We start from the raw sequence: 60948 nt of genomic DNA, 5'->3' as shown, positions 1-60948 counted from the left end.
TAGGCGAGAAGACGACAACCTCGAGAGTTTAGAATCAAGCTCCCTCGAAAACACATACTTGCACGGCACCCACTGGCCACCGTATTCTTTACACACAGCCGCGCGCACGCACCGCGCCAGGCCAAGGCCAAGCACATTTGGCTTAGCAAGTTAGCATGAAAAAGCAAATGCCAAAATGCTAATACAGCGGCAGTTTTTGTTTCGTTGTACGCAGCGACAGCGTACACGTACACAGTCACCGACGCATTCACTGAAAAAGCCTAGGCCAGGTTTAGTTCTAAAAAGTTTTTCTAAAAACATAATATCGAATTTTTAGACACACAGATAGAGCACTAAATATAGATGGAACAGAAAACTAATTATACACTTATATAAGAAATCATATGACGAATTTTTTAGCCTAATTAGATCATTATTAGCTATAAGTGCTACAGTAATTAATATGTGTTAATGACGAATTAATTAGGCTTAAAAATTCGTCTCGCGGTTTTTTTAAGTAAAATCTGAATTTATTTTTTATTTATATAAAAACTCTTTCCGACATTTGTTTTAAAAAAAAATTGGAATCTAAACACGCGTAGCCAAGCGAAGAGAATGCAGAAAACTACACAAGGCGCAGTCACATGGTGTGACGAGCTGACCGATCGTGTCTCTCTCTCGAACTCTGAGGAATTCCTTCCGCGGCCGGCCGTGGCGCACACGTACAGACGCAGTTGGAAGGCAGCAGGGGGCGGTCGGCGGTCGCGCGCCAACTACCACGCCTCCCTCTCCCTCACCCATGCGCGCGCGCGCTACGTGGAGCGCATGGCTCGCGCCATGCACGGCGACACGTGCGCCGCGCTGCGTCGCCACCCGTCGCCTCTTTAACCCTCGTCGTCGTCCTCCACCTCGCGGCTCGTCACGCCCACGGCGCACACCGATCGAGCCCTGCACGCGGACAAGACGTCGAGGGGGAGAGAGGCAAAGGCAGAGTGGCGTCGGTTAGCTAGCTAAGCTCGAGGAAAGTAGCTCGCTGCCTGGGAGTCTAGGACATCGGTTGTAGCAGCGCGATGGGTCGTCGCGTGGCGGCAGCGGTGGCGGCGCCGCTGCTAATAATGCTGCTGCTCCTCTCGGCGGCGGCGGAGGCGCGGCGCGGCGGGAAGGGGTGGGACTGGGAGGAGGAGCATGAGGGGGAGTGGCGTCCGGAAGAGGAGGAGGAGGGTAAGGGCCATGGCCATGGCGGCGGCGGCGGCGGCGATGACCCCGGCCCTAAACCGAGCCCAGCTGGGAGGGGGCTGTTCGTGCTGGACAAGGGGGAGAAGGTGGTGGAGTCGGAGGGCGGGCACGTGCGCGTGGTGCGCGGCCGGCCGTGGCCACCGGCCACCGTCATGCCGGACCCCTGGCAGCACGGCTGGTCGGCGCCCTCCGGGTGCCGGGAGGGGCTCATGCACATCGGCTTCATCACCATGGAGCCCAAGACGCTGTTCGTGCCGCAGTACGTCGACTCCAACCTCGTCCTCTTCGTGCACCTAGGTACGTACAGTTCCAAACTCCACAGTTTCGTACACCATCGGATCAATTTAGCCACCTCTCTAGTCTCTTGCGTATGGGCTTAGTAATCTGGATGCGTGCATGGTGCCAGGGGAGGTCAAGGTCGGATGGATCCACAAAGACAAGCTCGTGGAGAAGAAGCTCAAGATGGGCGACGTCCTCCACATCGACGCCGGCTCCACCTTCTACATGGTCAACTCCGGCAAGGGCCAGAGGCTCAAGATCATCTGCAGCATCGACGCCTCCGACAGCATCGGCTTCAGCCCCTATCAGGTCGATCAAATCATCATCTCCTCCTCTTCGTTAGCACTACTGATCGTTTTTACTCATCATCTCCGATGGCAATGCAGGCTTTCTTTCTCGGCGGCGGCGCAGGGCGTGCGCAGTCGGTGCTCGCCGGCTTTGACACGAAGACGCTTGTTACGGCATTCAACGTGAGCCAACTAAACTAAAAGATTTCAAATTCACCAGAAAAAGAATAACTTGACACATACAACATGAGGAATTAATCGATTATTAATCACCAAATGATCATAAGCATGCATGAATGATTGATTTTAAATTTTTGGATGATCGATGTCTCATGTGCTAGACTACTTACGAGGAGTTGGCGCAAACATTATTGGCGGACACCGGCCGGGACCGGGGGCCTATCGTGTACTACGCCACGGAGCCCGTGAGCGGCGGCGAGGAGCACCGTGAGCAGGGCGACCAGCGCGGCGTGGGAGTGGGGTACAGGGGAGCACGCGGCGGGGAGGCGCCGCCCGGGCAGTGGAGCCCAGTGGGCAGAGGCGAGGAAGGGGAGTTGCCCGTGGACGAATCGTCCTCGACGTCGACATGGTCGTGGAGGAAGGTGGTGGGGCGGCTCCTCGGTGTCGCCGGAGGCGGGGTGTCCAACTCCGTGGCCGCGCAGGCGAACAAGAAGGGCAAGGACAAGACGATGCGCGCGCCGGAGGCGTACAACCTCTACGAGCACGGCGCCGACTTCAGGAACGCCTACGGGTCGAGCGTCGCCGTCGACAAGCACGACTACGAGCCGCTCGACCACTCCGACATCGGCGTCTATCTCGTCAACCTCAGCGCCGTACGCGACCGTGCCCTCTTTCGCTCGCTCATATCATCCTGCTCGATCTGAGGCGAACGCATGTTGCAGGGATCGATGATGGCGCCGCACGTGAACCCGAGGGCGACGGAGTACGGCGTGGTGCTCAGCGGCGCAGGCTGCATCCAGGTCGTCTTCCCGAACGGGTCGCTGGCGATGAGCGCCACGGTGCGCGCCGGCGACGTGTTCTACATCCCGCGCTTCTTCCCGTTCTGCCAGGTGGCGTCGCGCGGCGGGCCGTTCGTGTTCTTCGGCTTCACGACGTCCGCGCGGCGGAACCACCCGCAGTTCCTGGTCGGCGACACCTCCGTGCTCCACGCCCTGCTCGGCCCCGAGCTCGCCGCGGCGTTCGGCGTCCCGGAGAAGGCGATCAGGAAGGTCGTTCTTTCGCAGAAGGAGGCGGTGATCCTGCCGTCCCTGTCGGAGAAGAAGAAGAAGAAGAAGAGGGATGAGCCCGAGGACGACGAGAGGAGGGAGGAGGAGGAGAAGAAGGCGAAGCAGAGGAAGCCATGGGTAATTAAGCAGGTGGCAAAGTAGTAATTAATTAAGCCCGCATAAGCTAGCTGATTAAGCATGTGAGCTATCTATCGATCCGTGCTTAGGTATGCAGCTGGCCTTTGTTTTGTTGTCCAGACTTTTGTTAACGCTCGCCTTGTGTTTGGCTTTTCGTTTTGTTTCGGCGTCTAGTTAATAAATAAATTTGCCTGTGCGTGTAGGCGTCGATGCATTATCATACATCAAAATGGCAACACTTAGTGCAAACAGTTGTTCTTCTAGCTCCTCGATAGTTTTTAGCACGTACGTAGACCTTGGGCTTGCAGGTATAAATAGTCATTAAAAAATATAAAAAATATCTTGGACTTGTAAGTTATATAAATAGTCACAAAAAAATATAAAAAATTGATAAGATGATTAATATGATTTATATTACTTTACAAACATGTAAGTTTAAATTTAACTAAAAAACAAAAAAAACTAAAACTAAGTATATACATATTTTTCTATAACTTGTACAAGTTGAATTTAAACTTTGCATTTAGGTAGGGTGATATAATTTATATTAAACTATTTTGTTAAATTTTTTTATAACTATTTAGATGGTATATAAGCAACGGGTGTACATTCACCCGTGTTTAAAAAATTGTTTACACCCGTGTTCTAAAAAATTGCTTCCGCTCTTTGGGGGTTCTCTTTACAGGGTCGAGCAATTTTCGACTTATGATAAACAAGGGCATTTTACAGATTTACTTGTGTGTGGTGTAGTAACCGATGATCACATATAGCTGCGTAAACACCAACTTAAAAGAATCATAGCCCCCTCCAATTTCGTTCTACTTACAGCTTACAAGTCACAGGCAGCAACCGAAGCAAGCTACACCCTCACGACCGATTCGCCGAATGACTGAACAACTTTAGTCGCGCTCGTTGCTGACACAGGGAGCCAAAATGCTCGAAACCGATGCTCCCGGCGGGTTGCGCGTCGATCAAACTCGAGGTGATCATGCAGAATTTGGTTGCGTTTTCGCCTATTCCCTTCCAAATTGTCAAAAAAAAGAGGCCGGTCGTGTACTCGCATGCAAACAATGTCGTTGCCTTTGATCGGTGCAGACTAATTCGGAGCTTCAAACAGCAGGAGAGCCCCCCAAAATGCGTGAATTTTCTTGGGCACAACTGCTCACTGCGGAACGCTCAGCTGCACCGACGATTCGCGCGTCTCCTGCGCCAGCAACGCCTCCTTGCTGTGCCGCTTCAAGGAGACCAGGACGCCGCGCTTCACGGCGGCGGCGTACACAGCCATCGCGTCGGGCCACCTCCCCTGCCGGGCGAGCTCGCCGAGCAGCGCGTCGAACGCGTTCCGGCCGGGCACGAAGTCCCTGGCGATCACCAGCGCCAGCACCCGGAGCGCGTCGCGCGACCTGCCCCGCTCGCACAGCGCGCGGACGACGTCGGTGTAGGCCCGCTTCCGCAGCGCGTACCCCTTGCGCGCCATGTCGCCCAGGAGCGACACGGCCGCGTCCACCTCGCCGCCGCGCGCCAGCGCCTGCGCCATCAGGCAGTAGGTGTAGGACACCGGCTCGTGCCCGGATGCCACCAGCGTGGCGAACACCTCCCTCGCGTCGGCGAGGGCCGAGATGTCCGCCGCGCATCGCCGGCACAGGCCCCTGGCGAGCGTGTCCAGGGCGCGGCCGTCGGCCTCGAACCCGGCGCGCTCCATCCGCTTGTACGTCTGCCACGCCGCGGAGGTCTCGCCCGCGCGCAGCAGCGCCTGCAGCACGATGCTGAAGCTGATCTTGTCCGGCGGGCAGGCGCCGTTGCCGCACATCTCCATGAGCAGGCTGTACGCCTTGAGCGGATTCCCCTCCTTGCAGTGGCCGTTGAGCAGGGCGTTGTAGGTGAATATCGTCGGCGAGAGGCCATTCCTGACGGCGTCTTGGAAGATGGCCGTGGCCTCGTCGGTCCGCCCGACCTTGCAGAATCCGTCGAGGACGATGGTGAACGTGTAGATGTCCGGCGTCTGCTTGGGCGACTCCTTGAGCTTGTTGAGGAGGTCCAGCGCCTCCTCGAGCCGTCCGACGTAGCAGAGACCGCCGATGAGGTTGTTGTAGGTGCGGATGGTGGGCTCGCATCCGACGGCGCGCATGGTGTCGAACACCTCCATGGCTCTGCTGATGCGACCACGCTTGCAGAGGCATCCCACGACGGCCGAGAAGGTGGCGATGGTGGGGCCGAAGCCGCGCGCCACCATCTCGTCGAGCGCCTCCTTGGCCTCGTCGGGCGCGCCCTTCCGGCAGAGGCACTGGACGGCAGTGTCGTAGGACTGCGCGTCGGGCACGACGCCGTTGGGCCGGAGCGCCCGGAAGAGCGCCACCGCGGAGTCGTGGTCCCCGGCCCTGGCGAGCGCGGAGATGATGTCGTTGTAGTCCGACACAGTGAGCTCGCCGTCTTTGCACTGCAGGAGGTCGAGCACCTTGACCCGCTCCTCGACGGGGAGGCCCATGATCCGTTTAGCACAGTCCCTCGCCCGGAGCCGCGAGCTCGGCCGCCTCCCGCCGCCGTCACCCGACTCGTCCCCCTCGCTACCCGGATCAAGAACCTTCTGCGTCGATACTACGCTCCCGTTGCCGTTGGACGCGAGCGCCTGCAGTATCCCCGCGTCGTGGTCGTCGTGGTCGCCGCCCGGGGACGCCGGTGCTCTGCAGTAGCACGCGAAAGGACTAGCCGCGGCTCGAGTGGCGGCAAGCTGGAGGACACCTCCTCCATGGCAGGAGGACGGCGGGGAGAGCGGGAAGGGGGAGTGGCAGGGAGACGCCATGGCGCGCATCGAGGAGGGCGGCGCGGAGCCAGGGGAGGCAGAGACGACGAGCGAATCAGAGATGGATGGGGTTTCGAGGCGGCGGAGAGGATGAGAGGCTCTCGTGGCGCGCCACGACGCACACGAAGCGTAGCGCCACTCGGTGGGGTGACCGAATCGAGGCCCAATTGCCCAAGTGGCCCAAGTCAAACATGGGCCGCGAATCCGAGAGCATGGGCTGCTTTCCGAGCTTTTCGTGGGCTGGGGTTGATCTTCTCCAACAGTCACGTGGATGGGCCGGGTTGATGGTTGAGGCCATCCAAACGCGGCCTATGTTCGTGGGTCATGAGACGTGTACACAGGCCGAGAGCCAGCAGATGGCTATCAAAAAATTCAGAACAAAAAATACGGTGTTTTGGCGCCGTGCAATACTTTTTTTTTTGGGCGAACAGTAGTATTTTCGCCTGGTGGTGATATTTTAGGATATAGATATTACCAATGCAAATGACATTAGCATTTTTTTACGGGGAAATTGACATGAACATTGAAGAAACAGTACTATTGGCTTAGCGTTTTTATATGGTAAGCCAGCGTGAGCAAAGCATTGTCATGACTCATGAGTGCAAATCATGAGATGCACTTTGCTCGAACATGATCCCTCCGAACAACAGCCACCCGAGTAGTATATGGCTCAGTGTACTGTTACCCCATTGGCACCGGCACAGTGGCGCTGCAGTGGTGCAAAGCACAAAAGCCACGAACCCGTCTCCACCTTTCGCAGTACAAAGCGGCGCACCAGCCGAGCGCTGTCTCGTACCGTCTCCTCCTTTTCGCCTCCTTTGCCATCATGAAAGCACACACGTCCTTTTTTTGGCCCACCAACGCAGCACGCGACTGCACCTTCCAAAATCCAAACACCAATCTGAGCAATCTCCCCCTCTTCTCGTTCTCCTGTGCTTTTTATTACACGAGTGGTGAAACGAGAACGGGCAAATGCTCTGATTGGAATTCTGGGGCTGGACGACACGGGACAAGTGGGCAGCCAGCCGAGCTTCGCGTTCACGCAAGAAAGTTCCAACTTCCAAGAGACCAAGGGCCAGCCATGCCACCATGGTGCTTGTTTGTTGCTTACCAGGCAGTTCAGTTAAAACCATTGGTTAATTAATTTGACCCGGGAGACACAGCTCCAGAGATTCAGACTCAGACTCTGCACAATGAACGATCAACAGCGCTAACAGACTGAATTTTAGCACAAGCCTTGGTTTTATATTTCTCTTATGTACTAGGAACTGTCACCACTTTGGATCCTCACTCTCTTCAGGGAGAGGCAATTGTGTGTGCAGAGAGCCAGAGAGACTGCAGAGCAGCAGTAAGCTGTAATCCAAGCCCCCCAATGCAAGCAAAGATTCTCTCTTGACGAGTCTTGGGACGCCTTGCTGGTCCTACTCCTACGCGAACGAGCGGTCAAAAAGAACACTCCAAGAGAGGCGTTGGGGCTGTTGGCAAATGGCCTTGCCTTGCCTTGCCTCTCCACGGCCGCTTCTTCCCGCCATGTGGTTTTCGAGCGAAAAGTATCTCGGTTACTCTCGGTGTGCTGATGCCATGCCAGAGCAGGCAGCAGCTGCCTTTTCGCGGTGCTGTCCGCCACTGCCCGTCGGTGTGAGAAGACACCACCAGCGTGAAGACATGCTCCACTCTTTCTGTCTCGCAAACATCCTGGGTTTCAGAGTTCAGAACTCTTCAGGTCATCACGAGCACCAAAGGCACTTCATCGCATTGGTGTTTAGGGCGTATTTAATTTGCAAAAAGAAAAAAAATACATGTCACATCAAATATTTAACTGGATATTACAAGGGTTTTTTTGGACACGAAGGAAAAATCGAATTTCATAACTCGACTGAAAACCGCGAGACAAATATTTTGAGCCTAATTAATCTACCATTAGCACATATAGGTTACTATAGTACTTATGACTAATCATAAACTAATTATGCTCAAAAGATTCGTCTCACGATTTCTCCTCAACTATACAATTAGTTTTTTTATCTATATTTAATGCTCCATTTATGTGTCTAAATTTGATGCGGTATTTAAAAAAAATTAAGAACTAAACTGGCCCTTAGACAAAGCTGGGGATGCCAATGTAACCAGAGTATATATGTATATGCTTCCAAGCAGTAACAGGCATACGAGTCGAAGACAAGTTACAACGACAGGAGGCAGACAGGTAGTATACCGGAACTATGCAGAATTGCAGATTACAGAGGGAGTTAGCAGTATTATTATAGGCTGTCGTTGATTTGACAGTCAAAAAAGCGCATACAGTCCACAAACAAGTGCCTGGTTAAAAACCCCATGATCAGTGATGGAACACGCACATAAGGTTGTAGTCTGTGGGGGACCCTGCAAATAAGAAGATCGCGCACGCTGCAAGAAGACAGCTCCAGTAGCAGTGCCAACAAAATCATCATCATAATGTATGGTTTGTTCCTGCATTTTCAGGTACTCCGTTGTTTGTTAATGCACATGGCAGTGATGCTGATATGCCAGCTCTAGGCGATGCTAAGCTCATGTCGTTAGTGATCACTAGGTGCCAGTGCTCCACTGCAACAATGGTATGCTCACAAAATGGCACTAAGATATTATACCAATCCATCTGGAAAATCTGATTCTTGGAGAATAATTGTGCACTGATAAGGATGACAAAGAGCATCAGTAAGTGAGCATGGCACTGTACATAGATTAATCGTGTTTTGGCTATTTGGCTCAAGTCCAAAAGAGTTCATTTATCTGAGCTGACAAACTTTGACCACCGCCAGCCGCTTGATTAGTAATTTAGTACCATCTTCGTCTCACAGACACTCCATTTTCAGTTATCCTCATTTGTCTAAAAAGACTTTATTTTTTAAGAAAATATCGTATTAAAGTTTGATGAAATGGGAGATAGATGCATTGGAATTTAGAAAAATATTGAGACAATGCATTAAGATTTAAAAATGTAAGGGGCAGTTTATTAGTCTCTGTAGTCTTATCAGAACGGAGGGTGTAGTTCAGTGCAGACAGGTGCTGCGCCATGATTTTTGGAGTACAAAAGTGTCTGCTCCCTCCTTGGGATGGAGATAAAAAAACAAAGATACTCGTGCAGCAACGAGTGAGGAAGTACATTAAAAAGGGGACAAAATGGACAATGTAAACATCTCCATTTCACTATAGTAGTTTATGCACATGCAGAAGTCATTAGGGTGGGCTGAATCCGTATCAACTTGTTCTGATTTGTCTGTATGATTCCAAGCAAAGTCAGGTAAATGAGCACGCAAACACCAAATTCATTAGTCAGTACTACTTTATTTCTTTTCTGTAGAAAGACTGTACTTGTGAATTGATGCAAATGCAACAGTATATGTTCAGAATTGAACGGCGACAAAATGGAAAAAATCAAACAGGCCGGCAAATCTATACCAGAAGACAAAACTACAGAAATAATGTGCAGTAATGGAAGCAATTTCATTTCTGTTTAATGTGCTCTCAGAAAATAAAATAAAAGGCACAAGTGATTAATTGAGATGTTCTATGTTTCATCCAAGTAGAACACAACAAAAAGGCACAAGGAATTGAGTGTCTCAATTGCACATCAGTCCTAACATAAGAGCTAGACCTACGAAGAATTGGAAACAACATATATAATTGATGTGCGAGGATCCACAACAGTTAGCATCTCGATGAGGATCAGTGTCAAACACATCAACAGCCACAGGCCATGAAACTATTGCTTGCATTACATAATAATTACTTAGCTATCAAAATACTACCCAGAAACTTCACACTTCGTCATACCAGATTGAATCTCCTTCATCTCTCATAATTTTATCAGTTGCCAAGCAAAGAAGGATCTTAAAATGAAACAAGAAAAATAACCAAAAAGGAGACCACAGCAGATAGAGCTTAACCTAATTCATTTTCAGGGCTATCCTGGGGGCATCTGATCAGCTCCAATATGTTCACGACCTCACTCATGTCTGGCCTATTAGAAGGAACCTGAGAAGTGCACACTAGACCAAGTTTCATGATTGGAACAGCCTCCTCTAGTGGAAATTTTCCGCAGAGCCTCTCATCAACACACTCTTCCACCTTCCCTTCATCCAAAGCAGCCCTTACCACATCACAAAGCACAATAACATCATCCTCCATGTACTCCACCGGCGTCCTCCCTGTCAGGATCTCAAGGACAAGAACTCCAAATCCATACACATCACATTTTTCAGTGATCTTCACAGTCCTGCATGCGAACTCTGGTGCCATGTAACCAAGTGCACTCTGGACTTTGCTGCTTAAAACATACCGATCCAACATTGGCAGAAGCTTTGCCAAGCCATAGTCCCCCACCTTGGCGTCGCCTGATCCATCAAGCAGAATGTTGCTTGACTTCAGATTGTAGTGGATAATGTCATGACGATGGAGATGGGCCAGGCTTCTTGCAATACCAAGAACTATATCAAACCTCTCTTTCCACGAAAGACAATTTGCAGTGGATGATTCATGCAGTTGTTTATGTAAGTTACCCCCAGAAACAAACTCATATATAAGAAGCTGAAGAGATGGTGTCCAATAATATCCCTTGAGTGCAACAAGGTTGCGGTGGCGCAGCTTGCCAAGCATCTTCACTTCTCTCTCAAACTCATCTTGAGATTTAACCAAGCTAGACACAGTCAGCTTCTTGATAGCAACTGGTTGGCCATCTCGTAGAGTAGTCTTATAGACAGTGCCAAACCCACCACGACCAAGCTCACAGTCCTTGTTCAGAAGAGCATGGGTACTAGCACTGAATTCTGGATTGCCGCCTCCAAACATGACAAGCTTGCCTGCATTCACATCAGTCGTGGGGGACTCGCTGAGATATCCATCTGAGAGTTCTAACTCAGCAGCAGAATGAGAGCCTGGAGCACGAACTCGAAGGTTGAGAACTGTGATGGTTATGACACCAACAGTAATGAGAACACCAGCACCAATTGCAACAAGGGCTGAGATGCTCAGTATAGTTTTCTTGTGGCGGAGGCCATTTGGTGTAGGCTCGGGTTGTGATAGTGGATCCAAAGAAGAGTCTGGGTTCAGCACAATTGGTTTTGGTAGCACACCAGGACAAGACGAGTTTAGTTTTGCACCACAAAGGCCAGGATTGTCAGATACTGATGAGAGGGGGATAGTATCAAAAAAGCTCCCAGGAGGAAGATCCCCAGATAGCTGATTATGTGAAATATTAAAGTGCACAAGGTGAGGCAGATCAGAGAGCTGCTTTGGTAGACCACCACTGAGCTTGTTCCGAGAAATATCAACAGTCTGTAGATTGGTGAGGTTGGCTATTGTTGCCGGAATTGCGCCTGTCAGGTTGTTGTATGAGAGATCCCTGCAAACAGCAATCAGGCCAAGCAAACAAGGCGGTGTAGTGTTAGAATGATGGCCGAGCTATTGAATCGGATCAGAGAGAGGTTTAAACTTACAGTGATGCCAGGGCAGTGCAATTGCCAATCTGTGCTGGGATTTCTCCAGTAAGAGAGTTCTTGCCAAGCCTCAACTCTCTCAATGACACCCCTCCAATGGTAGCTGGAATGCTCCCATTGAGTCTGTTAGCAGTCAAATCAAGCAACTCAAGCGACTTCATCTGCACAATGCTCGCCGGAATACTCCCAGACAGCGAGTTCCAAGACATGTTCAGTGACTGCAAGGTGACCAGCTGGGAGATTTCAAACGGGATGCGTCCTGAAAACGCATTGCTCGACAAGTCCACGCCACGCACCATTGAAGATGCATTCACAGGTACCGACACCTCCCCGCTCAAGGTGTTGTCCGAGACGGACACCCACTGCACGCTGGAAGCAAAGACCCAGGCAGGCAGAGCACCCGTGAGAGAATTCCAGCTAACATCAACATGAACTAGGCCCTTGCATCCACCAATCGACTCAGGCAAGCCACCGGTGAACCCATTTCCCGACAACCTCAACTCCTTCAATGACATCAGCCCACCAATCGACCCCGGAATCTCGCCGGAGAACTTGTTCCCGGATAAATCCAGCACCTCCAAGCTTGCCATTTCTCCAACCCAAGTTGCAACATTCCCAGTGAGCGCGTTTGAGCTCAGGTCAAGGTATGTGCAAGTGGAGAGCCGCCGCAGCGACTCCGGCAGGTTGCCGGAGAGGTTGTTGGAGCCGAGGTCCACGGACCTCAGCAGCGGGCAGTCCCCAATGTCGTCCGGGAGGCCGCCTGTGAGGCGGTTGCTACGCAGGTTCAGCGACCGCAGGTTGAACATCCTGCTGACGCCGACCGGCAGGTCGCCGGTGATGGCATTGCCGGAGAGGTCCAGAGTGCGCAGTGCGTTCAGCGACCAAATGTCGCTCGGTAGCGCGCCGGCGAGGCGGTTGGAGGACAGGTTCAGCGTCGCGAGCGTGGCGCAGGAGCCGACGTCGCGCGGGACGTCGCCGGAGAAGGCGTTGTTGGCCAGGGAGATGTCGCGGAGGGAGCGGCAGTGGCCGAAGAAGCCGTCCGGGATGGCGCCCGAGAAGGCGTTGGAGCTGAGGTCCAGCGACTGGAGGTCCGGGAGGCGGGCGAGGTCGGCGGGGAGATCGCCGGAGAAGTTGTTGCGGGAGAGCGAGAGGGACTGGAGCGACTCGAGGCGGAGGAGGCCCCGGCCGAGCTTGCCCGAGAGGCCGAACCCGGCGAGGGAGAGCCCCGCGACCCGGCCGGTGAGCGGGTCACAGGTGACGCTGGCCCACGCGCAGGGCCGCTCGTCGTCCTCGCTCCACGTCGCGAGGCGCCCCTCCGGGTCCACCACGTCGGCCTTGAACACGATCAACCCCAGCACGTCGTCGCCCAGCGCCGCGGCGGAGCCAGCGCCGGCGCCCTTGGCCTCCGCCACGAACACCAGGCAGGCCAGGCCTACCAGCACCACGAGAGGCCGCATTGCAGCAGCCGAAACACGCACAAGAAGCGAGAAGAAAGGGATGGCGCCGGAGACGAGCTTCGTTTCAAACCTGAGGAGATTCACCTTCCGAAGATTCAACCGGCGACTTCTTCTCTCCTGCAACAATCAAAGATACCCAAAAATGCGACCGATGAGGAGCCCATCTAGAATCCCGTTTCCCCGAAACGTACGTCCCAAAACCCAGTGCTGCCTCTCGCAAGATGTAGGGTTTAGGGTTTTACCGTACACTTCGCCGACTACGTCGCCGCCGCCGCCTTACCGGAGAACGCCATGGACGAGAGGTAGGAGTGGGCAGAGTGGAGAGTGTCAAGTGAAGGTCGCAACGGCGAGGAAGAAAAAGGAAACCGCAAGGGGCCAAAGGGAAAAAAAAAAAGGTGATGCAACGTAGGACGACAGATCGATCGGACGGCTAGGATCGGGCGTAGCGCGCGACGGACGGCCTGGATGGGCGGAGTGCACGGTGGCGCAGTCTGGGAAAGCGCTGCGCGTACAGAGGACGGCGGACGGACGGGCTGGGTGGGTGAGCCGGGTGCATGGACCGGGTGGACGGGTTGGGTTCCACCTCGGAGTCCGCGGCTAGGGCTTGCTCGGCGTTCGAGGCGCGGTGGTGGACCGGTCGAGCGAACGAACCAACCCGCAGCGCGGACTCGGTGCTTTTGAGGTGGACCCGGCCCGGGATTCCTTTGCTCCGTCTGCAATGAAATTTTCCTTTCAGTAAAAGGAAAAGAAATTCCACTCACAAATTGAACTTGTTTACGTTAAATTCCAGTGAATTCTTGCATTCTACCCAAGCTGTTGAAGATCAGGATTTTTCCATGTTTTTGCGCGGTTTTACGTCACGATAATCGTGATAACCGAGAAGAAGTAGCCGGTTCGATGAACGCTGGTTAAGATATCAGCTCAGCAAAGCAGCCAACAGCGCGCTGTTCCTGTTCTGTTGTTGCTCGAGAACGCGCCGAGCTGGTACAGGCTAGACAGCACAGCAGCGGTACCCGTACGTAGCGGAGCCGAGACACCGGAGCCCCGGAATCCCCTCCCGATTACCCAACCCAGAAGCAAAGCACGCTCCCGTCCAAAGCCCGTCCACCGCATGTGGACGGACGAACTGACCGCACGGGCCGCGCGCGCGGACGCAACGATCCGTGGCCGCGCGGACCACGCCGCCGCGCCCGGCGCGCTTGCCTCCGCCCGCAGTTAAGGCGGCTGGCTGGGCCGGACGAGACGCTGAGTTGGGTGTCCGCGTGACACAAGCCATCTCATTTTTTTTTCCCGATGCTCGTGTTTATAAATTAAATTTTTAATTCTAAAAAGCTGATTTTAAGTTTTTTATTATAGTTTATTTTTTATCATTTATTTTTAAATAAGTAAAAACATATATATATATTATTAATAAAATATTTTTAATTTGTAAAATGTTGTTCGATAACCATCCCAGTGCGTGGCAGCGGAGTAAACGCAGCAGAAGCGATTGCCGCAATCAATGCGCATTCATTCCCGCTGCAGCCGGCACTGTTTGTACATAGCGGCCCGGGCCGGCTCGCGCCAGTAGCCACAGTAGTAGGAGTAACGCTATGGCGACCGAGCTCGAGGCCAGTGGGGGTGGGGGGCATGGCCGCATTCACCCCGCTACGCTGCCCTACCAAATTCATTTTACGTCGTACGTTGCTGCCATGGGAGGCAGGAGATCATGGGAGGTGTCATCGAATGGCACTGGGGGCGGCGCACTCCGAGACGGCGAGAGAATTCCATTCACGAGCGTGCGTTCGGCCTGGCCTCTGCGTCGTGACAAAAGCAGCGCGACCGTGCAAATTGCCAACCCGGAATTTGGCGTGTATATGTACGTAGAGTAGAGCTACACGAGCTGAGTAAACAGTGCATGCTGCGTGCGTTATCGGTTTCCGTGTCCAACGTTTGACCATTCGTCTTAAAATTTTTTAGGAAATTAAAAAAAATTAGTCATACGTAAAATACTATTTATAATTTATCATTTAATAAAAATAAAAATATTAATCGTAAAAAATTTTTAATAAGACGAAGAGTCAAAAATTAAAGCTAAAAAGTGAAAAATTGATTTATTTTGGTACGGGTGAGCAGTAGTATCCTAGAGTCCTGAATGTCTGAATAAATCTTAATCGTGTTACTGTCTGATGTCTGTATCTGTAGTCCGCGATGGAGAGACAGTAGCAATGTAGCTTGTAGCATCGGATGACGGATATGATTATTCATTCGACATCGTCAAGCCAGAGCTAGCATGCCCAAGATTACCCAGGCCCAGCGAGACAGTATGGTGCCCTATGCCCGTGCGAATCTCAAAGCGAGGCGTTATCGAAAGGAGGAGCAGAAGCAGGAGGAATCGATCGAGCGGCTCACCCCTGCCTCAAAAGAACGAAGGGGAACATCACGCAGTTGAGACGATATCATGCTTTGCTGCCCCCAAGTGCCCATGCCTTTTCTTTTCCTTTTATCCGTCGAAAGGCTGCACATCTCGCTCCCTTCTTTTGTTTGGGAGAGCATCTCACTCTCCCCTTTTGGAGCACCTGCCTGCTGCTTGCATTGCTGCAATCCTGCACTACGCTCCTGCACTGCAATGTTTCACCATGCTCCTTTTCATGCCCTCTCTTTGGGAAGGCAGGGGAGTTCTTTTCTCACAGTTGCCTGAGCCATGCAATGTACATACATATACGAGTTCTAATTGCGAAGTTTAAGAAAGTCAGGACTCAGGACAGCAGAGTAATCAGTCTCACACATGCATATATCTAAAATAAAAAGGCTCACACGTGCATACAGATTCTTCAGTGTTCAAGCATGTCACAGACCCTTCAAGACTCGATCTTTATTAAGGTGAGGGGAGGAGGAATTCTCTAGTCTGCAGAACAAACAGTATTTACACGACATTGGAGTGTATCATGTATTCAGTATACATGTATGCATGAGGAGCAGGTGAGTCTGAAGAAGGGGCTCAACTGTAGCAATATATGCCTATGCTGTTCTTCGGGTTTTACAGAAAGATGATCTGTAACGGTGTCACTCTTACAATCATACATGGTATATGGCTAAATCTTCTCGCACACAGACTATCTTTTGCGCCGAGTTGACCTCTGTAAAGTCGATGGTCACCGGTGCATCAGTACACAGATGAAATGTTGCCTCCCACAGGAAAGGAACACCATTTCAAATATCATCACCAGCATGCGCGACATGATGTTGGTTTGGTGCTTCTTGGTTATCCAAAGGCATGTACTGGGCCATGATAGCACGAATCTCCGAATCCATGTAGCTCTGATGAGGAATCATGACACAGATTGAATCCAGTTAGCAACTCAATTATGTATCAGGTGCAAGTCCCACATGTGATCATATGAAACTAAAAGGAGAGGAAATGAGGGGTGGGTATATGTTTTACCCTGAGCCTATATTTATACACCGCATATGCACCGACCCCAGCAAGAGCAAGTCCAAAGAAAATAACCCACAGAAAGCTCCAGCCAACAGTTGATGTAGCCTCCTTGCCTGCATATTATTTAGTAACAGCATTAGGCAAGGTAGAATATACAAAAGGTGTAAAAAATGTGGCATACTTTTACTTATTCGAGCCATGCACACGTAACATTGTCGCCTGATATTAGGTGACGAGGGGAAGTGGAGTGCAAGATTAAGGTGGTGTCAGAGGAAAAGGGTCCACACAAATCTTTCAAACAAGGGCTGATGGCTGATTCTAGTCTACTTCCGCACCACTTAATGCTTAAATTCTAGCCCTCTTGTCGATTGCCTTATCTTTATCCCATCTATTCTATCCCTCATAAGGTGGACTGGTGGTGGTGGAACACCCCCATCCTCAAACATGCACATAAAAGGATAACAAAAGGACGCATTGAAGGTTTGCTTGGGCAATATTTGAAACAGAGCATGATGGAATCTCTTCAGATGTCACTATTGAAGTTCCCAGAACTATAATGCCTCAGTCATCTAACTACAATAGCTTGGTCGGTTGTATAACACTGACACTGATAAGACAGAAATTAAGATTCTAAGAATAAATGAGTTGCTATACAGAGCAGGCTGGAAGGGAGCGTGGTGGTGAGAAAAATTGGTGCAGTTCCTGTGTTGGATGCTGCTAACTGGATGTGTCATGTACTCGTGTGTGCATCAGTGCATGCGTGCATTTTCACGCAGTGGTAACTGGATGTGTTTAGGCCAGTGATTTGTTTTTTCTTTTTATTTTCTGAACCAAGACATAGCTACGAGTTGTATTAGGACTCGTACTCCTTCCTCCAAATGAAACGAATATGATAAGATACACGGCTCGACAAGGTGGGAAGAAAAATAAGAAAACTTCATTCCAATCAATTTGTTTATATAATTGATTTCAGAAATTACCGGATAACTGAGCAATGGCTAATCCATCTTTCAAGATGATGTATAAGATTGACCATCTCAAACAAAAGAAATTATTTTGCTCAACATAACCTTAAGATATAATTTTTGTGCATGTCATAGTTTAAATTATGGAAGATGGTATATTATATCATGTTAACAGTTACCCATATTCAAAATTTATGCTTTTAATGGCATGCAAAAGGTATTATTTAATTCCTTATTACGAGCTCTTACATCTAATGGGGTAAGACAACTCTGAACCATTAGATTAAGGCCTAATGAACAGTTCAAACATATTCGGACTACACTAAAGAAGTCCAGTAACATAAGTAAATAGCTGCTGAAAATTCAGGTTAGGCTACTCACTGAGACAAGTGTCATGTTCCCTCATGTATAACATATTGTTACCACCACAACTGCACTCATAGCTTCCCCATGTATTCTCACAACTGCAGCCCTTACACTGACAGTAAAGTTTATCTTTGCATTCATCAATATCTGCAAACAGGTAGAATAACTTTATTTACAAATGAAAATCTACATCGGTCCCAGAGTTCTCAAATTTTGGAACCATTATACTATAGTTAGTAGGTCAAATATGTAAATAACTCAACCACAAGATTATCTTCTCAAGCATAAGCAGTCTAGCAGTGTTGTATAAATTACACAGGGCTAGCCCAAAGTTAAGAATCAAAATTCAATGTGTTCCTTTAGAGAAGTGTTCCATTCACGTTAAAATAAATAAGATTCAGAACAGTTATAAAATACCTTCACAACTTTTTATTCCATCACCCCTGAAACCTGGTGGACATTTGCAGCCTTCAGATACTTCATTCTGCAGAATTTCACATAAATTTTCACTCTTTAAAGAATTGTGAAGCACAGATTAACAACTCGAGGTTAAAAGTCTACTTACTGAGCACGCAGATATTGTCTTGCCATTTCTAGCTTCTTTCCAGCATCCTCCATTTTTAATTTCACACCTACCAATGCCAGAAGCTGACGGTGGAAAATGTCAACTAAGGTGTAACTAACAACTAATATAAATATGATAATAAGATGCTGCTTCGCAAAAAGTATATGACTACATCTTAAGGCTGAGGTAGCAGCAAAACTATAACTAATCACAAAACATGTCACCTAAACTGTAGGTAAATCAATTATATAAGTAAATTCAAAGAGCACCTTCACAATTGCTGTATCCATCACCAACGAACTTTACGCCTTTCACAACAGGACACTCACAAACACGCCCACGGAAGGTATCCTACGTTTTCATATTCCATTATATCAGAATTATCCAACAAGACAAGAACAGAGAAATGAGCTGAAATACTAGCAATATCTGAGGGTTCACACCGTACCTTGCATGCAGTAATATTATTATCCTTGTCTTGCCAGCAACCTCCGTTATTTTCCAAACACTCATTTGTTTGAACATCTGATGAAACAAATCCAAGAAAAAAAGATGAGCAAAAGAGTGATCAGATAAGATATAAGTATACATATTCTGCAGTAAAAAGAAAGAGGAAGGAAGTTTACAAACCTTCGCTCAAACAAATAGCGGGCTCAGTTGTCTCCTCAAATCCTGCACAGACTGCTTTGAGCACAGCAGATTTGTCCAACTTACCTGAAGAGAACTTTATTGTAAGACAAAATGTAGCACGCAAAAGAAGTGCTTCAAAACAATAGACAGACCTCGATATTGCCTGTTGTTGATGACAAGGGTTGGCAGTATCGTGACATCCCCTCGCTTGCCATGACCAATCTATAATAGAAGAGTATAGTTAGTATATAGCATAAGGACATAAATTAATGAAAAAACTAGAGCTCGGAAAACTAGTTAAGATAATCAATATTGTCATACTTGGGCATCTTGTTCTGCCTTCAGAATTGGATTTTCTTCATCAGCTTCAGGATCTCCAACACACTTCTTTATTTTGTCAAGATCCAACCCTGAAAAAATAAGATGATGAGAAAGTGCAATAATGAGTTCGTTAGGCATGTTCTTAAATAATTAATTACATATCAATTCAACAACAAAACAAAGAAATATCTCAATAAATATACTCAGTGTGCCAAAAGACATACCAAGTGACTTAATAACATCAACAGAACATTCAGGTGTGTATTTCTTCTCCTTCATAGGGCACCGAATTGAGAAGTCATGCACATAGTCCCACCACAGCCATGGCTTCCCACTCTCATTAGCAGCCTTGAATACACAGATCTGGTGTAGATTTTGAACCACAACATCTTTTCCATCATATCCCTGGCTGAAATCCTGCTCTGGGTCTGGAGCGCAATATCTCCCATGATTGATACACTGTGATTTGCATTGCTTGCTCACAACAAAAGCTTCTGGGCAATACCATGTAATATAATGAGGAGTGAACTGGGTGTATCCCTTCTTCTCAAGAATCTGTGCAGTTCCTCTAAAGCTCTTTACAAAGTCCATTTGCATATCACATTTTGGACCACATTCATCGTTACTGTTTGTCCAGAATTCATACTCCACACGCTCATCAGGATGTGGAAGAGATTCCCTCCAGTCCAGAAGGACACTAACCATATCACCATTTTCGGCAGATTTCTTAAGGTTATCACCCAATTCCTTTGTTATAAGCACAGAGGGAATAGTGATGTTTTCAAGGTGCTCTGTGCCAGCATCATCTGGGTTATCCATTGTGATTAAAGGTTCCAACTTGTTGTCCGCAACAAGAACTGCTGCAGCACCAGCATTTTGTGCATTCCATGCTTTCGTTGTGAAATAGCAGTCTGCATCGGAAAGTGGAATGAGCTATAAAAATAGAAGTGTTTCCTTTATATTGAAATGCCTTATCATCAGATAATCATAAACAGGGAAATGAAATACCACTGACAATCAAGCAGACATAAGTTTAGGTTTTCTTCCTTATGTAGGTTATGTGCCAGATGGAGTTCTTCCAAAACAATAAATAATTGTGAGACATCAGGAATCAAAGTCTATTGCATCATACTGAAATAGTGATGTTTCCTATGAAGTTGAAAAACAACTGATCTGAAACTTCTTTTGCTATGTAGCTGTTCACCATATTATTGATGCAGTAGAGGGATAATAATAATTCCCCTGTGGGTGGGTTAGAAATCCTGTGTGCCCGCCAGTGCACTACAAGACAACTCTTGTTGTGAGTCATATTAGAGGTATAATTTGGATGACACCTTGTAGACACTTTGAATGCCAAAAGAAAGTGTCTTCTACCATGGGATGCTATAGCTAAGTCAAGATCAGAACCATATCAGCATCACGTTAGGAGGTTCATTGAACAGCTTAAAAGATGAAGTGCTGCGGCAGGGTTTCTGACAACTAATTTGACTTAGCTGAGGATAGCAACGGATGATGTGTTTCCCTTTTTGGAATATAGATATCAGGTATTTACTGTAGTGAAAAGCGTTTAAGTTTCTCGCAAACAAACTATGGTATAGAAAATGTCAGAACAACTTAAACAGTCAAGCACCCTGTCATACTATGAAGTATGAACAACATAGTATTCATAAACATAGCTGCTTAAAGAAAAAACAGACTGGTGGCGTCCTAAGTCCTAGCCTCGAAATTCAACAATTGTCCAGAGCGGACTTGTTACCCCAGATACAAAGCAATAGTCAAGTATACTACCGATCATTCAATAGTCAATAGCTCACTTAAAACGAAACTTAGCATAAAAGTAGAGCATCAAATAGATCATAAAAACTTTGTCAAGAACAAGTCGGAAGCTAGCTGACCAATAATTAATGCTAAGATACGCCTTGTGAACAAAATAAAAGATTGCTTACATTAATTTCCCACAGTAACTGACCAACAATAAATCAACTCGATAACTAGTAGCAAATTTTCAGGCTATAAGCAGCATAATAAATGAGAGCGAGATCTCAAAAAGAAACCCATCGTCGTCCTCACCTCCGCGGTCGATGAGCACGAATTTTGGGCGTCCTCCGGACCTAGTTGACTTGAAGGAGATGTCGAAGTCTTCGAAGCTCTTGCAAGCCTTCCTGTTGGATTTGGGGTACTCGACCCAGCCGTGCAGGGTGCCCCCGTACTGCGGCACCCCGAAGTTGCCAATGGCGCACTCGTACTTCCCCTTGATCGAATCCGGCGACGTCACCCGCAGACTGTTCTTCTCCACCACGAACCTCCCCGCCGCCGTGTCCACCATCATCGCCACCACCACCACCGCCACCAGCAACCACCGCACCGGCCCCCTCATCCTGCGCAGCCGGTCAGTCAAACCACCCCCAACCCCCTCCCCTCCACCAAATCACCCGACAATTCGCAGCAGAAGCGACCTTCTCCGCCTTCCCGATAGATCTGCACCGACCTACGGGGCACGGCGAGATCTAGCGGGTGGGAGGGAGCCGAGCTGGGAGGACCTGGAGGAGGCTGCAGCCGAGCCGAGACGAGACGAGGCGGCGCGTTTTCCCACGGCCGCGCGTGCGTGGAGTCGTCGCCGTCGCCGGCTGGCTGTTCCGTCCAAGCAAGCAAAAGGGCGAACCGACCTTGGGAGAGTAGACTTCGTCTTGGACTGTTGGGGTTAGTTAATTGTGGCCTCTGTCGAAACGGACGGTCGGGATCGCGATGGGGGCGTGGCCCACGTGTGCGGGCAGGTAGGCTTGGTTTTCATACTAGTACTTTTAATAATCGGTACTACCCCAAAATCACATTTTTTGCATTGTTTGATGCCCATCTTATCTAAGAAATTTTATAATTACTGTCTTTATTATTATATTATTATTATAAATATAAATAGTTCTTTATGTCTAACTATTTTTTAATTTTTTTATAATTTTTTATAAGATAAATAATTATTACGGAAATCTACCAATATAGTGAAATTGGAACGGGGAGAGTACGAGTATTCTGTACTTGTAGCTTTGAGATTCACGCTCAAGGTCAACGGCTGGTGGTTTGCTGGCCCGCTGCTACAGTGTATGCTTGGCACGGTCGAGGTCCGCTCCAACGGGGAGCACGGAAAACACGAGTACTTTTGTTCCCGTTTAGCTTTTAAAAACTTTTTCTAAAAGCATCTTATTGAATTTTTGAACATCTAAATGAAACATTAAATATGTATAAATATTAAAACTAATTATATAATTATAGAAGAAATATTGAGATGAATCTTTTGAGTCTAATTAGAACGTAAGTAGCCATAAGTGTTACGGTAACTAATATGTGCTAATGACCGATTAATTAGACTCAAAAAATTCGTCTCGTGGTTTTCAGGCGGAATCTAAAATTTGTTTTATTAGACTACGTTTAATACTTTAAATATGTATTTAAAGTTTTGATGTGATTTTTTTATAAAAAAATTTGTAACTAAACTAAGACCTTTGTTTGCGATTCTTTTTTGGCTGTATAGGACTGCTGTACTGACTTCCAGGCCCTTCTGAAAGGAATTCAGAAATTAGTAAGAACTGACGCTTCGATGTTAAATACAAGTTCTCTGCAAGCAGTACTACTAGCAGTAGTAGAATACTAAAATCTGCACTATTATAATACCACCAGCTGTTGGATTATTTGTATATTTTTTTCTGAAGTGCTAAATGACTTTTCTTTTTTTTAAAAAAAGTAGTTTGATTACAAGAAGAAAGACGGTCAGCGTATCCTATCATCCTCAAATCAGCTCCTCCTGTGGGTATTGTCTGTCCCCATAAAAAAATTTCAGGAGTAATACATAGGAGTAAAGTATAGATATAATTGAAATTGCAGAAGCAAACACCAATCATATTTTTAATTTTTAATAATTGATTTCACATTTATACCATAAAATAACTATAAAAAATTTCAAATAATCTTCTATATTCTTAAAAGAGAAAGAACGCAGTCAAGAGTAGCTCACCTTAGTAAAAATAATCGGAGTAGCTTCGCAGTGAAGTCATATACGAGCGCCTGAAAGAGGCAGTGACTCCAAGCGGGCCACTGAGTTGTTCAGATATTTTCTTCTTGGATATATCCTCAGCGAAAAGAGAGGCTTGATAGGAAGAGCCAACGGCACGAGTTTCCTCTGATCGAATGTGTCAAATTGTGTGTCAGTCACCGAGCCCGTCCAACAGCAAAGACGGGGGACCAGCTCCACGGGGGACCAGCGCCAACTGCTGAGCCACATGAAACCCCACTAAAAATCTACAGTGGTACCACCTTTTGTTGTTGCGCGAGCGATGGAACGAATACGCTAGGAATTTCTTTGATTTTTTATGTAATTTTTTTTGAAACAGGGAAATATTCCGCTTTTATATTAAGAGGAAGAGAATTGACTCGGTTTATAGGAAAATCGAGCCCAAAAACCTTATAAGTACGGTTAATTAAGGAAAAGCGGTTAAAACCTCCACAGGGAACACACGACGTCTAAATACACAACGAACCACAACAGCGGAACCTAACATAGGACGCCGAAGCTAAGCTAAACACAAGATAACACCAACAGCTCCAATATCGCAAAAGAGATGTTATCGTTGCCGAATTAGCCACCCAAACGACCCAGCAGCGCCGAACCGCAACGACATCGTGGCTAGCATGTCGACGGGATGAGAAGCTACTTCGACAACCTACAACAGACATCAGTCATGCCATCAAAGAGTCAATTCATTCTCATGGCCAGCACCAAATCCCTAGGAAGAGATTGCATCATGTAATTGTTGCCCAACGTCGCCGCACCCCATCAGCAAGCGGCTCCGACTTCACAGAGCAAAAGCACCAAGAAGCAAGTTGCCCACCACAAGATCGAAACGGGTCCAAGAAGACAAGGCCTCACCGAAATATAAGGCAAGAAAGCTATAGAGCTAAAAAAGACCGTCAATGGTCATTGGTGCACAAGTAGCTTTCCCTAAGCAACGCTCCAAGAAGGATACGACACAGAGCATCGTCGCCCCTCGTTCCAAATCGAAACCAGGTTTTCACCCGAGGAATTATGGGCATGAAAGAGAACACAAAACAACACCTCCAAGGAGGGAAACGATGCCCACAAGCGTCGTCATTGTCAAGCCGGTCTAAAGGCACGATAAGCTTTCACCAGCGTCTCCGCTCCACCCACAAAATTATCCTTCGCATTGACACCCAAAGAACAATCTAAGTCACCTCGCAAGCAATCAAACCTCAGCCAACCCTACGGCAACCCTCAAACCACCAACAACCCATCACCAACACCTAGCGCAAGACGGGCCGCCAACCCGCCCTTACTAGAGCAAGGTCCGGCCGAAGAAAGAGAGAAATCTGAAGGAGAGAGCGAGCCTGACCAACAGCGAGGAGGACGAACCGCCACCACCATGCCGGCCACGGATCTAGCCACCCATCCGCCGGCCCTCGCACGCGACGTCGCGCCTGCCGCCGAGAAGCACGGGTTCCACGCCGACGCGACCAGCCGTCGTAGCCCACGCTGCTCCTTCGTTGTCTCGCCACCAGCCGTATCGCAGATATGGGCACATGGCGTCGGATTCGACCGTAGATGTCGGCCCTAGTCGCCCGTGTCGTCGCACTCGCATCTGTTCCCGCCTCCGTCGCGTCTGTATTGTGCCCATGCTGCCGTTGCTCGTGTCGCCTCACCCGCCTTCGCTCAGCCCCAGCGCCCCCAACGGAGAGCAGGAGTGGAGGATGAGAGATGGCCCCACCACCGTTGTCCTGGCGCCCGGCCGGCTTTGCCAGCGGCCGCTCGAGCGGCGGCGAGGCTCGAGGGTGGAGGGGGCCCTGGGCCGGCGGCGTGTCGCCGGTGCCGCCTCGGTGTGAGCGGCACGGGCCCCTCTCCTCGCTATGACGGTCGCTCGGAGTAGTCTATTTTGGATTGCCCTTTTATGTAAAAATTGACCCCATCAAATTTTACTACAGTTAAATAAATTCAGGGAAGAATGCTTTTGACCACTCAATATGTAACAGGGCATGGTCAAGTTTGCACTACTACAATACCTAGAGACAATGAGAAGAATGGCTTGTAAAGTTCACAGGAACCTAAATATAGTACTCCCTCCATTTCATAATATAAGACGTTTTAGCTATGCTTACATTCATCTATTAACCAATGTATATTGTTTATATATATGTCTAGATTCATTGATATCTATATGAATTTAGGATACGCTAGAAATAGTCCATTCAATTATTCTATTTTCTACAAAAGATTAGGCCCCCTTATGAAACACAAAACAGGGGGGGGTAAGAATCGAAGTAGTGTTTTAAACAAAAATCTACAGGAATTGATCACACAGAAAAGAGGAAGACTAGCCATTGTTCGGCTTTTTAAGACATATTTGAAAATAAAAAATAATATATAAATAAAATATACATGTGTTTTTAGAAATTTAAAAGTAAAGAGTGAAAAATAAATTTTGATAAAAAACACAAAATAAAGTTCAAATTCAAGATTAAAATTTTAAATTTTGGCATAAGCATCAGTAAAAACGAAAAAACGAGATGGCAAAGAGCTTTGACCTCTTGCATAAGGCTGAAAAAAAAGGCTTGGGCTCGTGAGCTCGGCTCGGGAGGTAAACGAGCCAAGCCCGAGCTGCCTCCATGGTTCGGTTCCAAATCGACCCAAGCCCGAACCGACTCACAAGCCGCTCGTCCACCTCCCCCGCGCCACCGGCACACCCGCTGCCCCCGGCTCCGGGGAGCCACCAGGATGTCGGGTGGCTGCCTGCAGGCCACTGCCCGCTGCCTCCCTGCGCCACCGGCCTGTCGGGCGCGACTGCTGCCCTCAACCCCTGCACCGCCTCTCTCTCCCTAGCAGAACAAGCCAGCTCGAGCTGACTCAAGCTTTTAAACGAGTCGAGCCGAGCTGTCTTTTTTGCTCGTTTTCATAACTGAGCCGAGCCAAGCCAAGCCTCCACGTAACCGAGCTTTCACGAGCCAACGCTCGGCTCATTTCCAGCCTTACTCTTGCATAGTTGTATGGGCATATCTAGACAAAAAAAAAACCCCAAAACAAGATGCACACGTGATAGAGAAAAAATACCTCCTTGAGGAGGAAAAAATAAATAAAAACTTCATTATTTAATATAGCCCGGTGTACTTTTGATCAATTATATACTCATATCATATATCGGCACATTGCATTTCCGGGATTTAGAAAAAAAAGTTAGACCACCGTACTCAAAGTCTCAAAGTAATACACCACCGACCTCTTGCTTATTTTTCTAGTATTGACCATAGGAATATGGTGAAAAATTCCATACCTTGATTCTACGAAACAAAGGAGAATACACAAAAATCCTTTAAAAATTGAATTATTCAATTTCATTTGTCAATCTACTATTCCAAAGAGGTCCTCAAAATGACCCATATGGTTGTTGACATTGTAATCGGAGATCATACTATACGCAAGCCAAGACCTTTCACCAATATCACTTTGGTCTTGGTTAAGGAGCTTATGACGGGTACAATTTCCTCCAGAATTTGAGCACCCCACATAGCCCAGATTGTTTTCTCGAATTCTCTCTTACTTTCTCTGTCCCAAATAAGTTTACTCTTCGTTTTATTTTAATTTTTTTTACAATTATTGTTTTTATTATCATTAAATTATAAAACATAAATAGTATCTTACACGTGACTATCTTTTTAAGTTTTAAATAAACTTTTTTAAAATAAGATGGATGCCAAATATTAGACACAGAAACCAAAAAATAAAGTTTTTTTTTGGGATGGGGTAGTCGATTCTAGGAAACTATAATGGTAAAATCCATCATCTTTATCTTTTTTATTTTTGCTTATGCTCATAAGCCAACATTTGAATTTTCAACTTTAAGAGTTGATTTTATGTTTTTCATCGTAGTTTATTTTTCAGTCTTGATTTTTAGATCGCTAAAAATATGTATGTAAAAGCTTTATTTATAAATTATTTTCTATTTGGAATATGCCAAACAAGTTAAAAAAGCCAAACAATCAACTCTTGTAAGTTGAGAAACCTAATTTTTTAATTCTCTCAATAGCTTCTCACAATAGGTTTCTTATAGCCACAGAGCTCCCCAAACAAACCTTTATGTCATGAATATCTTGAGAGACTCAGAACTATAGTACTTATTTTAGAGCCAATCGGATAAGATGGACATTGTTATGTGTAATATGGGGATGCGGTTATTTGAACATAGAAACAACGTAACGGTAAACCCAAAACAACATAAATTTAACAATCACAATACCCTTGAAGAATTTGGTGAGTCGATTTGAGAATTTTTCCAGGCCAAGTGGGCGTTAAAGGGACGCATGTAAAATGTTCCCGCTCGTGAGCAGGGAGAAAGGGTGAGGATTTTGCGGGCGTCTATATGAAAGTGGATAAAAACAGCCCCTTCTCACTATATGAAAGTGGATAAAAGCAGCCCCTTCTCACTTTAGCACTTTAGCGCTTGTGGCTTGGCATGGGCATACACCCTTGGATTTTTGTTATGTCGGATACATCACCCAACTAGAGGGTGTTTTATATATGTTACCCACTAGCTAGACGGTGAGTTCTAATTTTACAATATTTTTCAAACCAAAATATATTTATGTTAAATTTTGATTAAAAAATATTTAAATAAAAATTACTATCTGTCAACATAACCACACGTTTTGAGCCCAGTGGGTTAGACTGGCTGTGTTTTTCTAGTAGGCTGGAGGTGAAAAAAGGTAAAGAGTGGCCGTGTCCAGCATTGGGCCGCACAATAAACAATCCAAAACATACTTAGGCCACGTTTGGATGGGCCTCGGTCCAAGTACATCCACAAGCCAGGATTTAGGCTATACAGCGCGAACCATTGTAGATGAGAAATCCAAGCTGGTTCTATATAACTCCACTTTTCCATTGCAACTTAAGATTACACCCGGGATGCAGTTTTTTACCCACTTGTTGCTTGCATGTTATTTAAATAGTCATAATAAAATATAAAAAAATTTAACAAGATAGATAAATATGATTTACATCACCCTACAAACATGCAAATTTAAATTCAACTTCTACAAGTTGTAGCAAAAATAACAAAACAATTATAAATATGTGTATACTTGGTTTCAGTTTTTTTTTCTATAACTTGTAAAAGTTGAATTTTAACTTGTATGTTTATGGAGTGATATAGCTCATATTAATCTATAATGTCAATTTTTTTATAATTTTTTATAACTATTTACATGACATGCAAACACATGGGTGGATATCCACCCGTGTGCTAAAAACTGTTTCCCATTGCACCTCAACAACAAACAGAAGAATAGGGATGTGAATGGGTTGGGTTTGGGGCGGGTTTTGTAAAAACCCATCCGTCACAAAATCCGTGACCGTGAGATAAAGCCATACACGTCAGGTAGCCGAAACCCAATGGGTACCCACAGGTGAAACTATGTCAAATAAAAAATATCTTAATCGAGACATCTCCATGAGTATATTAAGGTTTTTCAATATTTAAATGCAGAAAATAAGCAAATAGTCGATTGATTAGTATAGCAACAAGAAAACCAAAAAGCTACAATAGTAAGCAAGTAAAACTAAGCTCGACGAATTTTAACGTTCAGTCAGCCAATAATATCGACACAAACGGCCAATCATGCATCAACAATATTCTCATGCTCCCGGCTTATAAAACTAAACAATAAGAATGCTTCATGTCGAATATTTTAAGGCGTCACTAGATTTTTGGGGCCCCAATGGACACCCGCGGATTAAATCTAAAACCCGTATCCAACCCATAGCCTCACGGATACCCATCCCCATAAACCCATGGATACAAATCTTCACATATACCCGCACCCATTGGGTACAAAACCCGTTAGACCCCCGGACCCGTGGGTCCGATTGCCGTCCCTAGGAAAGAAGAAATGCAACTTATTGCTATGTACTATTGCGACCATTGTGCAACAAACACATATACTGATCGACTTCTAGTTCGATATCGATGGCGTCGACCGACTTCAGGGACCGAACGGAAAGAAGCCGCCATCGTGCCCGATGCTCACCACGAAGCCGAGGCTGCCCGTGCTCGGAGACGATGGGAAGCTGCCCGCGGCACCGCCACCGCCGCTACCTCCCTCTCCTCCTCCTCCCGCAGCCGTGTCACCGTTCGCACCGTCGTTCTCGGCCGCCGGCGCGGATCCCACCGTCGACGACGTTACCGCTGCCGAGCTCACGTGCACGACGGCGGCCGCGAGCTCGTCCCACTGCATGAACGGCTCGCCCGACGAGCTGAACACGTCGTCGCCGCCGCTGGCGCCCCACGACGGGGACGTCGGCCGGGTACCGGCCGTGCTCGTCGTCCCTTCCCTCGCCAGCCGAGACGACGCACCATACCCGACCGTGGCCGTGGCGGCGTCGGCGACGTAACGCACCGCCGCGAAACTGATGATGTTGTTTGCTCCGGCGGCGCCGTCGCTCGCCACGCCGGCGCCGTTGGCGATGGCGCCCGTCGGGATTATCGTGGAAGGGTCCCTGCAGGTGTGCTCGCCGTAGTAGGTGATGACGTAATTGGACGGGTCGTTCTCGCAACGCTGGATGTGCCTCGTGGCCGTGCAGCCTTGGTCTACCTTGTGCGTGCACCTGTAGTAGCTCCTGCAAGTGTCATCCGATCAGCTCGTATTACGTTTTTTTAATGAAAGGAAATTCCATTAATTAGCTGGTACCTCTGGGCGAATCGCCAGAGACCAGATGATGTAGAGATCGATAATTATACTGTTGTAGGAGTACAATTAAAGAGATGAATGTGACAAGAGTGTCTGATTTAATTATGCCATTGATTAACGTAGGAGTACGTACCTTGGATGAGGTGAATTCTGGATGTCTTTCTGCCCATATTTCCGCCACACGTGACCGTCGTCCAGTGTTGCAGCGACCGTCTTGTTAGAAGAGCGTCCTCGTCCTGACCTGTACATGTAGCCAAGGTATTAAATATGTGTAGAACAAATAATTAAGAAAGCAAATAAATACATGGTAAATTAACAACCGATCAAGTGGTAATACGACTCTGGCTGTTTGTTAATCTGATATTTATATTGTTTCACCCATAATTCTTTCTGAAACGGTTCATCTGATATGATGTTAAACGGACACACATGGCTTTCATAGGCTGACACGTCAGGAGCTCGTTATTTGTTCCTACCTACCTCTCTTACCCCAATCTGTCATCTCGTTCTTCATCAACTCCGACGAGCCTTTCTAACTTACGGTACACGTTGAATTGCATCTCCTCTCCTCCCAGCCGTTTGGATCGAGATCAACGGCCAGGGAGTGCAGCTGACTGTTGACTCACCTCGATCAGCAGTACGTACGAAAGCTGTAATGATCAATCAGTGGTTGCTAGCTAGATGATCAGGTGTTGATCGATCGGGACCTGCCACCGACGCGGACGCCGCGTTTCCTCGTCCTCCCGGCCGAGCTGCTCTCGCCGGCCTGCCTGACGATCACCGCCGCCCCGTCGGCGGACGTCCCGGCGGCCGGCGAGCTCCACCTCCCCGCCGCCTCCGCCTCCCCGGCGACGTCCCCGCTGCCGCCCAACGCCGACATCGCGCTCGTCAGCCTGCTCATCATCGCGTCCATCACCTCCGCGTACGGCGGCGGCGGCGGCGACGACGACGACTGCTCGGCCTGCGGCGGCGGCGGCAAGAACCATCCCCTCAGCGCCACCAGCCCCTCGCGCACCACCACGAGGTCGTTCACCGCCGCCGCCACCCTCTCCGCCGGCACGGCGCCCTCCGACGATGAGAACGCCATGCTAAATCTAGCTTAACTAGCTACTATACTGTACTAATTACTACCCAAATCAATCATACACTCTCCTAGCGCCTAGCTAGCGCACGCTGCCACACACACCGCACACACTGGAACAGCAAAGCTAGTGCAATGAAGCAAAATTCGCCGTGCCCACCCGCGCCCGCGTCTTATATATTGCCGTGGAAAAGGCGAAAAGCAGTCGGGGAAAAGGCTAAAAATGAGGAAGCTGCATGGAAGAGTGGAGGTGGGTCCCCGACTCGCGAGTCGCGACCGCGACCCTGTGGCCCTAGACGCATATCCAGATCAATTAATTGATCAACGCAAGGGAGTTAAAGAAAATTAGACGTTGGATTACACATACATATATACTACTAAGTCGTCGTCATCGCCATGACACAGGCGATCTGATGTCACGAATTCACGTCCTTTGACCGGACGGTCACTGCGAATGCCTAGGCAACTTCCTCCTGTGCTAGTTACAGAAAGGGGTCACTGGCGGTATATCTATCTATCTATTATTCTATTATTTATAATATAAAGACAGTGTAAAAAGAAGGCTTTCGCTCCGAGGGTGAGAAATTACCACGTTAATCTATATCGATGGTTGTGATTTAATAAGCTGAAAATTTTGGTGCGCCGAGATAAAGATAACATATTAACTAACTTAGCTCTAACTAACTCCTCGATTAGCTCTAACTAACTCATCACATCTAGAACGTGAGACCTCCCTAGAGACTCACGCATGCATGTAAATACCGGATGCTTTTATCTGTTTTTCTCTTTTTATTTTTCAAGTCGGAGCTAGATACCAGATCACATAGATTTAGATTTTAATGGATGAGATTTAATGAGAATCCATATAAAATATTTTGAAAATTTAAGAGTCGGATGCTTCTTTCTAAGTTTGATACGTAACACATTACCGTATAAATAGGCTAGGACTCGACAACGTGAATTATTTGTATCTCTTATTAGTCAAAATCATGCTATGTATTACGGAGATGATGGGTGCCGATGGGTTCAATAATAGGGGCCACAATAATATTAGTGCTGCACGACCCCGTCGACGACGTAGGCGAGATCATTGTCCCCGCTGCCTCGCTGCCGCTGGAGACGAGGTGGCCGACGTTCCCGCTCCGCCAGCTGAGTCCCTCCTGCCGGCCGTCGAGACCCTCCGCGCCGGATTCATACCGAGACCGAACAGCGTGCTGTCTCCAGCCTCCCGGCCAAGTCCAGCACCAGCTTTAAGCATATAAGGTAAAAAATTATCTAGAAAAATCCTATTCAGATTATGGGGAAAATACTAGACAAAAATCTATGAATACAATTTGAAAACATCTAAAACTCCAATTAAAAATAAGTAAAATTAAGAGAATGAGTCAACATATAAATACAATTTAGAAGTATCTAAAATTTGAATTACCAATTGAATATTATGTAGAAAAGAGTTTAGGTACTGTTTAGAATACATGTAAATGAGAAAAAAATTGATTAGAAATAAAATTTCAAGATTACAAATAAAAAATAAAATAAAATAGTCCATGTGTAAATACAATTTATAAAAATCCAAAAAATAAGTAAAATTAAGAGAAAGAGTCAACGTATAAATACAATTAGAAAAGTATCTAAAATTTGAATTACAAATTAAATATTATGTCGAAAAGAGTTTATTTACAAGTATAGTTTAGCATACAGGTAAATAACATGTTTTACAGTTTAAAGATCAAAAGAGATAAGAGTAAAACATAAAATTGACTTAAATCTAGCCACGCAAATGCGCGGGCCAAACTGCTAATTATATATAAAAAAAGTAATAAAAAACGAGACACCACGTTAATTCTTACGGGCTAAAAATTCTGAGATTAATTAAAAGAAAACTAGCACGGTGGCCCGCGCATATTACGCGGCTAGCCGTTATACATTGAATCTATGTAGGGTCTCTTATTTAGATAATAATTACTTTTTAATTTTTAATTTGAATTTAAATTTTCTTAAAGTATAATTATTTTAAAATTTTTCGTCTAAAGATTTGATTTTTCTAAACTGTATTTACACATGGGCTCTTTTTATTATTTTTCTTTATTTTTAATTCTGAAATTATATTTCTAATCTGATTCTTTTTAACCGAAATTTTAGATGACTCTAAATTGTATCTATAGATGGATCCTTCCCTAAATATCAATTATTTAAAATTTTGAATCCGAGATTTATTTACATGTGGACTTTTTTATTATCTATATTTATTTAATTTTTCTATTTTAACCAAAATTTTAGATCTTTCTAAATTGCATTTATTGATGGGCTCTTCCCTCAGTATCAACTATTTCAAAACTTTTAATCCAAGATTTAGATTTTTCTAAAGTGTATTTACGACTCTTTTCTTCATACCTGAGGTTTGAATTTTTCTATTACGCATCCCTCAATAATTAGCGCACTTTCATAAAGTTAGACACTACGTAGATATAGTTAGGTATTCACGAAGTCCGACTCAAAAGAAATATCTTTCTTTCCCTTTTTTTTTTGCCGTTCTTTCCTTTTTTTCCTAAAAAAATATTTTTCTCCTCCTCCGATTAAATTTTGCCGTTCTACTTTTTTTTCTTGTTGTCCGATTCAATTTTTTTGCCGTTCTTTTCTCCTAAAAATATCTTTTCTTTTTTTCTCCTATTTCCTCCGATTAATCTCAGAATTTCTAGCCCGTAAGAGGCAACTTGGAGCCTCATTTTCCTATTACTTTATATATATAATAGATATATATAATAGATAGATAGATAGGAGAAAAGAAAAAAAAGATCAGTTTTTTTAGTCGGACAATGAAAGACCGTATACTATAAGGGAGAGAAAAAAGAAAATACCGGTATTTGAGTCGGACTTCCTCCTTCGCGTGAGAATATCTTGATCGGATATGCTCAATTATTTGGTTCAGCGATGGATCAACTTACAAATATAATATAGTGCTTACAATTGGTTTCCGAGTTGAACGCAATCTACATATCTATTATAATATATGTTCGTAATTCTAAGGGCTAAAAATTATCACGTTAATCGAAGAAAAAATATGTTAGACCATGATATATCTAGATCATATGGTCTAAATTTAAGGCTAGAAATTACCACGTTAATCTTAAAAAAAAGAAAAATCTATATACACCGTTAGAACACAATATATCTCGTAGATCATACGGTCAGGCACCAGCACCACGTTCACTCTGGAGGGTACAAATTACCAACCATACGGACACAACGACATAATGATTCTGGTAGCCAGTTGTTTATAATGCATTACATATAATTATGTTTCTATATATGTATGTTCATTCTTATGGGCTAGAAAATCTCTCATTAATCAAAAACATAAAAAAATCTAATTAGAAATACAATTTTAGAGTCCACATGTAATTAAAAAGAATCTAACTAGAAATAAAATTTTATAACTAAAAATAAAGAAAATAATAAAAATAGTAAATGTGTAAGTACAATTTATAAAAATCTAAATATCGAATTAAACCCATGTTAATCGAAAAAAGAATCCAATTAGAAATACAATTTTAAAATTAGAAAAACGAAAAATAATTAAAAAGAGTATAGATGTAAACACAATTTAGAAAAAAAAAACAAAATTCAGAATCCATCCATAAATACAAGTTGGAAAAATCTAAATCTAAAATTACGGTAAAAAATTCGATTAGAAAAACAGTTTTAGAATTAAAAATAAAGAAAAATAATATAAAAGAGTCATGTGTAAACACAGTTTATAAAAGATAATTTATAAATAAATTTTATTAGTGTATTTAATGATTTAAAAGCAATAACTGAAAAATAACTATGGTAAAAAAATCTAAAATCAACTTTAAATGTAAAGTAAAAAATATTAAATTATCAAATAAGCATAAATATAAATAAAAAGATGTGTATGGAAAACGATCACTTGGCGTACAGGCCGCTAGATTCTGTGCTCTGAAACCTGCGATTTTTCAATCAGGCTGTCTTCGTCTACTTGGACTGAAATTTCGTCTATTTAGGGGGTGGTTAGTATATCACACGTTTGACCGAATATTGAAAAAGGTTTTTGGACACGAATGAAAAAACGAATTTCACGGCTCGCCTAGAATCTGTGAGACGAATATTTTGAGCCTAATTAGTTCATATTAGTCCAATAACCTTTATGTGCTAATGACGGATTAATTAGACTCAAAAAATTCATTTCACGATTTCTCACATAATTATATAATTAATTTTTCATTTTATCTATATTTAATGGTTGCTTTAGATGTACAAAGATATTTTTGAGATAAAACTTTTAGAAGCTAAACAGGGCCTTAGTACACCCGTCGCTTTCGTTTCATCTAACATTGGATCACTGGTGACATCGAACTCGAGCATCTGTCGCTAGCGTGAAGCAGCTAGCTATCTAGCTCTGCCTTTGTGGCCTCATTTCTCATTATGTTTATAGATCGATCGATCTCCTCCTGCGCACACGCATGACGCGGACACAAAACAAAAAAGATCGCCACTATGCAATTGGCGCGTTGAACGACACGCTTACGGCTGATGGAAACTGGAGACACGGAGACCGAACGGCCAGCGGTTTTTGTTACAACGGGACGACGTGTCACACATGCTGTCTCTTTCGTCCACGTAGGACGGAAATATAGAATCGGCATAAGAACAAGAAACATCAACGAGGAATTGATTGTATAATGGAAGTGTCCAGCGAGGGGGAAGCTCCCTTGCAGTTAACTGAAAGGTTGCCAATCTCAGTAAGAAGATTAATAAGCTGCACTGCCTGGCACCTGCAGTCTGCTAGCTACCGCTGTCATGTTATTGGAGAAGGGAAATCTATGCCTGCATGTGGTGATGTCAAAAGGAAAATAAAGTGTGTGGAAGCTCGTGTGCGTTGGTGAATTAGTCATGGGAGGACTTGTGCGTGTGGTTTATCGTTCGACCCTGTACTTTTTACCGGATGTTTGTTTTACTTCAGTACTTAGTCCATTGAATGTTTGAATATTTATTATAACACAGGCTATTAATAAAACTCATCTATAATCTTAAGCTAATTTGCGAGACGAATCTAATGAGCCTAATTAATCTATGATTAACCTATGTGATGCTACAATAAACAGTTGCTAATTATGAATTAATTAGGCTCAAAAAATTCGTCTCGCGGATTAGCTGTCATTTATGAAATTAGTTTTTTATTAATCTATATTTAATACTTTAAATTAATGTCCAAACATCCAATATGACATGAAGCTAAAATAGCTCCATCTAAACAACCCCTTAATTAATTTCTTGCCGGAGGGGGGGGGGGGGGCGGCCCACTCCACGGCATCTCCGTGATTAGGGCGCGCATAGGATTGGATTATTTGGGGCCGGAGGCAGAAGCCCAAGAGGAAAGCACGGCATGGGCCGTGGAGACGGGGGACGGCCCAAGAGGCCGAGGTGCACTGTAACGCTATCAAAGGCCCCGGAATGTCTGGTGGTTCTAAACAAGAATCACACAGTTGTACAGAGACAAACATATTTTTGATTTGGCAAAAAAGAATCATATGCATTCATTTCATTACTTAGTACAAACAAGAAGACTGAAATGCTCATGTACTACACTGTTGCACATTCTCTACGTGTCTTCTGAGATATGAGTCGTCAGAAAAACGCACAAGGGAGAGAACAGTCAGAAAAACGCACAAGGGAGAGAGAATAGTTTTTAGCACACGGGTATAGGTATACCCGTATGTTTGTATGTCTAAAAATATGAAAAAATTGATAAGATAGATTAATATGAGTTATATCACTCCACAAACATGCAAGTTTAAATTCAACTTCTACAAATTGTAGCAAAAAACACAAATAAAACTGAAACTAACTATACGCATATTCATAATTATTTTTGTTATTTTTGCTACAACTTGTAGAAGATGAAATTAAACTTGCATGTTGGTGGAGTGATATAACTCACATTAAACTATATTATTAATTTTTTTCCATATTTTTTGATGACTATTTAGATAGCATGCAAACAACGGTGTATATACACCCGTATACTAAAAAACTGCTTCCCGCTATAGTTCGGCAGCAAGCAGCAGGCAACAATGTACCGGCGACGTGCGATCATCGTAGGCGTGCCCTCTTCATGTCACGGTGCTCCTCGCCGTAGTAGCCGTAAGCAGCAGCAGCACCACCACCACAACCGTAAGGCACGCCGCCGTAGTAGGCTGCTCCGAAAGGCATGCCGCTGAAGAAGGGGTCGACGTAGCCTGGCGCCGGGCAGAACGGGGCGCTGTGGTGGTTGCCGTCGATGGCCAGCGATCTGGATTCTACGGAGTGGTCGCCGTCTGTCTCCCGCGCCTTCCTTTGCCCGAGAACGCCTGAGATCGTGGCGCTCTTCTTGGACGTGGACGTCGCGCCGCCGTCGCTGTGCGTGGACGTCATGGAACTCACGTTGCTGCGGCTCGCCTGGGAAGCGGTCGGGCTGTGAGGTGCCGGCTCTGCCGCGTTGCTGCCGGCGGAGCTCTTCGGCTTCTCCGTTCCGCTCGTGGCGCCGATGGTGGCGAGCAGGTTGGCGATGGTGGTTCGGAGCTTCGGGTTGGGAATCAGGTCGTCGGCGCGCGCCTGTGCCCCGCACGCGCACTTGGACTTGCCGGTGATGATGCACCTGTCGCAGAAGCTGTCGAAGCAGCACTTGCTCGCCAACACCGCGTCGATCATCACCCTCTGGCAAATCTTGCAGTAGAGCTCTGCGGGGACGACGACGCCCTCAGGATCCCCGGACGCAAGCGGCGCCGTTGAGGACGCCGGAGCAGGGCCTGCCCTCCGGATGCCAAATCTTCGGTCGCCATTGGTGGGGCAGTGGTGGATGAAATGCCCCGGGACGCGGCACCTGTGGCAGACGTATCCGGCCGGTGGTGCCCTCCATGCGTGCGTGCTGCGGTGACCATAGCAGTGGCCTCCCTGGGATGGGGCCTCCCACTTGAGCTCTGCAGCCTCGATCACGGCGCTGATGGCTCTCTCCTCATCGACTGCTTCAGCCTCCGTCGACGGCACACCAGAGTCCGACGAAGAACCACCACCGCCACCCTGCGACAGCGGCTTCTTTAGGGACGAGTCGACGATCGTCTCGACAGGAGGCCCGTCGACTCGGCGTCGCACCACGACTGTGGAGCCGGTCGGGATCATCTCGGCCTCCTCCGTGTACTCCTCGCCGGCCCTGTCGCCGTACAACGCGACGGTCTCCCTTGGGCCGCGGCCGCGCGACCGGCCGTGGCCCTGTCGCGCGGTGGCCATGATGAGGCGCTTGAGCTCGGCGACGGACACGGAAGGCCCCTGCACGGGCACGGAGAAGGTGTCCACCCCGCTCCTGTACAGGTAGTACACCGCCATAGCCTCGCTCGAGTTGGCCTGGATCGCCGGACTCGCGAACGGAGGATGCCGCTGTGGGTGCGTTCACCGGAGGATGGATGGGAGCTCCGGGAGCGGAAGATCGAGAGAGACGAGTAGACGAGAGCCGGCGAAACGCGGGGTGGAATGGTGGATGGGCGGGTGGCGCCGCCTTATATCGCCCGCGGAGGCACGAAGCTGAGTCGGAGTCGGACTCCGAGTCCGAGTCCAAGTCGGTTTAGGTGAAAACGCAATCAGATGTTGGGCCGGTTCTTCACAGGCCGAGGCCCATCCGCACTTGCGCCATGAGAATGGGTAACGGGCCGGCCTGTTATACAAAAAGTGCAAGATCTTCTCTTAATAAGAAGAAAAAAATGATTATCTCTAAATAAAAAGAAAAGATGGAAAAGGGACAGAATACCGTATAATTTCTCCATGTTACGTTTGTATGTGCATTTCAACCTGCTTAAACATGTAGACGAAAGTACGGTACGAAACCACTTGCATATTAAGTACTCCTGTGTATAGCCAAATATCCTGTGTACCATATTGACTTTTTATCATCTATACTTTGCACCTAAATAATATTATAAGTTGTAATATTAAAAATATGATTTTTGTATTACAACTCTAGTGATGTAATTTTATTTATGATTTTTGCATTTAATGCTTTAGAATTTCGAGGCCTAACTCACACATTATACTCCATATGTATTTTACAAAATAATACTGATGAACTTTTGTCAACTATTTGATATTTCATATTATTAAAAAGTTATATAAATATGTGAAAAATGTAAGCTATAATTAACATATATTTAATAATAAATTTAACTATAAAAAATAAATGACAATTGTACAAGTTTGTTTGACTAATATGAATGATCAAACGTGCAGTACAAAATAACAATTTTATCTATTAAAAATATGAAGGCAAAATAATTTAGCATTTTTAGAGCAGAGATAGGATGATCAAACTTGCTTTTAGGTCATTCTCAATGCAAGATTTCATTGTGTGGTTTCTAATAATATGATATCATCAAAAGTTTGAGTGGATGAATAAAACAAGTGATCTCGATGTAAAATTCACTTCACAATTTTATAAGCTAACATATCGCTTAAATGTTGCATCTAAATGACTGATAGTAATTGATTAAATATGTGCTGATGAAACAAATTATTGTTAATCAAGATATTAATCCAGATTCATTATTTAGGTAACTACATACACTGAGCTTCGTCCCCATAAAACACAAATTGTTATAATTAATTCTGTATCACATGACTCTTTTTTATCCCTGTGACATATCGTATCATTTAGGGGTTGTTTAGTTTTAAATTCTTTTTACAAAATAATCACATCAAAACTTTAAACACATATTTGAAATATTAAACTTAATCTAATCACAAAATAAATTTTAGATTCCGTCTGGAAACCGTGAGACGAATCTTTTGAGTCTAATTAATCCGTTATCAGCACAGGTTACTGTAGCACTTATGGTAATCACGTTCTAATTAGACTCAAAAGATTCGTCTCACTGTTTCCTATATAACTATATAATTAGTTTTAATGTTTATATATATTTAATGTTTCATTTAGATATCCGAAAATTCGATACGATGTTTTTGAAAAAAAATTTAGGAACTAAATAGGGCCTTAGTGAGTTTAAGATCTCCTAAAATCCCCACCGAGACTATACCTTACCGGTCAGTAAACTCACTGCTGCTCCCTCCCCAGTCACCACCATATTAATCACGTTTCACGGATCAGTAACCCACCACTAATCACTCGTCCCCTCCCCTCCCCTCCCCTCCCCTCCCCCGTCTGTGCTTGAGACGAAAGCGAGCAAGCGAGAGAGATTCCTCACACTCGCTCGCACGCGCACACCAACCTCAACCATCAGCTCCCACCGCCAGCGGGACGCGGCTCTCGAACCTTCACCTTCCCCCATTGCCTCCTGCTCCCTAGCTCCCTGAGACGAGACCGGCGGGCGTCGGGAGGGTGGTGGGCCTTCTACCGATGCAGCGGCGGCGGGGCCCCCTCGCGGCGCTCGCGCTCGCCGTCCTGGTCGCCATCGCGGCGGCGCGCGGCGCGGACGCGTCCATCCACGAGTACTCGGGCGGCGGCTTCGCGCCGCGGGCGAACTCCTTCTTCTTCCACGGCGGCAGCGAGGGGCTCTTCGCCTCCGACCCCTCCTCCAACTCCTCCGCCTCCTTCATCAGGTGCGGCGCTCAATTTTTCTCCGGCTCGCGGCGCGCGCTAGGGTTTTTGCGGGTGATCGAAACGGCCCTGAGTCCCTGATCGGGCGCGTTTCGCTTTGGGGTTTCGGCGTTCGGGGGGTTAGGATCAGATGTGCCTGTCAAATATCGCACCTTTTGTTTCTCAAATCTCGATTGGAATTTGTAGAACAGAAATTTATGCGCACATAGGTTGATCTGTTTAGATGATCTGAAGCAGCTACTGAAAGCTGTTTTTTTTTTCCCGTTCAGTCATCGTGATCCAATTTGTATTATTGTGTTCAACCAATTTTTTTACTCGGTTTGACTGACATGTGATGAAGCTGCTATTCAGGGAGAGCTAGCGCCTTTTGTTTAATAATGTATTCCAACTGGATGGTTGAACATATTAGCCGCAATCCCTTGAAGGGATGAATTAAATATTATACATAAATGTGTTATAAAGCTAAAAAAATAGCTTAGAAAAATTTGTCATCCTCATTTCTTTCACTTTTGCTTATAAGCCAAAATTTGAATTTTCAACCTTAAATTTCGAGTTGGTTTTGTAGTTATTTTATCAGAGTTTATTTTTCAACCTTTGCTTTTAGATCACGAAAAACATGTATATAAAAGTTTTATTCACAAATCATTTTTTTGCTTGCAAATATGTTATTTAGTTTTTTCAGGAAAAAGCCAAACAATGAGGGCCACAATACCGATGAGGATCTTTTTTTTGAGAAATCACACATTTGGAAGTGTGTAACAAATAATCCAATTGCTTATAAGCTTAGAACACTCCATAATCTTTTTGTTGGGCATGAAATGTGTTCATTATTAACCACATGACAGGGTGATCGCATGCCTAACATGTGAAATGTTGGAGCACTAGCATGTAATTAACATGCATTGCACAAACTACAATGGAGGCGGCACTACTGCATGTTACTTCGAAAATAACTACATATTATAACTTCCAATTCTTGTATCCTTTTGATCAATTATTTTTTCACGGACATTTGTATTAAATGCACGGGTAAGCACAGACATACTATGGAAGGAAGAAACCGTGGTCTTATTTCGCTGGTATCTCTTTCAGGTTTGAATCTGTTACATTTCGACGAACCCAGGAGTCAATAGCTAGGCATGAGGCGATGCAGCAAAAGACAGGATTAGTTGAGGCTATTATTGTTGAGATCCAGGACAGAAGCAAGATTGGTGGTGCTTACTTGCATTCTGATGCAATATGCTGCACTCCTGAGCTCGACAAAGAGAAGTCCTGCAAAGTTGGTGAAGTGATTATACAGCCCAATCCTGATAATCCTGACTGGCCAAAAAGGGTTCAGACATTCTTTAATGGTAGAGATGAAGAAGCTAACATGGTGACACAAGTATCTATAAACAAAACAGGGATGTACTACCTCTATTTTATGTTCTGTGATCCACAGCTCAAGGGATTGAAGATTACAGGCAGGACTGTTTGGCGAAACCCACAAGGTTATCTCCCTGGTAAAATGGCTCCAATGATGACATTTTTTGGTTTCATGTCTCTTGCGTATCTTGTACTTGGGCTTCTGTGGTTTCTTCAGTTTGTGCGATGCTGGAAGGATATTTTGCAGCTGCACTACCATATAACAGCTGTTATTGCTCTTGGCATGTGCGAGATGGCTTTCTGGTACTTTGAGTATGGTAACTTCAATTCAACTGGAAACAGACCTATGGCCATAACCTTGTGGGCAGTTACATTTACTGCCGTGAAGAAGACTATATCTCGCCTTCTTTTATTAGTAGTTTCTATGGGATATGGTGTTGTTAGACCCACATTGGGTGGGGTTACATCTAAAGTAGGTGCTCTTGGTGTCATCTATTTTATTGCTTCAGAAGGTCTTGAGCTTGTTGAAAATCTTGGAAACATTAATGACTTCTCTGGGAAAACAAGGTTATTTCTGGTGTTGCCTGTTGCTATACTTGATGCTACCTTCATTATCTGGATATTTTCATCGCTCTCTCGAACTTTGGAGAAGCTGCAGGTAGCAACCTCATGGTCTTATCAATGCAAGTAAATAGTTTATTATGTTCTACGTGTCCTGGTATATCATTCGTGCTATTTTTATAATTATTCTTTCTTCACACCATGTTGCTATATCACAAAAAAAAATCCTGGTCTTTCTGAAAGGAATTGCAGAGCCTTTATCTAGTAAAATCTGCAGCTTGTTCTTGTTCAGCGTCCCATTCAATACCCCTTAGTCCATTGTGAACATGCCTTTTATGCTTCAGCAATTAATATTTATGTTACATGTGCAGTGGATTTTTTTGGGAAGAGAATGTCCATTGAATTTGATTATTTTGTTTTGCAATATACGTCTATAGAGATGATTTTTAGTTCATGTATATTTTACTTTGTTGTCATTTTTTTGTAATATCCCCTGTACTGATCTGGCTCTAATTACATTACAGCTGCGGAGAAGTATGGCAAAACTTGAATTGTATCGGAAGTTTACAAATTCTCTAGCTTTATCAGTTCTTGTCTCAATTGCTTGGATTGGCTATGAGGTATGAGCTTGTGTCAATTCTATAGTCCTATTTGAGATGGTAGCAAATGGTAAATTAATCAACAACACTCAGTGACACTTTCTTGTCCTTATATATGAGGCACATATTTAGATTTTCATATGATCATTTAACAACAACATCCTCATTACTCCTGATAATGGTTGGTGAGTATAAAGAGCAAATGATGAATCACTGCTCTGATCCTTCCCCATTCCACAATCTTTCTATGTGATTGTACAACCTCACGCATTTGTTGTAGTTCTGGAGTTGCCTGACGATTCTCTTGCATGAGCCATGCTTTTACAGTATGACCTGACTTCTTTTTTTCTTTAATCAGCTATACTTCAATGCAACTGATCCATTGAGTGAGCTATGGCAAAGGGCTTGGATCATCCCTGCCTTTTGGAATCTTCTCTCCTATGCCCTCCTTGCCATTATATGCATCCTTTGGTCTCCATCTCACAATCCAACAGGGTAAGTACCTGCTAATGAAGTTCACTTTCTCATTTGACAAGTGGAATTGTGGTTTTTTGTAAATAGTAGTAAGTCATTTTGCTTTTATCACACTAGGCACTGGGTCATAAGGGTATATATCTTGGGTTTGCGTATGGACAAATGTCTTGTATTTTTCTTTAAAAAATGGACTTGGCTCTTGGACGCTGTGTTTAAGAAAATGCTGGATGAATTTCCTGCCTCTATTTACACATTTTGATGTATTTTCTGCTGTTTCTGCTGTTTACAGGTTTGCGTATTCGGAGGATACAGCTGATGAGGCTGACGAGGAAGGGCTCTCTCTTGTAGGCAGTGCTGTGAAAGGAACTGGAGACATGGTGAACATGCATGTGTTTCCCGAGGATAAACGAGCATAGCAAGTTACGATTAGTGCAGCTGTACTCCTGGCTGAGTGCTATGGTAAGTTGCCCTTTTGTCCTCCAATAACACATTTGAGTGAGTGCATTGGGGGCAAACTACCAATACCGTCTAGATAATTTCTTAGTACATAGGATATTTAGGATTAGTGGACACTTGTACGTGCAATGGATATGTATGTGCCTATAGCCCTAAACTATATTCTTAATTGCAATTTCTACTATCACTGTTATTTGCTGAGTTAGATCGATGCTCCAGATCAATTCTGGCCTTGCAATTTGTTTATATATTTATTTCCCTTCCACGTACTAGTATTTGTTTACAATGCTTACCAGTCTACATGAATGTGCAGTTTGTGATTTTATGCCATATAGCATCTTTAGTGATCAGCATTGCTAAACGATTAGGGCACCTCCAATGTAGAGTACTTAATGAGGTGCTTAACAGCATGATTAAGCTAAACACTATACCGATTTTTTTATACAAGCACCTCTCTTTAGCGCTGCTTTGGAGGTGCCCTTATACAGCACTACAGAACAACATTTTTATTTATATTCGTTACCACACCAAAAGAATGCAAGTATGCAACCCTGTCTAGCTCACAGAATTAGTGTTGTAAATATCTTTCCGTTCACGGAAGTCGCTGAGGCAACATTGGACCACAATTCAATCATTTTGATCTGTTAACCATACTGTAGTTAACTGGCATTAGCTGTTTTTACATGATATGATCACTGTTATCATCCTCCTAGTTTTCTCCAAATCAATTTGACATGTTCAATTGCTAACTTTTGCCCTTGTTCTCGATTGCAGTGAAGTACCGTTTTCCTCTGGATTGACGGCTAGCTCAAGTCTTCTGAAGCTTGCGTGCAGTCCCAGTGTACAGGTGGTGACTTTGTATTGAAGGATTTGACTTCCATAGAATTTTACTTGTCTGAAGATGACTATCCAATACAAAATGTGCGGGAAATAAACACACTTGGAGAGCGTGCTGGGGTTACTTTATGTAATTCCTGCTGTGGCGTGCGTAGACTCGTAGGTTTTGTTGGTAGAAGCGCACCTTGCTAAAGTACTTTTTGACTGCATCCTCACGTAATGATATCGTTTGTGTATGATCACATCGTGGCAATTGTTTATCTATTGCTCGTATGTATGCAATATGGAATCTTGGGGTTTATAGATATATTTTTTTCATCTTTTACATTGATCTACTGCTGTCTGGAATTATGCTTTCGAAGTGTTTAATCATTACAAATTGCGGTATGCACCAACCGACATGTCAAATTAGCAAAAGAAAAAATAAAATTACAAGTAGTCAAAAGTTTAAATGGATCAACGCTGTCGAATTTAGCAAGGGTATGAAATATGTCACAAAGGGAGATTAATCTTGTGTCCGTGTAAACCATAAAATTCATTTGGACACACCAGAAGTCTCCATCTAAAACCTTGACGAGCGGGTGTAAAAGAAAATGGTTAACATATAATCAGGTAATACAAAAGATTGGCAAAAAGAATTTTGTATCTATGTACCTATTTATTTCCTAACCACAAAATCTACCTTAAAATACAGAGTGTATGTATCCCTTTCCCATATCTGTACATTTGTCATTTCTTGATTACTTGCCCCGAGAAGGACGACGCTGTTTGGTGCCTACACGTACACAGTCAGTACCTTTTGCCACAGCCGCCTCGTCGCATTTTCAGCCTCTCCTGCACAACCAGAATTCGTATTTCTTACTTCTGTCCTCGTATGACCAAGGTTAATCAAAAGTTCAAAACAATATAAAAAAAATGCATACTATTGAAAGATGTATCTTATGAAATAATGCACTAGTGCACTTTGGTGAGTTAAAAGAAGTATCACATGAAATCACAAATAAAACTTACCAAAAAAATGGGCAAAAAATCAGCTCAACAAGTGAATAAACATAACCCACAAACTGGGATCACAAACAACTGCTCGAACCATTGTTGTTAGATGATGTCACTTGTTGGCCTTGAACCCAAGCGTTGAGGTAGCTTTTTTAATAGCTCAGATTCTCTTGCTATTTGAATATCAGATGGCCAAAAGGTCTGATAGATTACTTTGCAAAGAAACCGAGGAAGCAAGCCTAGGACTATTATCAGGCAAACACTAAGCCAATAAGTTCTTGAAGCAGCCATATTGTATATTGTCCTGCAGTTATAAGATGGTAGATTTTTTAATATCGTCATGTAGGCAATTTATAATAAGGATTGAAGGATGCACTCGGCAGGACTTACCCGTAGTTAGGGAAGATCGGAATAGAATCTATTAACACCATGCACAAAAATGTTGCAGCTATAGAGCCCCATACAGCAAGATGGGTTATGAGCACCCAACGTTGGATGTCCATGGCCAGATGAATATTGACAAGTATAACCACAGCAATCGTCCACAAGCTTCCCATACTCCATATGTCCATTGTGCTGATATTGTATGTGAAGAAGGGAACATAGAAAAGGACAAGGCTTTGCCACAAGGTATCCATCATTGTGATCCAGAAGAGCGTCAAGTTGTAGCCCTCATTCTGGAGTCCTGATTCATATAGTCTCGGATAATGAAGTAGAGTATTATGACTCAAGTCCTTGTCCAGAATGCCAACTACCACTGTAGGAATTGACGTGTAGATAAGGGAATAGAAGACACTACTCCAATCTGTTAATGCAAGAGTTGCAGAATATGCTGTATGCAAGATATACCTACAAAAATCACATAATATTTGTCAGCTTCAACTGAAATTACAAATACAAGAATGAGAAGAAGGGAGAATGTGTACCAGAACAACATTAGCACAAAAACAGCATTCCGGTAAAAATTGTAGAGAATCATATACGCGATACGTTGATAATTCCAGTGTCCGTGTACAAGAAGTAATCTCTTCAGAAAGCGGAACTGCCCCATAGCAAAATCTGATGCCATTACCGCTTGACGACCTTCTTGACCACATATTCCAACACCAACATCTGCCATCTGTATCATTGAAACATCATTTGCCCCTGCGAAAGTGAAACATGTCACAAAATACAAAAGGGTCAGTACTTGGTGGACATGGTGACTAAACAATTAAGGTAAAATAAAAATACAAAAGTGTGTCAGTACTTGGTGGAACATGGTGACTAAACAATTAAGGAAAAATAGTAGGAAAATTTTGTTGGCATAAGAATGTTTAGGTATAAAAGCTTGGTGCAAACATATATCGACAATACTGCAAGTGTCTGGGAAGATGCTGCAATTTAAACTATTTTAGCACTAATTAGTAATGCAGTTAAATACTTCAACTTCAGCAAGAGGACTAACATGAAACTTATCACCAGCAAAATTCCTTATCTAGTTCAAGCAGAGAATCATCACAAACAGGATAACAATGTGAAATGAGTATGTTGATATACAACAAAAATAGAAAGATGTCAACTATCAGCATCACAAGTACAATCAGATAGACAAATCTCACCATCACCAATTGCCAGGGTCATATCACTTGTTCTGCTTTTAATCAAATCAACAATTCCAGCCTTTTGCAGTGGAGCAACACGGCAGCAAATGACAACTTTACAGGAAGTTGCCAAGTCAAATAACTGCCATAAAAAGTCAAGAAATAAATGATTAGCTGAAATAGTGAAGTATGTGAGCACACCTATAGCTAACTACAGATGATTGTGTGTACCCAATGCATGTGTAATAAAGAACTGGCTATTTGGTTCGCCAAATTGTGGTGGGTATTTGATCAACCAATGTAACAAAACAATGATAACAGATTACTGACAAAAGAAATTAAAACAGGGCAGATGGAATTCCAACCTCTGATTCAAGATCTTTCTCTAGAATATACACAAGGGAGCTTCCATCAATTATGAGTGCTAGTTCAGCATCAGCAAAAGTTGCCACTTTCTCAGAGTATTCTAACTTGTCACTTGCAATAACTCCAGTCAGCTCGAAGTTTTGTATGCCACCTTCAGATATGTGACCATTTGAGGTAGTCAATTTAGAAACATCACCATTGCACACATCTCGAGAACCCCTCACAGAATCAGACGACTTTATTCCAAATTCCGCTTTAGCATCGGCTAGAAGGCGTCTGCACTCAAACTCTGAGGAACCATTTATAATAATCAAATGCATATTTTGAGTCAATAGCCGACATGACAAGCCAATTGATATAGCAGTTTCTTGCTTATCTCCTGTGAGAACCCAAACCTTGATTCCAGCCTGTCGGAGAGACTCAATGGCCTCAGGAACACCATCCTGCAACTTATCTTCAATTCCAGTTGCACCAAGAAGAGTCAGATTGCACTCAACAAGAGCTGATGCCTGACGGAGCTTTGCTGATCTTTCTGTCATGGAGGTGCTAGCTTCTTCATACCTTTCCTGCCATTCACTGAATTCTGCATCAGTCAGGTTCTTTGAACCAATTACTAAGGTTCGTAAACCTTCTGATGAATAGCCTGACAAATGGTTTCCTGTAGATTCTCTAATTTTAGTATGCGAAGAATTGTGAAGTTCATCATCATCTGCTCTCCTCAAAATGCTAAGCATTGAAGTATCAGCACCCTTAACAAGAACCTTCACAATGTTGTCTGGAAATCGTACGACAACAGACATCCTTTTTCTCACACTGTCAAATTCGTGAAGACCAAGGACATCCAACCTGGTTATGACAGTAAAAATGCTTCTTAAATAACAGACAAAATGCATTTCATAGTAAACTGGGGATGAAAACAGTGGTAGAAGATTTGTTATCATGAAAAAAAAATTATGCAGTATATACCTTATCCTATCCCCCTGAACATCAACAACAATGTGACCTGTTGTCCTTTCCACAAGAGTGTATCCATAAGCAGAAGCTGCAGTTACTAAGGCCTGCTCATCAGGTGATTCACCCTGGTAATCAATTCTGCCAACCTCATTTATTTCATTGATCAAGTCAAGAGAATTTTCTGTGCTGACTGGAATGACTGTATTGCATGCAGCTAAAGTAAGGAAAAAATCATGGGCAGCAAGTCTTTCCTCCCCAACCAATGGTTGGCTCAGAAGTGCCATGAGTGCTGAATCAACACTGACTCCTGACTTGGACTTACTGCCTTGTTGTCTCGATGACTCTGCAAAAGGTCACGACTTAATCATGGATAGGTAAATGATCAAAACCCTATCTGAGGTATGACCGTATGAGCATGAGCGAGAATAAATAAATGGATAGAGCTGCATATAAATGTCTATTGATCTCATAATTGGAAACATTGAATTCCATGGTACAGGAATGATAAATTTGAGTATCCACTAATCAAGCTAATTAAAAATTCAACCCGAGGAACAATTTTTAGTATTTTCATAAACCATATAAAAACACTTATTACTCTTAATGTTCTAACTGTGAGAAAGAAAGGATGGTCTGAAACAACATAAAAACTATAAAGGTTTTTTTCTTAAAAAAAAGACACTGAACTTACCTGCAGCGCTTATTTCAAAAGATGAGTCACTAGTGACATGCAAGGAGCTCCCATAATTCTTTCCGTAGATGCTAGCCTGCCGAAACTCCATCTTGTTTTGTGTCAATGTGCCCGTTTTGTCAGAAAATATGTAACGTATTTGACCAAGATCTTCGTTGATATTCAAGGAGCGGCATTGAAATCTTGAACCTGAAGTACTGTCATACATCCGTGTATCTCCAATCATAAAGTACGACTGCCCCACTCTGACTAACTCCATGGTGATATATAGTGATATTGGTATCATTATCTGAAAGATTATCACAGAACTTAGGAAGGAGAAAAATATCTCCAAAGCAATGCCATAGAACTTGAAATCCTTTCTGTTTTCCCGACCGAAGGTGAAGTACTTTCTTCTGTAGTATGGTAGTGCGTCAAGGTTCTTAGAATTTCTGAATAGCCATACTCCCATCCCTGTAGCCACAACTGAACATGTGATCAAGAGGAATGCTGATAACCAAAGGGTTTCCCTGTTCATGTAACTTTCCAGATTGCTGCTCTTTGAAGGAGATATTGTACTGTTCAACATAGCTTTGGTCTCCTGACCAGCATAGACAACTACACCAACAATCCATTCTGTGTTTTTAAGCTGGCATCCACGCAGTACAATGTTTGATTGGCCTAGCGGAATCCTCTGATTGTTCAACTCCATGGTAGCTGTAAACTCATAGATATTCCTGTTAGGCTGTTCACATTTGATCAGCCCCGAATATGAGCCGTCAATTATCATGGACATGGTTTCCTGGCGAGCATACCTTGTTTTCAGGTTTGATTCACCATCTAAATTCATTGTTTGGATGTAAGCTATACCATTTGGATCACTTGTACTCAGCAGGACCATATCACATGGCATTGTTTCATTGGAATGAATTTTGACAACCTCCCCTGCACAGATGTTCTTCCATGTCTTCGAGCGAAAATCACCAGATTGAAGAACAAGAGTTTCTCTGTTGTTTTCATTCCTGTCAGACCTGTGACGCCGCCAGTCTTCATAACCATCTTTTATAGCAGTCACAAACAACACAAAAAGTAGTGGAAACAGCGAAGCAGTCCTTCCAAACACAGCTAAAGGAGGGAGCTGGTTAAGAGCAGCAATAACTAGGAAATATACATAAGCCAACCGATGGAACTGGATGAAGAGGTTTTTAGGCAGGAAAGTGATAAGAGTATACTTGCTTGTCCGGATCTCATTACCCGTAAATTCATACCGGTCATTTGTCCTGTTGGGGTCATTAATGTAAATTAGCCTTGGGTCATGCTCAGATGAAAATGGGTCTTCAAACTGTGAGCTCTTGTTCCTGACCCTCCGGGAGCGATTTGGCTTCTCCTGAGGCTGAGAGGAAGACACCACTCCAATCTCTAGGGATGATGGAGAATGCTGCATCTCCATTGCGCCACCCCAAGAAACCTTCCGCTGCCTCTCCTTTTGAGAGCATTCCACCGAGAGACGATGGAAAAAGTTAGAATCGGCAGACTCAAAACGTTCGGCCCCCCTGCTCACATCAGACACTAAACAAACCCTTGACACAGCCTCCTCTTCATCCACATGGTTCACAGAAGCTGTATCACAATCCTCGTAAACTGACGAAGAGAAGGAATCAGTCTGACAGAGGCATCCTAATGAGCCCACCGACGTTCGAGCAGGAGCCTGGTGCTTTGAAGGTGAATCAGAAGTTCCAGACGATGACAGGAGCAAGGCACCGTTACTCATATATAATTGCTGTGACCCAACCCATTCATCATCTCAAGAAGTACTCTAGTTACCGAGAGCACAAATTCAGCAGTGAGATACATGGCTAAAGCAAACCAGCCGTTCCCATCTCATTCTTGCCCGATTCCGCACCATGACCACGTCCACAACTGCAGAATTCTTCAAGCTATTGAAAGAAAACAGATAGTCCAGCTTTAATTTCCTCAGCTCATGTGACATGTGCTACTGTAACATCAATAGCTGAAAAACTCTGGGCCACGATTGAACTAGCAATTGCTAATACAACGGCAAAAAAACATCTAGCAAGTTTGTCTTTAATGCAGTGCAGGTAACTAAAAATAAAATGGCTGAGTTAGCATCAACTAAGCTTTATGGATACTGCCCAAAAGACTTCTCCCCTCCCGAACACGGTTCTTCAACTAATCCAGCACAAGGGAACAGACTAAAAAGTTCTTGGACGATTGCTTACCTCTATTATCCCGCGCAAAATTCAATCTGTAACTCCCTGAGCGGGTACCTCGGAAGCAATCAGCGCTGCGCCAAAAAAAGGGAAGACACCAGAACGAAAATTCTCAGATCGCGCCAAACGGAGACAGCCCGGGGACCAGACCAGGGGCAGAGACAAGGGCACGCACCACGACGAACCCTCCGGATCGGGCCAAGCCAATGCCGAGCTGAGCCAAGCACGCCCCCCCCCCCAACCCCCTCGCGGCCGCGGTTCGCGGGCGGCGGCAGGATCCGCGCGCGGGGCGGGGCGCGCTCCGCGGATCTGAGGTTCGCCTGGGCGGCGGCGGTGGCGATGGCGGGATCGGGCGGGATCCCGGCGGCGCGGCTGCTGCTGCTAGGGTTTCGGGGGCGCCGGCGAGGAGGCGGCGGCGGCGGCGGCGGAGAGCGGAGAGCGGAGGCGGAAGGGGGGAGGAGGTGGTCGAGCTGTGTGGGTGTGTGTGGTGTGGGAAAACCCCTCCTGTTTTTTCGCTTCTGTTTTCCGCGTTCGCGAGATCGGGTGGGAGGAGGAGGGAGGGTGGTGGTACGGTGCGGTGCGGTGCGGTAGTAGTGGTGGACGGGTGGAGGAGCGCGAATTATTCGCCCCGTTTTACTTCTACGTTGCTGCAGCTGCTGCAGCAGCACGCCTTGTATTTTTCGGGTTTCCCCGTTTTGCCCCTGGCACTGTTGCTGACTGGGCTCGCACCTCTTGGCTTTTGGCGGTTGAGGCATTAACGCACGGATGAAAAAAATATAGGACATGAAAAATGTAGAAATCATGGTAACATGTCTCATTAATCCTTAGGGCTTCTTCAGATCAAAGAAATTTTACAGAAAACTCAGAGGAAACAGTTCAATTCCTCCAAAATTACTGTAAAATTTCTCCAAACCGAAGATGGCCTTAGAAATTATAGAATACAGGAATTGGATGAAAATTGTTGTTTAGATGTTTTATAGGAAAACATAGTAGGATTTTGGGAGATAATATCAAGAGAAAGGTTTTTTCATGATGTATAATCCTACTATATCTCATTGAGTCATACAACTTGGCCATCAATGTTGTGTCAACAGTTAGAGCTTGAGGCTGCCTAGGAGCTTCGCTCAAGGTGGGATGCCATGCCGACAGAGGAGATGATCGAGGAGTGGGGAAGGAGAAGGTGGAGTAGGTCGTCGCCAACTTGCAGGTACAGAGACAAGGGGGAGAATGACGGAGAGGCCGAAGAGATTAGGGGATTGTTGTTTTTATTTGTTTGTGATGTTCGGGGTATTTAGTACAAAACATTCGAACTATTTATACATTAAAAATATTAAAAAGTATAAGGACTTAAATAGAACATGATAGGGTCTTACAAAAAATTAAAGTTACAATAGAGTCATTTTGCACTACGAAGAACACTATTTAGATTGATGATTTCAGTTTGTGTGATACTTGAGACCTTAATTTGAGTGATACAGCCATTAGCCCCATAGTAAACGATATATTTACCAACGAAAAAATAATTTATTAATAAATTTTTTATACACATCATTTTAGCGATATAAAAGCAAATATTAAAAAATAAATTATGATAAAAAGACAAAAAATTAATTCTAATTGCAAAAATAAAATTTTAATATTTAATTTATAAGTATAAGAAAAAGAAAAGGACGAGGGTTATGGCCACCGCTCACCACAAAACAAAACAAACCGTTCCTTTTCCAGTTTTCCTTTCAGGCGGATTGAGGGGCAGGATGGTAAATAGATCCACGGTTCCAGGGTGTACTCGCAGTGAGCCGTCGTCCGTCCCCGATTTATGAAAATCCAAGTTGTGAAGTCTGTGGGGGCCACCGCAGTCTTGATCCACGACCAAACTCACCTTGAACTAATGCGGTGCAGGTAAAAGCGACTGGTGCCGTACAGCCGGCCATCCATCCATACAAATACAACCAGCTAGCTAGCTGGATCTCAGGCGGGACTCGCGTACGTATGTGGTTCTGAAATTCTGAGTAGCATATACGAACCGACGAATTGTTAACGTACCCAATGGCAACCTCATCGTAGTATATTTATCTACTCGAAGTACTTGGCGGCCAATTAATTCTAGCTTCGGGAGAGAGAGAGAGAGGACAATTTGTCGTCCGGAGATCTGATTAATCATGCTTTGTCTTTGTCACTAGGTCAAACTTGCACGGACATAGCTTCAATTGCTCGTACTCAGTACTGTACCGGCCTACGCCGAAAAGCACCTTCTTCTCCTACCCCTACGATTTTCACCGTGCGTTTCAGCGTTTGCGTTGGTGAAAGCAGAGGCCAATCTAGACGCTGGTATCTGCTTTCAGCTCTTTTCTTCTCTTCTCTTTAGTAATACTGACGTACATCGGGTAAGGAGCTAAAACTTATCTAGCTTCGATGATAAATCTGCTTCTGTGTAAGAGAGAAATTTTCTAGTGTAGGAGACAAGGTGTGACTAATCAAGTTTGCAAGAGATCCCGCCGCGAGAGAGGGCCGGCAAGGCCATGCGTGCGCGCACATCGGCCGACGTGGATCCATCAACTTTCCCGTGTACTCGTTGCCTTTTCTTTTTTTTTTCCCGTTCTTTTTTTGGCTTTGCCTGCGTGAGCAGTATGTTCTAGAGAACGTGGATTCTGCTCTGATCCTCCTGTACTGATAGTACAGGAGCACGCACATTTTTCTGTGGCCTTTGGGGTCACCCCTGTTTCTTCCTTCCCTGGGAGACGAAGCATATAATTGGATTGCCGTGCAATCTTTAAACATGGCATGCTTGCCAGTTGCCATACATGCTGCATCCTGATTCGAGCTAATTCAGAATTCAGGGATGACAATCTCTTTTTCTAAAGTGCTTTTTTTTAAAAAAAAAATGTGGAGAAGTGACATCTATGTTCGCCGCACTATTGGCAACTTTTAAAAAGTGCTTTGCATGCTATAGAATGTGTTGCATCGGTCGCAAAATACAGTCATTTCTGGTAATGCACGAGAATTAAGAAATTATTAGACATTTTTAGAGCTATGCACGGGAATTAAAAAAACATGTGGGATGGTTGGAGCAAGGTTTGTGATTATTTAAAAAGAGAATGTAGTTGAAAAAATAAATGAAGAATTGTAATTTATTAGGATGAGAATCTAGGCATAGAAATAGCTTCATTTTAGAATAAATTACGAACGGCAGAAATAACTTATTTTCTAACGGTGAGAGTTCCAGCTACTGCAAGATGCATGTTAAACTGTGTTGGTAGCCTTTCATGATTTATTAAAGGAAGAAGAGGGTCTTTGTATGTCATTAGGAGGTAGTTTCGACTCTTCTCTTATCCATATTAGCAACTTATAAAAGGTATGTATAAAGAGAGAATTAAATATATTTTCTTTATTGGTATAATATAATATTTTTATTATCCTCTTCTTTTATTAGCCTATACGGAATAAAATTTCATTCAATAAATACTAAGAGTTGACTCATGCGTAACAATGTTTTTTTTGTCTTTTCTCCCATGTCTTTTATGTCATCATATTTATTTATGTGAGGATGAAGAGAGTAAGGTGATAATTGATTTTGTACATGATCTCAAGCGAAGACCCAATTCAGCAATTTCACTCATTTTCTAATTCCCATGCCATTAAACGTAGGTCCTTGTATTGTTGTTGTTTTGGATTAAAAAAATGGCTTTCGGTATCTGCATCAACTAATAATATGCACCACTTGAAACTTAATTTATGAAGTCATACACCACTGTTCCTTACATAGTTACATTCGTCTTAAGCAAAATTGCTAGAGCTCTCTTTGGAACAAATAAAAATACGAAAGAATTATAGAGAATATGAATCGTATGGGAAAAATTTTATAGTCATTTGGAACAGAAGATTGATCCATATAAAATACCTTGAAAATCATACAGAAAGTGTGATGCTAGAGTATTATTAGAAGAAAATAAGCATGGGAACTCATATAATATTTTTTCTTTCTTTATAGGAACAGTCACTGTACGTACCCCCCCCCCCCCTAAACTTATTAACAGTGCATTTAGCACCCTAAAATTTCAACTCGGACACCCAACCCCCGAACTTTTACGATATTGTTCATATAATTCCTTAAGGTGTTTTTTCTATAGTTTGCTATTATATATTTTATGAGTTTGACTACGTGACAAATGCATTGGGTATATCAGTTAAAGTCACCACTTCACTCTTTCACAAACAAACATGCAATAATAGCATAACATCATTATAGGGCACTAGCTAATGAAATGCTTGTGCGTTGCAATAAGTTATAAAAAAACAAAATTAAGTCGTGACAATATTTTTATCTGGTTGAAACAGGATTGCATATGTGTCATAATTTGTTTTAAATATAAAAACCTTTCATCTAAAAAAACAAAATCAAAAGTACCCTGCTTATACAATTAAGTTATAGAGATACACAAGTACAAAGATTATTTAGAACATTAACACATATTATGCTCATATAATCATCCACTTGATACTTGATAGTGATGATGGTGGTGACAGACTCAACACTACTACCGTATAAGTTTATAGCAGTATAGATAAATTGAGGAGTAAAAATCGATAATAGAAAATATACTAGTTATTCAAAACCACTCGTTTTAGTGTTCAAATGCACAAAGCGAACTGATCAAAACCACTTTAACGGTAATTACAAACTTCGTAGGGTAGTAGATGGACTTTCATGAAAAAGTTAGAGGGGTACATGATTTTTTTCCTTTATTTCTATGACTACAAAATTTATTCATTGTTACTGTGTCATCGAAACAATAGATTTGAGATTATATGTGTTTTAAATTTCCCGAGAAAGACATGATATTCTATTCGATTTTTTTTCTATTCATGTGTTTTCACAACCATATGTTCTAGAGTAATTCGATATGCAGAAAGACCATCAAAATCACATATCTTAGGGGGTGCTTGTTTCTAGGGACTTATTTTTAGTTTCTAGTCACATCGAATGTTTGGACACTAATTTGAAGTATTAAACATAGACTAATAAAAAACTAATTTCATATATGAGAGCTAATCCACGAGATGAATTTTTAAGTCTAATTAATTTATAATTAGCAAATATTTACTGTAGCATCACACAAACTAATCATGGATTAACTAGGCTCATTAGATTCGCCTCGCGAATTAATCCAAGATTATAGATAAGTTTTATTAATAGTCTAGATTTAATACTTTAAATTAGTGTCAAACATCCGATATGATATGGTGCTACCCCAACCAAACAATCCCTTAGTCATGAAGAAGAACGGTCCTTCGTGCACGTCACATTAGTGTTGTGACGAAGTAGGGACTAGGGAGAAGGTTGCGCTGGGTCAGATCATGTAGAGTGTAGTAGTAGACAACAACACTGCGGTGGGGTTAACACCCCTGAGAGGCACTCACATTACTTTCGCAGGGTCCCCCGAAAGCTAGTTGGCCTGCAAGACACCTAGCTAGAAGCACGTACGTGCTGAATAGTTGCCCAAAGGCAAAAAGTGTCCATCAACTCCCACGGTGAATGGCTTTATGCTAGCGCTGCTGCTTACGTTCGAGGACTTAGATAAGTTAACTTATATCATGGCGCAAAAAACGTAGTAATAGGTTAGTATATAATTAATTAATTATTAATTATTAAAAACATATAAAATAGATTAATATGTTTTTTTAAAACAACTTTTCTATAGAAAATTTTTATAAAAAAACACTATTTAGCAGTTCAAGAAGCGTGCACGTAGAAAACGAGTAAGACTTAGTTACTTACGAGGTGGCCGAACGGGGCCTAGGGTGCTTAGGGTCGATTTAGTTACCAAATTTTTTCTCAAAAGCATCGCATCGAATCTTTGACATCTAAATGAAGTATTAAACCTAGATGAATTAATTGCACAGTTAGGAAAAAATTGTAAGACGAATCTTTTGAGCCTAATTAGTCTATGATTAGTCATAACTCATAAGTGCTATAGTAACCCACGTATGCTAGTGATAGATTAATTAGGTTTAAAAGATCCGTCTCTCAATTCTCAGGTGAGCCATAAAATTTGTTTTTTCATTCGTGTCCGAAAACCAGACATCCGATCTAATGTCTACTGTGACATTTAAAAATTTTCTTTTCGCGAATTAATCTGCGCTTTACAACCGAGATGCAGGCCCAGCTAGAAGCCCATCGCCCAACTAGAAGCCCCCCGGATCCGTCGTAGCCTGCCGCTGCCACGCCTCGGCACGTCGGCACGACCAAACCGACACACCACGCACGCCATGACGCAGCAGCTCTCCCCGGCCCCGTGCCCCCGTCCCCAGAAGCCGTGGGCTCGGGCAGCAGCCAGCCAGCAGCAGCCGAGCCGAGCCAAACCAGCGCGGCCGCGTGACGTCCGCGCGGCACCCCCCATCCTGTCCTCCACGCGTCGTCGGCCCAGTGCCACGCCCGCCCACGGGTGCGCCGCGTCCGGAATCTTCGGGCCCACGGATAAAGAGCGCGCCCCCACGTGCAGCGACCCCCAGGATTCTCTCCCGCGCGCATCCGCCGTCCCCCGATCACACACCTACCGGCTACCCCCTCCCCTCCTCCTGGCTGCTCAAGTGCTAGCCCACTCGTGCCACTCCTCCCGCACGCGGCAAACGTTACGTTACAACGTGGTGTGCCATGCGTTCCGCTATCTCCCGCCCTGCTCCCGCGCCCGTGCGCTGCGCGGCGTCGTTGCGAGGCCCGCGGGCGAGGGCGAGCCGGGCCGCCGCGCGCGGGCGTGGTGTCGCCGTCCCCGCGCTCCGCGCGCTGTGCGGCGGCGGGACGGAGCCGGTGGAGACGCGGAAGGACGGTGAAGGGCTAGGGAAGGAGGAGGAGGCTGCGGAGGAGCTGGAGGTGCTGGAGGCGGAGGCCATGGGCGGGGGCGACGAGGGGCGCCGCCCCACGGACTACGACCGCCGCGCGCACATCTTCGAGGAGAGCTCCCGGGTGTTCAGCGCCCTCAAGCACCGCCACGACAACGGCGCCGTCGGCGCAGCGGCTGAGATGGAACGTCACGCGGACAGCGGCAGCTCGTGATAGCGCCATGTTGTACGCAAGATACACAACGTGAACATATTATTGTACTGATCTATGAGCATCAACTCAAACTGCTAACACATCTGCACCTGTTCTTTTGTTTTTCCGGACAACGCTTCAATACATATTACTTATAATATAATATTATTAATAGAACTAATCTCGTTTATTGATTTAAAATAGTATTTTCATACTTTCATTAATACTATATGTATATTTATTATTTTTTATCATATTATGCACGGATAAAAAAATCAGCAAGGCCCTCTTACTGTCACGGTAAAAAAAGAAGATATTACCTCTCAGAATTCTACTGTATCTAAAATTATTGGTAGTATAATTTAATCACAACTTTCCAACAAAATTAAATCAGCGATCTGAATTAAATTATACTATAAGTAATATGCATCGGAAACAAAGTCAGACTCTTCTTTTCCCCGAGTGAAAAGAAACATCTCCACCTGTGATTCCACAATGCATACCGATATTGGTGTTACTGTTCCTTCAATCCTCCTCGTTTCATTATGTTACACCGTTTTGTCTTTTGCTCTTTTTGTCATCCGGATTGTTTTACAGCATAGCGAGATGAGGAGCCTCTAGTGGATGAACTAGAAAGAGTAGAGTAAGAATTTTTAGTTAGGAAGAAAAGCAGCACGAAGATGTCCACATTATGTACAGCAACGTGGATAATCTACAGTGGTAATCCTTTTCCATTTCAACCAGAGGCAAGATTCACAAATGAAAAATCTTGAAACTTCAGAAGAGAATCTCCTCTGCCAAGATAAAAACTCGACAGTTCAACAGCTAATTACACATAGGTCGTAGCCCATACAATCAACAACACATTGCAAATCACGCACCACAAACAAAAAGCACACAAAATTGCCAACAGACCAATCTTGTACACAAAACGAACGAACGACAAACGTATCACACCTATTAGCGTGCTAACCACTGTCAGAATCCCACTGCCTCCCATGTGTATGCCAACTTCTCTAAAATGGCCAAAATTAATTCTCAAAAACAGAGTCGTACTTACTCACTATGAGTCTATGACCTGAGCTTCAGGGATTCTAGTCCATGGATCCCCCTCTTGAGAATTCCATGGAGTGGCAAGCCGCCACCTCTCACCTTCGACCGCTTCATCGCACTAGAGTTGTCATCTTCGTCAGCCACGCAGATGGCTTTCCCCTTCCCGCCATCCGTTCTTGCAGCCGGAGCTCGTTCTACGAAGCTCTCGTAGAGGTCGGGAGAGCGCCGCCGCAGCAGCAGCTCGCTTGCCGACGAGTACCCCATCAGCCGGTGCAGCTTGGCGTTCCTCTCGTCGACGGTGTCGAACGACGAGTTCCTCGACACGTGCAGGGGCTGCTCGTCCTCGGTGGAGTAGCTCACGCCGTACTCCTCCGAGTACGAGAACGGCTCGGCCTCGTTGTAGCCAGTGGTCCTGTGGTCGGCTCCCTGCTGGATCTCGTAGTCGTCGGTGCTGTACTGGTACTCCTCGTCGCCGGACGGGGACTGGAGCTTCTTCTTGGCCGGGTCTCTGTACGAGTAGGAGAGGATCTCCGAGCAGGAGCCGCACTTCAGCCTGCGTGTGCCTTTGCTCGGGACGGCGAAGTCGGTGGGCAGCTGGACCAGCCGGTTGCAGCTGGAGCAGACGACGAACGGCGCGCCTCGCAGCACCGGTAGGCAGTGGTGCCTGGGGGGAAGCCGGCGCTTCATCTCCTGAACCGGCGGCCTCTGCACCGCGGCGTCGTCTTGGTTCTTCCATGACCCGTGGTGACGACAGGGTGGCCGGCAGCTATGGCAGCAGTCATGGGCACAGGGGGCGCGGGGCCTCATCATCTCCATCTGCTCGCTGTGGCAGCACGCGTAGGCCCTGCGCCGCCGGCGATACCGCAGCGAGGAAAGCTCACGACGTGGAGGAAGAGGGACCTGGCCTGACCTGCTCAGGCGAGCTACATGGCCAGAATGCTTAGCCGCAGGGTGGTAAGCCGTGAGAGGCACACTGGCCGTGATGGGTGCACGAGGCTTGTAGCCGTCTTGGTCTGAAGGCCGAGGAGGGTATGCTGCTGTCTTGGGGTTGCAGTCATCTTCTTCAGGTTTGCTGAAAAATTCAGAGAGGTCGCCTCTCAGCTCATCCACCGTCTTCATGATCTTTGATTGGAGGGGCTCACTTGCCCTGAAGCTCTTGGACTGGAGCGAGGTCCTGGCAGAGTGGAAATCAAGTGAGCTGCCAGCCGACGCG

At 44.8% G+C, this 60948-nt stretch overlaps 10 protein-coding genes across 10 annotated transcripts in view; 3 read left to right on the top strand and 7 right to left on the bottom strand.

Annotated features, from left to right (window-relative positions):
• Positions 1 to 1049: 1049 nt before the first annotated feature.
• On the top strand, positions 1050 to 3287 carry LOC102701801 (vicilin-like seed storage protein At2g28490). The gene is made up of 5 exons (XM_006649987.2): positions 1050 to 1512; positions 1622 to 1803; positions 1881 to 1964; positions 2123 to 2614; positions 2684 to 3287. The coding sequence occupies exons 1-5, from the start codon at positions 1050 to 1052 to the stop codon at positions 3167 to 3169; spliced, it is 1707 nt and encodes a 568-aa protein (XP_006650050.1). The 3' UTR covers positions 3170 to 3287.
• A 501-nt stretch (positions 3288 to 3788) lies between these two features.
• Positions 3789 to 6010, bottom strand: LOC102715101 (pentatricopeptide repeat-containing protein At1g09900-like). The gene has a single exon (XM_040522177.1). It carries the CDS (start codon positions 5952 to 5954, stop codon positions 4308 to 4310), a length of 1647 nt encoding a protein of 548 aa, XP_040378111.1. The 5' UTR covers positions 5955 to 6010; the 3' UTR covers positions 3789 to 4307.
• Positions 6011 to 9589: 3579 nt separating this feature from the next.
• LOC102701524 (probable LRR receptor-like serine/threonine-protein kinase IRK) lies at positions 9590 to 13183 on the bottom strand. The gene is made up of 3 exons (XM_006649986.2): positions 13119 to 13183; positions 11420 to 12993; positions 9590 to 11325 (listed from the first exon to the last, which is right to left on the bottom strand). The coding sequence occupies exons 2-3, from the start codon at positions 12874 to 12876 to the stop codon at positions 9867 to 9869; spliced, it is 2916 nt and encodes a 971-aa protein (XP_006650049.1). The 5' UTR covers positions 12877 to 12993; positions 13119 to 13183; the 3' UTR covers positions 9590 to 9866.
• A 2529-nt stretch (positions 13184 to 15712) lies between these two features.
• On the bottom strand, positions 15713 to 21808 carry LOC102701246 (vacuolar-sorting receptor 1-like). Its single transcript, XM_006649985.3, has 12 exons — positions 21212 to 21808; positions 19366 to 20052; positions 19142 to 19230; positions 18973 to 19042; positions 18821 to 18904; positions 18639 to 18715; positions 18460 to 18541; positions 18191 to 18273; positions 18043 to 18109; positions 17641 to 17772; positions 16301 to 16407; positions 15713 to 16176 (listed from the first exon to the last, which is right to left on the bottom strand). Exons 1-12 carry the CDS (start codon positions 21516 to 21518, stop codon positions 16069 to 16071), a joined length of 1893 nt encoding a protein of 630 aa, XP_006650048.1. The 5' UTR covers positions 21519 to 21808; the 3' UTR covers positions 15713 to 16068.
• Positions 21809 to 28805: 6997 nt separating this feature from the next.
• On the bottom strand, positions 28806 to 31077 carry LOC102714819 (probable WRKY transcription factor 61). The gene is made up of 3 exons (XM_040522518.1): positions 30586 to 31077; positions 30012 to 30119; positions 28806 to 29807 (listed from the first exon to the last, which is right to left on the bottom strand). The coding sequence occupies exons 1-3, from the start codon at positions 30963 to 30965 to the stop codon at positions 29174 to 29176; spliced, it is 1122 nt and encodes a 373-aa protein (XP_040378452.1). The 5' UTR covers positions 30966 to 31077; the 3' UTR covers positions 28806 to 29173.
• Positions 31078 to 37073: 5996 nt separating this feature from the next.
• Positions 37074 to 38342, bottom strand: LOC102714547 (E3 ubiquitin ligase PQT3-like). Its single transcript, XM_006651284.2, has one exon. It carries the CDS (start codon positions 38340 to 38342, stop codon positions 37074 to 37076), a length of 1269 nt encoding a protein of 422 aa, XP_006651347.2.
• A 1812-nt stretch (positions 38343 to 40154) lies between these two features.
• On the top strand, positions 40155 to 45175 carry LOC102700971 (transmembrane protein 87B). Its single transcript, XM_006649984.3, has 6 exons — positions 40155 to 40562; positions 41653 to 42583; positions 43011 to 43106; positions 43444 to 43580; positions 43849 to 44018; positions 44790 to 45175. The coding sequence occupies exons 1-5, from the start codon at positions 40360 to 40362 to the stop codon at positions 43973 to 43975; spliced, it is 1494 nt and encodes a 497-aa protein (XP_006650047.1). The 5' UTR covers positions 40155 to 40359; the 3' UTR covers positions 43976 to 44018; positions 44790 to 45175.
• A 120-nt stretch (positions 45176 to 45295) lies between these two features.
• Positions 45296 to 51892, bottom strand: LOC102700691 (phospholipid-transporting ATPase 1-like). Its single transcript, XM_040522164.1, has 10 exons — positions 51828 to 51892; positions 51662 to 51726; positions 49443 to 51358; positions 48764 to 49094; positions 47797 to 48643; positions 47450 to 47573; positions 46775 to 46994; positions 46239 to 46697; positions 45864 to 46152; positions 45296 to 45686 (listed from the first exon to the last, which is right to left on the bottom strand). Exons 3-9 carry the CDS (start codon positions 51190 to 51192, stop codon positions 45951 to 45953), a joined length of 3933 nt encoding a protein of 1310 aa, XP_040378098.1. The 5' UTR covers positions 51193 to 51358; positions 51662 to 51726; positions 51828 to 51892; the 3' UTR covers positions 45296 to 45686; positions 45864 to 45950.
• Positions 51893 to 58285: 6393 nt separating this feature from the next.
• Positions 58286 to 58808, top strand: LOC121054001. The gene has a single exon (XM_040522824.1). The coding sequence runs from the start codon at positions 58305 to 58307 to the stop codon at positions 58701 to 58703; it is 399 nt and encodes a 132-aa protein (XP_040378758.1). The 5' UTR covers positions 58286 to 58304; the 3' UTR covers positions 58704 to 58808.
• Positions 58809 to 59407: 599 nt separating this feature from the next.
• The window catches only part of LOC102700412 (protein ENHANCED DISEASE RESISTANCE 4-like), a 3675-nt gene continuing 2134 nt past the window's right edge, over positions 59408 to 60948 (bottom strand). Inside the window, exon 3 of the mRNA XM_006649982.3 lies at positions 59408 to 60948. This exon is cut by the window's right edge and continues 610 nt beyond it. Coding sequence (XP_006650045.1) covers positions 59754 to 60948 — 1195 coding nt within the window. The 3' untranslated portion in view covers positions 59408 to 59753.

Source organism: Oryza brachyantha, chromosome 3 (assembly GCF_000231095.2).
Source record: "Oryza brachyantha chromosome 3, ObraRS2, whole genome shotgun sequence".
Classification (NCBI taxonomy): Eukaryota; Viridiplantae; Streptophyta; class Magnoliopsida; order Poales; family Poaceae; genus Oryza; species Oryza brachyantha.
Note: the sequence above shows the minus strand (reverse complement) of the source record. Positions and strands in the feature narration are given on the sequence as shown.

Bases quoted from the DNA above. Each gene is read 5' to 3' on its own strand.
- LOC102701801 (XM_006649987.2), top strand. From the start codon at position 1,050: ATGGGTCGTCGCGTGGCGGCAGCGGTGGCGGCGCCGCTGCTAATAATG. The intron at 1,804-1,880 runs GTCGATCAAATC...ATGGCAATGCAG, and splicing joins TCGGCTTCAGCCCCTATCAG to GCTTTCTTTCTCGGCGGCGG. The intron at 2,615-2,683 runs GTACGCGACCGT...CGCATGTTGCAG, and splicing joins ATCTCGTCAACCTCAGCGCC to GGATCGATGATGGCGCCGCA.
- LOC102715101 (XM_040522177.1), bottom strand. From the start codon at position 5,954: ATGCGCGCCATGGCGTCTCCCTGCCACTCCCCCTTCCCGCTCTCCCCG.
- LOC102701524 (XM_006649986.2), bottom strand. From the start codon at position 12,876: ATGCGGCCTCTCGTGGTGCTGGTAGGCCTGGCCTGCCTGGTGTTCGTG. The intron at 11,326-11,419 runs GTAAGTTTAAAC...TGCTGTTTGCAG, and splicing joins TGCACTGCCCTGGCATCACT to GGATCTCTCATACAACAACC.
- LOC102701246 (XM_006649985.3), bottom strand. From the start codon at position 21,518: ATGAGGGGGCCGGTGCGGTGGTTGCTGGTGGCGGTGGTGGTGGTGGCG. The intron at 19,231-19,365 runs GTATGTCTTTTG...TTATTTTTTCAG, and splicing joins TGATGTTATTAAGTCACTTG to GGTTGGATCTTGACAAAATA. The intron at 18,110-18,190 runs GTAAGTAGACTT...GAAATTCTGCAG, and splicing joins AGACAATATCTGCGTGCTCA to AATGAAGTATCTGAAGGCTG.
- LOC102714819 (XM_040522518.1), bottom strand. From the start codon at position 30,965: ATGGCGTTCTCATCGTCGGAGGGCGCCGTGCCGGCGGAGAGGGTGGCG. The intron at 30,120-30,585 runs GTCCCGATCGAT...CTACATGTACAG, and splicing joins GGCGTCCGCGTCGGTGGCAG to GTCAGGACGAGGACGCTCTT. The intron at 29,808-30,011 runs GTACGTACTCCT...TGACACTTGCAG, and splicing joins CAGAATTCACCTCATCCAAG to GAGCTACTACAGGTGCACGC.
- LOC102714547 (XM_006651284.2), bottom strand. From the start codon at position 38,342: ATGGCGGTGTACTACCTGTACAGGAGCGGGGTGGACACCTTCTCCGTG.
- LOC102700971 (XM_006649984.3), top strand. From the start codon at position 40,360: ATGCAGCGGCGGCGGGGCCCCCTCGCGGCGCTCGCGCTCGCCGTCCTG. The intron at 40,563-41,652 runs GTGCGGCGCTCA...TATCTCTTTCAG, and splicing joins TCCTCCGCCTCCTTCATCAG to GTTTGAATCTGTTACATTTC. The intron at 43,107-43,443 runs GTATGAGCTTGT...TTCTTTAATCAG, and splicing joins TTGCTTGGATTGGCTATGAG to CTATACTTCAATGCAACTGA.
- LOC102700691 (XM_040522164.1), bottom strand. From the start codon at position 51,192: ATGAGTAACGGTGCCTTGCTCCTGTCATCGTCTGGAACTTCTGATTCA. The intron at 46,995-47,449 runs GTGAGATTTGTC...TCACTTTCGCAG, and splicing joins GACCCTGGCAATTGGTGATG to GGGCAAATGATGTTTCAATG. The intron at 46,153-46,238 runs GTAAGTCCTGCC...TTATAACTGCAG, and splicing joins CCGATCTTCCCTAACTACGG to GACAATATACAATATGGCTG.
- LOC121054001 (XM_040522824.1), top strand. From the start codon at position 58,305: ATGCGTTCCGCTATCTCCCGCCCTGCTCCCGCGCCCGTGCGCTGCGCG.